Genomic DNA, 72,089 nt, shown 5'->3' with positions numbered 1-72,089 from the left:
GTTTAACAAATGCAACACAAAAAAGGCCATTAAAATTGGGTCAGTGATGTGGGTGATCTAATTTATAACCATAAAGACTTTGGGCTACAATGGGCAGTCCCTGTTAACTGTACTGCTTTCAAGATAAGCCTGTATTGCTCCATTTTATAGATGAAAAATTAGGCTGTGCAGAAGTCAATCTCTAAAATTATACATTTATCACTTGCTTGCTTGAATCCAAGGATTTTATTTCATTTTGATGTGATGTATCACATCAGGCTTAAGCTCTACATTAGTTTATTAATATTCAGAAGTGTGTATGTGTATAATGCACTTCAAAAATTCCCACTTTTCTAAAGCCAATGTTCACATTATGTAACCACAACAAAACTAGTTTTTAATCAATTACCGTATTTTTCGGAGTATAAGACGTACCATACTTTTGGGGGAGGAAAATAAGGGGGGAAAATCTGCCTACCAGGTATTCATCTGGCTAGCATCCTTAGCCTGGTCACCTTCAGCACATTAGTTTGCTGGTTGTGAGCATGCATGTGTCAGCCCCAACGAGGCTGTGTATCAGCCTCATTGAGGCTGATATGCAGCTTGAAAAGCACAGCTGATTGTTGCGGGGAGCTCCAGTGAGTAAAGGAGACGAAGCGTGGAAGCGGAAAGATAAGGCAGCTGCTGTTCCGGGTTTGGCCTCTGAACCTCATGTTTTCAGCCTCCAAATGCTACATTTGAGACCCATTCAGGGGCTGGGGGGATCACCAACGCACAGCATCACCAATCGCAGCCCGAAAATGCGACATGCAGAGACCAAAAACGGGGCATGCAGAGGCCTAAACGCGATGCACAGAGGATGAAAATACATGCACAGAGGCAGCAATCGGCAGTGATGTGCTCTGGCAATCCCCACAGCCTTGAACAGGTCTGAAATGGAGCACTCAGAGGCTGAAAACGCGAGGCGCAGAAGCCAAAAACGCAAGCCACGGGGTTGGGGGGATGCTCTGTGGCAATCCCTGCAGCCTGGAACAGGTCTAAAATGCGACATGCGGAGGCTGAAGGGAGGGGGCCAGCGGGTGGGCGGGGCTACATTCAGAGTATAAGACGCACCCAAATTTTCACCCTCTTTTAGGAGGGGGGGGGAGTGTGTCTTATACTCCGAAAAATACAGTAGGCCTCTTTTTCATAGCCAGGATTTACAAATTTTGGATCTCATTAGGAAATGATTGGTGTCACCTGCCAGTGAAAATTGTTATCGCATCTTCAATTAGCCTTCTAAAAAGTGTCAAGCACTAGGAATTTGGTTTTGAAGAATGAAAATAAAATCAAAGCAATTAACCACTCTTAAAACCCTCGGTTTTAAGAGGAATAAATTCTACACAGAGCCTGTAGCTTGTCTCAAATCCCAAATCAATGTATAAGTTTTAGAGGTTAATGGCGGACTACATACAGGTTCTGTGTGCCTATTTAGAACACTTCAAGCAATGGAGAAATTCAAAAAAGAACCAGGCTTGGGAATCCTGGGAACTGAAGTCAACATGTTTTAAAGTTCTCAAGATTGGGAAATACTACATTAAACTTGTATGGTGCCATGTTTAAGGTGCTTAACTAGAAACTAGCAATTCTTACTCTCCCTTAGTTAAAGAAACCAGACAGGTGTCTTTGGGCTAACTGCTTTCTTCTCAGCCCAACCCACCTCACAGGGTTGTTGTTGGGAGCAAGATTGATGTCAGCCCTTACAGGTGGACCAGATCATGAAATAAACTCTACAAGAAGACTAATATGACTTTTATTGAGAGCAGCTACAATAAAAGAATCTTATATAATTCTGATTAAGTTTTAACCCCCCTCCTTTACTTATAGTGAATGAGGGAGGTGTCCATCTGAACCCCTTCAGAATATTATCTGTTTATTGTGGATTTAAAAGCTGTTTTGCCCCTTGTCAACAGAACTGGCATAATTCTACCAACTCCCTCAAGGTCGTTTCCCTTACTTTCAACAATTGGTGAGCTGAGTTTTGACTTAATTGTTTCTGCTCCTGCATCTTCACCAGCAGGCATTTAATAAGCAGAAATAAAAGGCTTAACGGCATAGAAATGTGTGAAGAAAACAACTTGATCTGCTTAATTTGTATGTGTCAAGCTGTAATTCAAAGCATAGAAAGGAGGACAAATACAAAGTTTTAAATTTAGCAACTCTATCAGAACAAATTAGAGAGAGTGAGAAAGAAAGAACTGTGGGGGGTGCTTGTGTGCAAACGTGGAGGAGAAATTCTATTTATCTTTTGTATGGTAAGACTGCTTCATCAAAGACACGGGATTAGGTTCAATAGTCTTTACAAAACACCAGAGCAGAGCAAATACGTAAGCAGCCCAGCAGATTTTGTGCTGGCAAAGGCAGACGGGAATTCTAAAAAGATGTACTATTTTGCAGAGAGATTGCATGGAGGGAATCTTTAGTCTCCATCAGGGAAGGGTTTACAAGTTCAATCTGGGATAAACTGAAATAAGATTGGATAAGAACTCGGGTGACCTCAGACAAGCAGCCAGTCGTAATCGGATATTATTTAGCTCTTGTTTTTGCTTATATGACAATTGGCCTTTTAATGTTCCCCAGATGTGTTCTTAGTAAATCCAGAGAATTCCTCAGAAGTTGCCTGGTGAGATAGACATTTCAGGAATTCTGCTCCCCATGTTCTGCTCTCAAACGATCTAAGCCCCAGAGCTCACTGTAGCAGCATTGCCAAAAAGGCATTAAGAGTTGTTAACCTAATTTTGCAAAGCTTCCTCTCCGGTAACATTGTACTGCTAATTAGGACGTACAAAACCTTTGCGAGACCAATTCTCGAATACAGCTTGTCTTCCTGGAATCCACCCTGTACATCAGACATTAATACGATTGACCAGATCCAGAGGACTTCACAAGAAGAGTACTCCAATCCTCTACTCACAATAGAATTCCCTATACCTCCAGACTTGAAATTTTGGGCTTGGACAATCTGGAACAGCCTGCGGTATGATCTAAGCACAGTACACAAAATTGTCTGTTACAACAACTTACCTGTCAACAACTTCTTCAGCTTCAACCACAATAATACACGGGCAAACAATCGATACAAACTCAAACTAAACCGCTCCAAACTCGATTGCAGAAAATACAACTTCAACAACAGAGTGGTCAACGCCTGGAATGCTCTACCTGATTCCGTTGTTACGTCTTCTAACGCTCACAGCTTCAACCTTAAACTGTCTACCGTGGATCTTACCCCATTCCTAAGAGGTCCGTAAAGGGGGCGTGCATAAGCACACCAGCGTGCCTAACAACCCTGTCCCACTGTCCCCCTCTATTTGCAATCATTTTTTCCTTTATATCCATGTGTATATTTACACCTGCTATCTTGTACATGTTTGACAAACTAATAAAAAAAAAATACATTCTTGGAGGATGATTAGCTACAAAAGGCTCACAATAAAATTCACAAGACGAACCATTAACATTTAGGTTTTTATGATACCAGTCATTAGAGGGACCCCCACACTTAGCAGCCCCCGGCCCTTTCAGTGGGATATAATTAAGAAGCAACAAGCCCAAGATGCTAAACAGATATGCTTCATCTTTTGACTGACATTGTCTTATGGATGAGCAAAAGAAAAACGGGAGCATCACAGATAGGTGAGCCTCCACATATTCTACCTTCTACCAGGATGAACAATGATAAATGGTGATGGGATATATAATCCAACACTTGAAGGACTGTGACTGCCTGTCATGACTGCATCGTATAAAAACCAGATATTGGTAACCGGTTGCAAGAGAAAAGTTTCAATGAACTAGCCCTAACTGATTAGCCTCCTTCAACATCAAGATTCAGTTTGGAAGATGAAAAGGGGTTGCTGAACAGGCTAAACCATATCACACCTTTCTTCCAAATGTACCCGACCACCATTTTTGAACACAGAATCCGTAACTCATGGTCTTCAGCACAGTAATAATTAGCAAGACTTATACCTATAATGTAATTATAGAACTGGCAATTTTGCTGGCTGGGAATTAAGAGAGTTGCAGTCCCATGCATATAAAAGATGCCAGGTTGAAGAGGTCTGCCATAAGTAAAAATACACAGATAAGTCTCCACGGATTCATTGATGCTCTTCTACTTCAAGCATATGATATCTTAACTATTTGTCATCTAGTGAACATCTGGATTTTTGCAACCCAGTTATGGTACACTAGAGTTCCTATCACTCCACTCATATGGAGCTGGTTTCATTGTTAAATGCACAAATCTACTTGATTTAGTAGTGCTAAACGAGATGCGAGAGACCTAAAGATCTCCAGAAGTTGGCCATACTATCATGAACTAATGACAACTCTAAGTCAATACTTTCATGATTAACCAATTCAATTGAAAAGTAGTACATCTTTGAGTCCTCTAGATGTTTCTTTGAATAGCTGACCAACCCAAAAGCTCACAAAGCTATTCTGGGAACTCAACATACCAGAATAAGACAATGGCAAATCACTTGCGTAATGGTGCTGTGGAAACTACAGGTGATGCCAATGAACCCACTACAACAGTGTTTCTCAACCTTGGCTACTTGAAGATGTCTGGACTTCAACTCCCAGAATTCTGGGAGTTGAAGTCCAGACATCTTCAAGTGGCCAAGGTTGAGAAACACTGCACTTACAGGCTACGCCTGACTGAAAGGCATCAGTTTTTAAGCAATGTGGTGCAGTAATTATGCTAAATATGCATGAAAAAATTCCCAGTTTGAATCCCTACTCGGTCTCAAATCTCACTCCAAGAGCTGAGAAATTCTTACTCCTGTGTGAAAAACTGATGACACAGGGGTACAAAGCCAGCACCTCCTTCCCTGACTTTGCTATGCCTTGGGTTGCAAACAAGAACACGGGAAATAAATATAATTAAAAAAAAAATTTCCCTTGTACTTTATCTATGTTTGTAAACCATCATTTTCCTATAGTCACGCAATCTCTTTTTTCCACATTGCCTTTTATCTTCCTTTGCTCTTGTATTTACTTGTCCTTTTAGATTATTTCCTCAAGCATTACAATTTCCAAATAAGACAGGTATTTGCAAGCCTGATTACATTCAGAAACCTTATCCATGGGGAACCTTGTTTAGAGAATATGGGCCAATCAAGGACTAGGAGCAGGGATTAGATGCCAAGGGCAGGGCTCCTGGCTCTTCTACAACTCTGATAGATAGGCCAGCAATCGCTGAGAATCAGTTGCTCCAGGTATTAACAGATTAACAGAGTTGGAAGGGAGCTTATAGGTCATCTAGTCCAACCCTACACCGTTTCTGACAAATGACAGTCCAATCTCTTCTTGAAAGTCTAAAGTGATGAAGCCGCCACAACTTCTGAAGGCAACTCCTGTTCCATTGGTTGATTGTTCTCACTATCAGAAAGTTCCTCCTTATTTCTAGGTTGAATCTCTCCTTGGTCAGTTTCCATCCATTATTCCTTATCTGGCCTTCAGGTGCTTTGGAAAATAGCTTGACCCTCTCCTCTCTGTGGCAGCCCCTCAAACATTGGAACACTGCTATCATGTCTCCCCTGGTCCTTCTCTTCACTAGACAAGCCATGCCCAGTTCCTGCAACCGTTCTTCATATGTTTTAGTCTCCAGTCCCCTAATCAGCTCTCTTCTGCACTTTTTCTAGAGTCTCAAGCAGAGATGGGTTTATGCCAGTTCACCCTGGATCGAGCAAACCAATAGTGGTGGCGGCTGGAGGCTCCGCCCACCCACCCAGACACTTATGTGCATGTGCAGAAGCATCACAACAGCGAACCAATAGTAAAATAAATTGAAATCCACCACTGGTCTTACTAGGGCTTTACAGAGTGGTATTAGTACCTCACTTGATCTTGATTGTATCCCTCTGTTAATGCAATTTAGGATTGCATTGGCTATTTTGGCTGCCGCTGCATAAATCTTTGCATGTCCTATACAAAGATTTAGAATATCAAGAAGCTTAGCTCTATAGAAAGAATGACTATAACTTTTGTCTTCGTTTATCCTGCCAGGCAATATTTAAGATGATTCCTCCAGAAGAACAGAAAAGCCTGCCTGACGATGAAAACACTCCCCAGAAACGGGCTGACAAGCTGTGGGCATATTTTGGCAAGGGAGATGCTGGTAAATTTGCCTTTCATCGCCTACCCCAACTACTGATTGCTACTAATGATAGAACTTTACTTTATAGATCTACATATAAAACAATGCATACCTGTTCTATAATAGCTTACTTTGGAGGAAGAACTTCGACTTATTTTGCCTTTTCAACTTGAGGGGCCCAAAGCCTCTCAGAGGTTGAAGGGTAGATTAGAACCCGTGTCTTCTTCTTCTCATAACCCAACACTTTTGATGGGAGCAGGAGAAGGTGGCCTCTTTGAGTAACTGATTTCAGTAACAAGAAGTGCCTCTGATTAATGTTGCTAGTATCAAGCAAATTTCCCATGTGGGATGTGGATTCTGATCAGAACCGGCTCAGGCCAGCTAGAAGCAACGTCTGTGCAAAAGGTTAAACCCAAATAACCTGATAACTCATTATAATGTGGCAAACACACCTCCTGAATATGCAGTTAGGCATTGACAAGTAAGAATATTATGGGATAATATGAACAATTACATATAAAGTTACTAAGCATGCTCTGTAGATGCTTGATGATTCAGATTATTTTGGCCAATTGAAGAACACAATGCAATCCCAGTATGTTTGAACTGTATATAAAGTGACCTTTTTCTCCTTTAAGGGCCTCTCACCTTGTATCTGTGGGAGACCTCTCACCTCAGTGGTGGGATACGACCGATACGCCCCGGTACGGGTGTACTGGTGCCTGCTGAGAGCACCAGGTACTATTCCGGTATGGTGCTGCGGAGGGCCCGCACGTCCGCCTGCCCTACTTACCTGTATTTCAGCCAATCGGGGCTTACGTGCACGGAGCGTATGGTGCCTGCGCGACGCTCCGCCAAGCAGCTGGAGCATTGCAGTGTTGCGGGCAGTACGTATGTATGTGCGCATGCTGCGCGCCTGCATGTGGTGGACGCCCGGTCCCGTTGCATCATACCGGTTGCAACGGGATCTGGAACCCACCACTGTTTCACCTCCTCATAAATTTCCAGGGTTGTGCAATAAATAGCCCATTCTGGCCTATCTGGAAATTATGGATAGTCAAGAATCAGCTCTCATATTATATTTAACCACTTGGTTTCTTAACCACAATTAAACCGCAATTTAGCATATAAATTTAATATAGTCAACAAATTAGGTGGCTTCAAAAATTTTAGCAAGAGGTTCTCTGCTGGTTGCTGGGTGGATGTGGCCTAATCAGCGTCCTGCACCATGGCAGAAAGGGGGGGGGGATTTTTACCCTACCCAGGCTCCAGAGGCATTCGGCAAGCCTCCAGGAGGGTGAAAATAGCCTCCCCAGGCTCTGGCGGCCCTATGGAAGCCCATTTCCGGCCTTCCCAAACTTCTGATAGGCCCCTTTTCGCTCTCCCTGAGTCTCCGTGCACCCTCTGCACTTACCTGCCGCGTGGGGACTCCTGGGAGGGAAGTGGTGGGCGGGGCCAGCCAGGAGTGAAATTTGGGGGTTCTCCAAATTGCAGAATCTTAGCTAGAGGTTCTCCCGAACCCCTGCTAATCCCCAGCAGCCACCTAGTTTCATGCAATTCACTACTCCAACTCAAAAAAATCACATTATAATTAGATGTAATGTTTGAACTCAATGAGTACAATTTTAATCAGATTAGTCTGAACTGAATTCACCATTACTGATTCTTCCCAAAAATATTATCGAATTAGCTCCAACCATTTTTAAAAATTAGGCCTACTTCTGAATTGCATTTAATATTCGCATAATATGGAATGGAAAAGGGGTGGGGGTGGCGAGAGTTCACCATCCCGAAAGCTTAACTATTTTTATACCTTTTCCCAAGATTACACACCCTTTCTCCAAGACAGCAACCATCATCAGAGCTGTGATACCAGTATCTGGACTGCAGGAATGTGAAGGACCAGTAAGATACCCCAGCAGGACAGAGGCACAGATGGCAGCAAAGAGATGCTTTGCTACCATCTAGTGGCTACCTAAAATTTTGCAGCCCAGATATGGTAGCTCTATTGTAGTTTCATAATCACAAATGTTCGCAAATACAGGAACGTGTGAAACATCCATTCCAAGTGATATTGTCAAAATCTTCCACTTTTCTGTTCCACACTCAGCTATCTCTTGCTCTGCATTGATTTAAAATCCAGGATCTATTTTTAAAAAAAATGGCAACTGTCTTCGCTTAAAAGCATTTCAATAATTTGTATTATGAATCTCTTAACCTCTACTTGTTATCAATGAATCCTCATTGATTCCTTCCTTATATTTTGGGGGAGAGGGGGGAGTTATAGCAATAGCACATAGACATATACTACTTTAAACCCTCTCTAAGTGGTTTACAGAGTCCGCATATTGCCCCCCAAAATCTGACTCATTTTACCGACTTCAGAAGGATCAAGGCAGAGTTAACCTTGAGCCTGGTGAGATTTGAACTGCCAAACTGCAATCAGCTGGCAGTCAGCAGTAGTAGTCTGCAATACTGCATTGTAACCATTGTGTCGCCATGGCTCATGACTTTTAGTCCCTTTAATTCGGAGTGAGTTCAGGATGACTGGGTAGAGCTGAGCATTAACTAGCCAGATGCCCTTACTGATGCCTGTATGGTGTTTGCAGCAGATATTTTCTCTTTATGAGAAGCAACACCTAGGTCTGAACTTCCAAGTGGGAGGTGAGTGTCTTCACCACTAGGCCTTTGCCCCGCTCCATTCCTTATATTTCATGCTACCTAAATAATCATTTAATTGTAACCATTGGTTTTGTTTTTGCAGACAAAATTGCTGAAAAGGAATTCATTGAGGGAGTGATGAAGAATGATGCAATAATGCGCCTCATCCAGTATACCCCCAAGGAAAATAAATAAGGGCTTCCAACGTGGGCAGGAAGCAAAAAGGCAGGGATATGAAAAAGCAGCATGTGATGAACAGGCAGGGGGAAATTCAGTAAATGTCTCTATTTATGTATCATATGAAAGACAAAATACAATTCCAAGGCAGTAGTCCTTTTTTTTTTCTCCTAGTACCATTACTTCTTCTGTTAGTAGTAGCAGTCAACCCATATTTAATCTTGCGGGTTTCTAGAATTCTTCAAAGGATGGAAAGCAGTTTTGGAAACTGTGACCCTGAGTTGTATTATTTGTAGAAAGAAAGAAAAAGAAAATAGCAATATGATAAACTGAGGGCCTGAGATCTCTTCATTCCAGAAATCACCTGAAAAATCCAGTATCTGTGGGGTTCTTGCTGCTCTTGGTGGACTTCTCGCAGACATTTCATTACCAAACCAGGTAACATCATCAATAGTAGAAGGGAGTGGGATTTGCAAATGTTCAACTGTGAGTTACAAATATTCTTTTCTATTAGTCCACTATCTGCTAACCTATTTTAAAACTCAGATACAGCAATTGGAACCAGTTCCCTTCTGTAATACATAAATAGCATTTATGAGCGAAAGAGCCCAGGTCTTAACATACTGGTGCTCCGATCTCCATTTCTTGTGACTTCACAGCCCACACTTATCAATAAAGTCCTTAACTGCCATTTTTCAAACAGCAAATATGGAAGCATAAAGACACATCATATTGGAGAGTTCTTGGTGTCTCTTCAATTAATTATTCCTAAGACCTTTATAGGGAAAGAATGTCAGTGGAAGTCATATACGGGTAGACCTCAACTCAGAACAATTCATTTAGCAAGCATTCAGAGTTTCAATGGCACTGAAAAAGTGATTTATGACAGGTCCTTGCAATTACAATCATCACACCATCCCCACGATCATGTGATCAAAATCCAGGCACGCATGGCACCAACATGTGCTTAGCACAGCTGCAGTGTTCTGATGCCCCATAATCACTACTTGAGACCTTCTCAGCTGCAAAGTCAATAAGGAAAGCCAGATTCACTTAATGACTGTGTGATTAATTGCAGTGATTCACAACTGTCACAAAATCGAGCGTGACTACCTTAACAATTATTTTACTTAGCAATGGAAATTCTGGCCCCAGTTGTGGTGATTAAGTCGAGAACTACCTGTAAAACCAGATTACATTGATCCACCCTTAAATGCTACCGGTCCCAACTTAAAGATGCTGACAGCTAAGTTGCAAAATATGTTTCCTCAAAAGTAGCATTCAGACCAATGGGACTCACCTGCTACTAATTACTGATGTATTTCTTTTGATCGATATTTCTGCACATGTGAAAGATTTATCAGCATAAGCAACCTTCTCTGTTAAAGATTAATTTTCTTTTCCTCTGCCTTCCCAATGGTGCATTTAAAACGTGCATTGACAATCTTCCCTCCAGCTTTATTTAGCAGAACAGGTAGCCTGGATACCCCCATCATCCTGGAGATATTTATGCATTTGTTTCTTCCCTTCATTTCTCACATTGGCATTATTTCTTGTTTATTTAAGAAATGGGTTACTTTTCAGTGGTGGGTGTAGAGCTTTAATGTAATAAAATAGGACACATTCAAAATCGATGTGTGTTTTTCAATAAAGGCTGCAGAGTTGAAAGGAATATCCACCAAGGAGAATATTCACAAATCAACTGACAGTGGATATTTGGTAGCTGCAAGGTATCTCAACAGTGGGCTGCATATCACAGAATATTTAATAGTGCTGCACCAAGCTCACTTCTAGAGAACAATGCAAATTATTTTATTATAGAATCACGCCATAAGCTCCTCAATAAAATTGTATGATGGTTTCTTAGGACAACCGAGGACAACTGATTGTCCTCTGGATATCTTGGACCGCATCCCATCCTCTGTGAAAGGGCTGGCTGAAGACAAAGGACTCCTAGTACCAAACATGTGGAAAACAGCCAGTTGAGGAAAAAATGGCTTGGAGCAATGGTCTCCAACCTTGGAAACTTTTAAGACCTGTTCACTTCAGTTCCCAGAATTCCCCAGCCAGCATGTCATCCCCATGACCGGCTGGGAAATTCTAGGAGTTGAAGTCCACAAGTCTTAATGTTGCCATGGTAGGACATCTCCGATTTAGAGCCTTTCTCCATTTTAATCTCAATGTGGCACAAACGTAATCCAGTACTCCCTTTTTTCTGCTGTGCCCCAAGGACATTGTCTCCTCATCATTCCTAGCCCATGATTGAGACAACTCTGCTTAGCTGTCCTGGAATTAAGGCATTACATGTAGTCCTCAACGTATTGCAGTTCATTTAGGGACCATACCAGGGGTGAAATTCAGCAGATTCTGACAGGTTCTGGAGAACCAGTAGCGGAAATTTTGAGTAGTTTGGAGAACCAACAAGTACCACCTATTGCTGGCCCGAGTAGTGTGGGAATGAAGATTTTGCAGTATCCTTCCCCTGCCACGCCCACAGAACCGGCAGTAAAAAGTTTTGAATTTCACCACTGAAATTTCACATACAAAGTTACACTTACAAAAAAGTGACATGGCTTTTTTTCACTCTTATGACCGTTGCAGCATCCCCATGGTCTCGTGATTTACATTTGGATGCTTGACAACTGACTCGCATTTATGACACTTGCAGTGTCCCGGGTCCTGTGTTCCCCTTTTGCGACCTTCTGACAAGCAGACAACGGGGAAGCCAGATTCACTTAACAGCTGTGTGACTAATCTAACAATTGCAATGATTCACTTAAGAAATGTGGCAGGAAAAATTTTAAAATGGGGCAAAACTCACTTAGCAACATAAATTCTGGGCACAATTCTGGTCATAAGTCAAGGATTACCTATATAGCCCACCCTCTTCCAACACTGTCCAAGAACAGCATCAAGGGATTAAGATGTATCAGGATCTATCACGTCTTGTGGAGGGCAGCTCAGCAGGCTATGTTGATGGCAAACAGAGGTTGGGTGGGCCAACATAGGAAGACTTTAATGCAACCTTTTTCAGTTCCTACTGCAGGCATATGGATATGTTTCCTCAGAACATAAACATACATTTTGATTGGGGTCGGGGGTTTCATCCATCTTGGGAGCGTCTCCACTTTAAACTGGGCTACTCGATGAGCCCAAATAACCACAAATGGATTATAGCTTCATCATCTGCAAGGACCTACAAGATCTCAATGTTCTGCCTCTCCTTGCTTTAAATGCCTTTCGGTCACCCTCAAATATCCTTCACCCCTCAACAATATTACTATCCCAGGCACCACTGGATCACTCACACACAGTCTGAGTTTGATCTACCACAGCAAGATCAGAAGCCACCAAAATTTAGCAGAGCTTTTCCAGATCTAAAAAAATTAAGGATAGTTTTGCCTTATTTTCACCAGCTTAATTTTATATTTTAAATTTTATGTGACATAGTATGCCCTATTTTAATTGTGATGATTTTGACACAAATAAACAAAGCTTAGCTCATGGCTGCCTCCTTACAGTTACAAATTCCCAATCTAGGCAGTCTTTTTTTAGATTTGTCCAGCTAAAGGATCTAGAATGAAGTAAAACTTTCAACATGGAGAGCTAGCCCATTTTATTTTCCTTCTCCCTTTGCCCTTGAAGCTATTAAAGGCACTGAACTTATGCCATTTGCTAACCTAATTTGGGCCTTTCCAAAGCTTTATGTTGTCCTTACAGAAGAAAGATTTTGTAGTTAAGGCAGGGATTATGTAAGCAGGCTTGTCCCATCTTCTTCCAATGAGTTTTAAACGTAAGCAAGTTAAGAGTTGATCCGCACTAATCCACCTGTGCATAGTAAACATGGTTGTAAGGAGCTTGTTATAGTCAGATAAGACAAGGTTTAGAGAAAAGGCACAGCCAATCCTTTCCACTCTGAAATTCCACCTGATCAGCACTCCTACCAGCCTCTTCATCTTGCATATGGCCAAAGATTACCAATGACATTTCTTAAAAACTACAAAGAATATAATAAAACTTCTTCATTCCTTACTTTGACCATAAGCGCCACCTGGTGGAATGACTAAAAATGGAACACAAGTAATTGCCCTAGGACAGTGTTTTTCAACCTTTTTTGTGCAAAGGTACACTTTTTTCATGAAAAAGATCACGAGGCACACCACCATTAGAAAATGTTAAAAAAATTTAACTCTGTGCCTATATTGACTATATATAAAGTAATTTTCCCACGGCACACCTTACACTATGTCACGGCACACTAGTGTGCCGCGGCACAGTGGTTGAAAAACACTGCCCTAGGAGACAGCGTAAACAATGGGTGTTTCATTTCCAAAATGTAGCAAACAAGATTCAAATCTACTCAGAACTCGTTTCAATTTATTCCATACTCTGTGGTCTCAAAGATAGGTGAATGAATTCTAGGGGCACCTTCCAGGCTCAAAACACCTTTCATTGAAATTGAGTGAAACTTAAGGAAAACAGAAATTAAAATTTTTGAATTGGGAGTATCTTCAACTGCCACCCAGTTGCAAAACTCATTTGGGGAACTTGGATAAGCCTAACCTACTTTGCAGGATTAGTAGATCAAGGGTGGGCAATTATGCCTCATTTATGACCTAGGGACTTCAATTCCCAGAATTCCTGAGACTGCCACGCACAAGAATTCTGGGAGCTAAAATACACAGGTTAAGTGGGCATAGTTGTCCATCCATTAGATAATAGTAAGTATATACATTTGAAGGGCCATGCAGGAAGTTTGGGTTTGAACATCACTAGTACATGGCCTTGAGGGCCTCAGAAAGCAGGAGACAAATTTAATTTTTTTTAAAGGAATGGGGAGAGAAGTACTAACCATTTCAGCAAGCCTCAAGTTCCAGGTTCATTAAAGGAAGAGGGGGTGCATGGCAGGATTAAAATATATATTTTGTTAGTGGGAGAGATGCAAAAAGAAAATTTCAGATCCTGAACTCAAGATTTAGGGACTCACTTCCCCATGGCTTCAGCTCCCAAAAATGACTTCTGAGGGAATGAGAGAACAAGGAAGATGAACTAATTGAAAATATGCAGGAACCATTACCTAATTCACTTAATGAATGAAATTCTCCCTAATTCACTGAGAAGCAGAAGGTATAGTACAATCAGATTGGGAAGATTATTATAGACAATCAAAGCAGTTTTAGTTTTCCTGCGGAGTTGATTTCCTGGTCTGATCCATCTAATTGGGGTTGACAGAAATGCAACTCTCCAATGCAAAGAGTTCCAACCCCTAATTTATATTCATAGTAATTTTTATTGTCCCTCAACCTCCCCTCCCTCCCTGGCTGTCAAGTGGGCCACGATTGCTGTGAACTTGCATAATAGGACAAACCATATATGTGCATTCAGATTCATGTGTAGGTGAGACCCATGAAGGGTAAGGGAAGTCTGTATTTCTTTCTAATGTTTTCCACCTATGCTAGTAGATGTTACAGCTGGATTCTGACCCAGGTCTAAGCCTCGCCTGCTGTGCTCCCCTTGCACACCCACCATCAAGGGAGGCTGGGCTACTTAAAACGTTGCCCCCAGGCGATACAACAGAAATGGACTCATTTGGCTAAAGATCTCTTGGTGTTTCTAAATGCTTTCTGTACTATTCAGTGTAGTTCAGTTCAGTACATTGTGGGAGAAACAATACTGAGTATTCCAAAACAGCAGTAAGCAGATTCTTAAGAAATGTAATTTTCCCCTTTGCTTTGCTGCAGGGTAGAAACCCTAGTCCTCTAGTTGCTTCAAAATGCATACTGCACTAAACAGATACGCACACAAACACACAAAATGCAGCAGTGCCCTCTACTGGCCTCTGAGTTCAACAATCATGGTCTCAATGCAGGCGTTTCCCCAGAAAAAGGTAGAGATATCCACATTTTTGGATCTAGCAATAGCAGAACCACTCGCATTTCTCCCTACCTTTTAGGCCTATCTAGGTTGGAGGACACAACACAATGCTTGAACTTTTGAGAACTCTGAGCATCTGCGGTTGTTGAACCACGGTTGAGTTTTCCAGCTGTTTTGAAATGGGAACTATGCAGAACAGAACACAAAGACCATTTTTTAAAAAAGCGAAGACTCACCATACAACTCCAACTTTGCCTCATCACCCTTTCTACACCACTTCTGGTTTCCATCCCCCAAATCTAAATTTCAGGGCCAAATCTCATATGCTCAGTTTAAAATTATTTAACCCAGGGTCCATCATCATTCTTTGCATGAAAAGCTTTTCCTCTTGTGTCTTAGATGGTTTAGTTTTCACTGAGTGATCTGCATTCGACTGAGAAAAACATTTCCCCCCAAAACCCAACATTGTTTTGACCAATGCTGCTACTTTGAGATCATTTTAGCGGCCTATTTCTGGCCCTGCACTGCAATGTCCCTTTGGAGAAGCATTGCAAACTTGGTGGCAAAAATAACTTTCGTCATTATACATCAGCATAAACTGTGAGAAAATTTATTTTAATTTCTTGATATGCTTCTCCAGTTCCCATGCAAATGAACCTGATCAAGGGAACATTGTGTTCCTCTGGAAAGGAACCCATCTTGAATTGGCAAGGTACCCCTTTCTTGATACAACACTTAAGCCTAATGACCAAATTTCTCTGTAGTTACAGGACCATTGTTCACTTGAAGAGGTCCCAATGGACAAATTGGGAATCACCTCAACGTTCTTGACACAATTGAAGTCAAATCCCTACATTTGACTGTATGAATTCTCAGTGAGAAACACCATCAATCTGACACTGAAGATGACTCAAAAGCCTTACTTTTTCTACTCTCGATACATGATGGTATTTACTGAATTTTTATGCAACCCTTCTCACTGTTGAAGTGACTTCGCTGTAGATAGATGTGGAAGAGAGGAATTTTCAGGAATGGCACCAATCCTCTGGTAAGTCTTTCCTTAGATCTAATGAGCCCCAACATTATCCATCTTGTGGTCTTCTTTCTTTCAAAAACTATTCCATTACAAAAGAATCAGCACCCTAAACCTGTACACTGTTTTATTTTGAATAAATGGTACTGAAATTCTAATTTTATTGATTTGTTTCCATTTATATGGGATATTTATTTCAGAAAAGTAATAGGTTAAAAAAATCTTTGATGGACTTGCTGCTTTGGGAAAATTCCATAAAATATTTATATAAAAGTTTTTAAGCATCAATAAAAACTAGTTAATAAAATGATAAAGACAAGGGCAAGCAGATTTTGAGTTGCTCTGTGATGGCACTTGTAGGCAATGATGAATGGTCTGAATTGTTGAGTCTTGAATGGACACAGAAATACTGTACAAATAAACTAAGTGCAATAAATATTAGATTCCTAAGCAGAATACATTACCTGATGTTGTTCAGTGCTGATTGGATGGGACAGATAGGAACATCAATTGTTTTATAGGCCTATCTGCCCATCTTGTCCTGAACCTCTGGCACAGAAACTGCACCTCTGTGGCCAGCAAGTTCTCAAATTAGCTTAATCATTGCAAGTTAATGTTTAAATGTGAAATTCTGGCAGCAATTTCTCAGGAAACCTCTCTGAGAGCTATTATAAAATCACCTGCACTAAAATGACTCAGAGGACCATTTTCTTTGCTTAAGATACCCATGTTTTAAATGCATGAACTTACCCTTCAACAAACGGAGATTGCTCAGTTCCAGGAGGCTGCCATATAGCCAAGCAGATATTCCTAGAACAGCCATTCCAGCTTCCCCTTACCTGAACATTCTAGAAGATCTACACAACCCCTAAACATAAGAGTCCCATTTTGACCTGTGTCGTTAAGACACATAATTCTCCCCCTATAAATATACTTGCCCTGAAAATCACACGTCTGAAAATCACAGCAACAAACTTCTGATTCAGGTATTAGGTGAAGAAACATTTTCCTTATCTTGTATAAAGCGATTTCATAAAGTGAAATCTAAAAAGTCATCATATCCCTCCCTTGTATGGTTTTATAAACCATACTAATTTCCTTCCTTTGATGTTTTCTTCCCTTAAAATGAAAACAGCAGCTTTTTCAATCTTCTTCCAAAGAGCAAAAGGTACCTCTTCCCACCTCAACTGAGTTCTGCCCTTTTGGGCTTCACAAGGAGGCCTTCATTTTAAGGAGAGGAACCAGGTACCCTTGACATGGTCCCCACCCCGGTTCATATGATGGCACAACCATACATTAAGAGCCTTCCTTAGAAAACAAAGGCATTTAATAGATTTTTCTGCTTTTATAATTTAAATAACTTAAAAACTGAAAAGAAGAAAAATCCGACCAGGGCAAGACAAAGTTGGACTGCAGTCTCAAAGTCAAGGTGGCAGAGGAAAAAGAGAGGAGAGATTGAAAATGTACTATGGAACTCCCAATGCCCATAACCCGCCTGTTTCGGACCCTCAATCCCCCCCCCCCCCGCTAAATCCCCTAAAGCCGCCGAAGAGCTCGCTTCTTGTCAGTTTTCTTCTTGGAAGCCAGTTTCTTGTCTCTGTCCCCTGCATGTTTCTTGGCCATGGGACCCTCCCCGGAGGCACCTGCCGAAGACGAGCAAGGCTCAGCAGGGTTCTTGGTATGCAAGCCAGAGGAGGGTTGGGCATGAATCTCAGTTAGGAGCCGAGCTCGGGAAGCGTACTCCTCATAGTTCTCCAGCAGGAGGCGCCCTGCTTCCTCATTCAGGGCGGATTCCGGGTTGGGATGAATCAGCAAACACTTGATGGTCTGGAGCAGGAGCAAAATAAGGAAATCAGAGTTACAAGAGAGAGGAGAGATTCTCAGTCATCCTGCTTATGGTTGCTGCAAAGGTGTTTTTTTTACAAAAGGCAATTGGACTTTGTTTCTTTGAAAACGTTTCGCTTCTCATCCAAGAAGCTTCTTCAGTTCTGACTGACTGTGGCGTTCACATAATGACCAGATTTGATTAATGGCTGTCACAAAAAAAGAAGTCAGTCAGAACTGAAGAAACTTCTTGGATGAGAAGCGAAACGTTTTCAACAGAAAACAAAGTCCAGTTGCTTTTTGAAAAAGCTCCTTTGGGAAGAGGGAGGAATCCTCAGGTGAGACCCAGACATTCAGGGCCAGCGGAAGATAAAGATACTGGCAGGTCTCCCCTTCCCTCCAAGGCCCAGCCTGACTGGATGAGCTTATTTCCTTCTGACTCCCCACCAGAGAGGTTTCCTCCACACTCCTGAAGGAATGAGGAAGAAGAGACATAGGCTTTGGTCACTGGCCAAACAATGCAAAATTCTAGATGCTGGGGGAGCACAATGCAGCTTTATACAGGGAGTCCTCCACATACGACCACAGTTGAGCCCAACATTTCTCTCGCTAAACGAGATGATTGTTAAGTACATTTTGCCCCATTTTACTGTGGCCTTTCTTGCCACAGTTGTTAAGTGAATCACTGTAGCTGTTAATAACACAGTTGTTAAGTGAATCTGGCTTCCCCATTGACCTTGCTTGTCAGAAGGTTGCAAAAAGTGATCCCATGACCCCAAGACACTGCAACCGTCATAAATGTGAGTCAGTTGCCAAGCGTTGAAATTTTGATCATGTGACCATGGGGCATCTACAATGGCCGTTAAGTGTGAAAAACGATCACAAGTCACTTTTTCCAGTGCCGCTGTAACTTTGAACGATCACTAAATAAACTGTTGTAAGCTGAGTGCTACCTGTAAAGCGGAGGGGAAGTGCAAACAAGATTTTCTCTTTTGGCAAATCATAGTAGTAGTGACTGCAATAAAGCTAGAGTTCCCAATGTACTTCCTGAATGAATACACACGGAACGTTTAGGCAAGGTTTTGAGGCGTGCTGGGTGTGGGTGTGGGTGTACGTGCGTTTGTGTAGGCAGACAAGGCCGCCTGGGTGTCTAAGAACAATTGATCTGCAGCAGCAAAGGCTAGGAAGCTGCATGGCACCCCAAGGAGTCTGATCCGAAAATCAATGCATCAAAAACCAAGGCAGTTATGTTTGACAAGAAAAATGAGACAAATTACTGCAGGTTATTCTTAAATGGTTTTTTTTTTAAAGAAAAAGGGGGAAAAAAAGAGCCATGAGCAAGTAGGTAACTCTGCCTAGTTTGGTAGAGTGTTTACTGAAGACGGGGAAATGGTTGGAGTCAAAAGGGTTGTGAATGCTGGTAGTAAAATAGTGGGTAGAATCTGGCCAGTCACCAGGAAGGAAGGTTTGGTGAAAGAAGTGAAAATGATAGTCTTGAGAGTGTTTTTGCTCATTTTTATTGAATGGAAGTGCAAAAACACAAAAGATGGGTGCAATGGGTGTTTGCGTGTGTGTGGTTGATTGAGACATAGCGTCAAGAATGGATGAGGACTGAGTATAAAAGGGAGCGATCTATAAGAATAAAGTATACTGAACTGGTTTAGTGATACAGAGGGAATGAAGATGAAATCACAAACAACTACAATGGCACTTTGGTCCAAGTAGTCCTCAACTTACAACAGCTCATTTAGTGACCATTCAAAGTTCCAATGGCACTGAAAAAGGTGGCATCCCATTTTTCACATTTACAACTGTCGCGGCATCCCCATGGTCACGTGATAAAAATTCAGAGATTAGCAATGGACTCCCATTTATGACGGCTGCAATGTCGTGTGATCACTTTTTGTGACCTTCTCACAAGCAAAGTCAATGGAAACTAGATTCATGTTAACAACCGTATTACTAACTTAACACCTGCAGGGATCCACCTATAACAACTATGGCAAGAAAGATTGTAAAATGGGGCAAAACTCCCTTAATAAATGTCCCCCTTAGCAACAGAAACTTTTGAGCTCAATCATGGTCAGAAATAGAGGACTACCTATACTCATCATTAATTGGTTCTGGAAGGCACAATGAGTATCAAGAATGGTAAGTTCCAAACAAATTTTTCCTATAAGGAATAATGTAGTAGTGAGTCACAAGGCAGCCAACACTGACAAGTTCTAGCTTGTGCCTTGAGTACTAAACAAATGATGAGTACTGGGACAAAATCTTTATGACAAAATATGTTCAGTGCCAAATCTGACGAGTTTCAAATCACCTGAGTATCAAGGTACCAAGGTATATGAGGGAAGTTTCAGTTAGAGAGGAAAGGAAAGATTAAGGAAGTCATAGCCAGAATAAGTTGATAAGAGCTCTAAAAAGACAAAGATGGCAGGTTTAAAGCACAAAAGGCAACATATGAAGCACTGTATGGATGTAGTGGGAGCAAGGATGGTTTTTAAAGATAAAATGGCATGGAGATGCACTGGTGTAAAATACATTTAGCTGCATGTTTTTTTTTTATTTCTATGGCACACTATTTGTTACTCTATTTTGCTCTCTTGGAACAAGTTTACCTCAGTGGCATAATTGGACACACAGCCATATACAGTAAGGTAATCTGATTGCTCAACTATTTTTTTAAAAAAGGGTACACAATTTTACTTTTAAAATGTTTCCATTCCCTCTATAAAACAATTTTCCCCGTACAAATAGCAAAAAGCAAGAGTTAAAAAAGATAAAAACATTTAACATTTTAGCTCCCAGTGTCTTTTTGGTTTTGCAGAATAAAAACAGAGCTAGGAACAACACAGGCACACATTCACAAGTGCATTACGCTTCCAGAATCGATCTCTGTGAGGAAAAGACACTTAGGTAACATGATAGATCAGGGATCCCCAACCCCCAGTCTGTGGAGTGGCACCAGGCTGAAGCATGCCAGAAACTGGCCTGCGCAAACAAGTGAAGCCCCATCCACAAGTTGCAGGCAGCACACGGGGTTGCAGGCATTCCCCCCTCCGGTCTGTGGAAAAACCAGTTAAATGTTTATGGAAATTCTCAGTCATCCAAGTCATGCTTGTCCCATAGGTGCTTATTCAAAAGGTAAATGGACTTTGTTTTTTTCTTGAAGATGTTTCGCTTCTCAACCAAGAAGCTTCTTCAGTTCTGACCGGTTTCAAACAAGCCCTCTCTCTCTCTCTTGCCTTATCAAATGTGAGGAGCATCATGACTTCTACAACACTGCAGTTTCAAATCCTGAAATCTGAATTCAAACTTTTGGTGGTCATACACTCCCCTTTTTGCAGACAGTGGCAACATCCCACAATCCCAGGCCATATTTTGGTTTCAGCTCCGGGATTTTAGAATCGAACACTCAGGACTTGGAAATGTATGCTGAAAGATGCAGGATAAAAGTTGGACAAGGACAAAACACAGCTTTTAAAATCCCCCGTCTTGCTGCACACTGGCAGCAGGAAAAATTGAGGAATTAAGCTTTGCGAGCTGCGTCGGCTGTTCTTAATGGAGTTCACCAATGACTATTGATTTTCCTTTATTTATTACATTTGTATACCACTGAATCGCCAGGAACGCCTGACAGTTTACAAATGACTTACAAATTTATAGTTGATTATTTGTGTGGCTTTTAAGTGTTTAATTAAATGCAAACATATCTACAAATTACCAAAGCTCAGAAGCACCATTTTGAAATGTTTAAGACCACTTACACTCTCCTTCATTGCTAAAGGCAAAGATGCACCAGACCAGCATAAAAATTAACCAGAACACATCTTATAAATTAATCCAATAATACAAAGTCTCTTAACTAAAACGCTTCCTAAATTATTTCAAAGCTTCTTTCCACATGCAACCCTGACCTCCTTTTTTATTTCTTCCACATAGCTCTGTGTAAATACTGAACAGCCATTCTCTGCTTTTTTCATCTGGAAACTAAGTGGGCAAAACAGAATATCATATCTGCCTCCCGAAACTCCCCAAATAAAGAGTGTTTTGCTATACATTTTTTGAAATATATGTAGTATATCATAGATGTAAGTATAGCCTCTCACATTTTGTAAATATTTAAGTATATCTTTTCATGTGACAACACTGAAGAAATGACACTTGGCTACAATGTAAAGTAGGGAGTATACAAGTTGTATAACAGTGTAAATGCGCTGTCCCTTCAAAATAACACAACACACAGCCATTAGTGTCTAAACTGCTGGCAACAAAAGTGAGTATACCCCGAAGTGATAATGTCCAAATGGGGCCCAAGTAGCCGTTTTTCCTTCCTGGTGTCATGTGACTTGTTAGCGTTACAAGGTCTCAGTGTGAATGGGGAGCAGGTGTGTTAAATTTGGTATTACTGCTCTCTCTCTCTCATACAGGTCACTGGAAGTTCAATATGGCACCTCATGGCAATGAACTCTCTGAGGATCTGAAAAAAACAAATCATTGCTCTACATAAAGATGACCTAGGCTATAAAATGATTGCCAGGTCCCTGAAAATGAGCTGCAGCACGGTGGCCAAGACCAAATGCATTTTAACAGGACAGGTTCCACTCAGGCTTTGCCATGGTCGACCAAAGAAGTTGAGTGCCCGTGCTCAGTGTCATATCTAGAGGTTGGCTTTGGAGAATAGATGTACGAGTGCTGCCAGCATTGCTGCAGAAGTTGAAAGGGTGATGGGGTCAGCCTGTCACATGCTCTTCTAAAGATGATGCACAAGAAAGCCTGCAAATGGTTTGCTGCATTGAAGCAGACTAAGGACATGTATTTCTGGAACCATATCCTGTGGTCTGATGAGACCAAGATAAACTTATTTGGTTTAAATGGTGGCCGAGGTGGCGCAGTGGTTAAATGCAGCACTGCAGGCTACTTCAGCTGACTGCAGTTCTGCGAGTTCAAATCTGACTGGCTCAGGGTTGACTCAGCCTTCCATCCTTCTGAGGTGGGTAAAATGAGGACCCGGATTGTTGTTGGGGGCAATATGCTGACTCTGTAAACCGCTTAGAGAGGGCTGAAGCGGTATATAAGTCTAACTGCTATTGCTATTGCTATAACTTGCTGAGGAGTACAAAGACAAGTGTGTCTTGCCTACAGTCAAGCATGATGGTGGGAATGCCATGGTCTGGGGCTGCACGAGTGCTGCCAGCACTGGGGAGCTACAGTTCATTGAGAGAACCATGAATGCCAACATGTACTGTGACATACTGAAGCAGAGCATGATCCCCTCCCTTTGGAGACTGGGCTGAAGGACAGTATTCCAACATGAAAAGGACCCCAAACACACCTCCAAAACGACCACTGCCTTGCGAAAGAAGCTGAGGGTAAAGGAAATGGACTGGCCAAGCATGTCTCCAGACCTAAACCCTATTGAGCATCTATGGGGCATCCTGAAATGGAAAATGGAAGTGTGCAAGGTCTCTAACATCCACCAGCTCTGTGATGTCGTAATGGAGGTGTGGCAACCTGGGAAGCTCTGGTGAACTCTATGCCCAGGAGGGTTAAGGCAGTGCTGGAAAATAATGATGGCCACGCAAAATATTAACACTTTGGGCCCCATTTAGACATTATCACTTAAGGGTGCACTCACTTTTCCCAGCAGTTTAGACATTAATGGCTGTGTGTTGTGTTATTTTGAAGGGACAGCGCATTTACACTGTTATACAAGCTGTATACTCCCTATTTTACATTGTAGTCAAGTGTCATTTCTTCAGCGTTGTCACATGGTAAGATATATTTAAATATTTACAAAATGTTATATAATGTGTGTGTGCGCGTGCGTGCATGCATGCATGTATGTAGTGCTTGACTTATGACCACAATTGAGCCCAAACTTTATGTTACTAGGCAAGATAGTTGTTAAGTGAATTCTGTGAGTCAGTTGCCAAGCATCTGAATTTTGATCACGTGACCATGGAAATGCTGCAACAGTTATAAATCTGAAAAACGGTCATGTCATTTTTTTCCAATGCTGTAGTAACTTTGAGGGGTCACTAAATGAACTATTGCAACTCAAGGATTGGCTGTACAGTTTTTTTTTGGAGGTTTGGAGAAATTTTAGTCCAATCCTCCTGACAGAACACTTCAGGTTAGGGATATCTGTGGATCTCTTCAGATGAATTTCATGCTTCAAATCCTTCTGCATTTTTATATGATTATGTTATTTCTAGATTCTATCATATCTCAAGACCTAAAATGGACACCTAACATCAAAAATGTCATCAAAAAGGTAAAACAAAGAATGTTCTTTCTGCGCCAACTCAGGAAGCTCAGACTGCCCAAGGAGCTGCTGATACAGTTCTAGAGAGGAATTATTGAGTCTCTTATCTGAACCTCTGTAACCGTTCTGCAACCCAACAAGACAGACACAGACTTCACAGGATAATCAGAAATGCAGAAAAAGCAATTATTGCCAACCTGCCTTACATTGAGCACCTGTACGCTGCACGAGTCAAAAAGAGGGTGGTGAAAATATTTACAGAACCCTTGTACCCTGGACATAAATTGTTTCAACTCCTACCCTCAAAACGACACTATAGAGCACTGCACCCTAAGACAACTAGATACAAGGACAGTTTTTCCCCCCGAACATCATCACTCTGCTAAACAAATAATTTCCTCACCACTGTCAAACCATTCACTAAGGATGCATTATTATTACTATTAATCTTCTCATCGTTCCTATCACTCAACTCCTCCTACTTGTGGCTGCAGGACTGTAAACTTTGTTATTTGCATCATTACAATTTATATTGATTGCTTCCTGATTTCTTATTTGTACCCTATGACTATCATTAAGTTTTGTACCTTATGATTCTTGACGAATGTATCTTATCTTTTTATGTACACTGAAAACATGTGCACCAAAGACAAATTCCTTGTGTGTCCAATCAAACTTGGCCAATAAAGAATTCTATTCTATTCTATTCCATTCCATTCAGGTCTTTTCATCATTGGTTGCCATTTGCTTTGTTTCCATTGATTTTAATTGTTAGCCACCCAGAATCATATATGAGATGGCTGGCCAAATAAATTTAGTAAATAAACAAACAAACAAGGTCAAGACTTTCCAAACTATTAGCTTTAAACATCTCTGACTATATGAGTCTACACTCTTTTAGTCACTGGCTTGCCACATGATCCATTTTGTTTTGGGTAGACAGATACTCTGACAGATACTCTTGATATTTTTCTGTAAAATTTGCTGGTACCCTGAGAGCAGTTTGGGGACATTATGATAGTAAGTTGAGGACTACATGTATACATAGTCCTGTGGATTTGTGCACATGATTAAGAAGAAGAATAACCACCACTTTGAGGTCCACTATCTGCCATCCTGGGATCTACCCAGTTTAAAAATATTACCTACCAGCAGGACATGTCGGATGCCCAGTTCTGCTTTCCAGTCTTTCTTGAGGACGTTGACACAGATCTCCCCATTGGCACCCACATTGGGGTGGAAGATTTTGGTCAGGAAGTAGCCTTTTGGTGGACTGGCAGGGAAGTCTTTGCCAAGAATCAACTTCATGCGGAAGAGGCCACCAGAGTAAGGAGTACCTTCTACAAAGGGAAAAAAAGAAAAATAGATCTCTTATCACCACACATAGTCCTCAACTTACAAGCAGTTCCAATGAACCTATGACCCGGATTTGAAGACTGGCCACAAAACTACCCTTTGGGCACTCGACAATCAGACCATCTCCTGGGATCACGAGATCCCTTTTAAAAGGAATAATAAAGATAGGGCGACTGGTATAAAAATAACATATTGAAATATTGAGTGGCCCAACAATGAAAGATTATAATTTAATATAAAGATGTGAATTACTATTAGAATTAATGAGCTTGTTAAATGAAACAAATGTGATTAATCTAATTTCCTAGTATGAAATGTATGATACTCAGGTACCACACGGTTCACACCCTGATATCTTTGTAAAAGATAAAAAATAAACGTATGAAACCGAAAAAAAAGTAAGTAAAATCATGTTTGTTTTGTGACTGATTCTTTACAACCAACATGAATTACAACCACGATGGCCATGCTCCATTACAGTCATAAACTGAAGGAATATAATCTGTATGAGGAATATCTTCTTAAGTAAGACTCACATTTCCAACACCCAACTTTTTCCTTCCTATTGACCAATAATTCAACATGGACAGCCTTCTCCAGTATGAATCTTTGACTGGACCAGCATAATCACTACTGTTCAATTTTGAGATGCCACCCTTTAAAAAAAAATCCCCAAAGATGAACCTTCTTTAAGTAACCCCTCTTACCGGGTCCTTCAATAGTGACCTGCACGTCTGTAATATCCTCCTCATTGGGGAACACCTTGATGCCCTCAGGTGGATCTGATGTTAGAGTGGAGACTTCCTTGTAGACCAGCCGGATCACATGTGGAGGCAGGTTTTCAACATTGGAATTCTGAAAAAGTGAGAGAGATGGGAGAATAAAAGAAAGAATGTGGCTCTCATCTAAAAGAATATCTTACTTGATGCAGCAAGGGTCAAAATGACACTGTATCATCTTTACTTTGGACTTAATAGGTTTTGGCCAGCAATGTCTTCTTCAGCAACCCTTTTACATATATTTTTAAATCTACATTTTAATCATTCAAATGTATAAGGCTGTTTGATCTAAGTGATCAAAGCATACTTTTAAGATGCCTTTTCAAGTAAATTTCATTTTATTTTTCATTCATAGACACCATCTAAGGATAATTCTTTAGGATTTGGATTTGTCCTTTATTGCTTTTGAAGGAGTTAAGGCTAATTCAGGAATAAAAAGGAAAAAACATGAAGTGTGACGAACAGATTCAAGAGCCTCCACCTCTGCATGGGAGAAGGCGGAACCCATTTCAATAGAAATAACATCTCTATTCTACTCACTTATTAGAACGGATACTGGGACTACTTGCTCCCGAGTTCCTTGTCTATCTAAGATAGGAATAGGCAACCTGCAATCTTACAGAAATTGACTGTTCAAATGTCTATCAAGAATAAACTCTCAACTCCAGTTGTCTGCTGCAAATGCAAGAAAATGGAAGCAGAGAGAAAGTGGTACAGAAAAATGAGGGGAAGGAGAAGGAGAGAGAGAGACGGAGAGGACAAAGGGAAAGTACAGTAGCTCCATTTCAGCATAATCTCCTCCCAGTCAGAAGACCCCTTTCTCATCTTATCCCAGAGTTGCATCTCTTGAAGTATGTTAGGAAAAATGACGCTTCCCACATGTTCATCATTTTGAATAAGAATCAGAATGCTTCACTCTTGAAACTCTGATGCAGCCACACAAGCAGCATCACGCATGGCCATTTCTCAAGTTTACTTGTGTTTTCCATCAGTAGTTCAAAATAACTCATGAAATATGGGACATCCATTTCCAATACGCACTTTCCCCTATCAACACCCAGCATCAATATGCTCGATATAGGCGATTCTTGATTTACAATTGGTCACTTAGTGACCATTTGAAGTTACGATGTACCTCTCCAGGGCTACTTATGGCCCAGAATCAATGTTCTGATGGCTGCCCCTCCTGCAGTCACATGACCCCATTTTGGGAGCTCGGCAACCAACTATTTGCAGGGATCCAAAACATGATCACTTTTTACAACTTTTTTTGCTAGGAGTCAGTATTTACTTCTGCTTTCCAGCAAAAAAATACCCCTTGCAGGCAATGGATTTGCTTAACAATAGCAGCATTCACTTTACACTGCATTTGTTTAACGACTATCTCAAAAATGGTTGTAAAATCAGGCACACTCATGGGGAAACCCATTAACAACCAGTAGGACTTACAACCGTAATTCCAGGCTCTATTCCGGTTTTAAATCGAGGGCCACCTATATATGGAAGGCAAAATTTACTTACGAACATCTTACTTTTAAACTATTATCACCTCCAAATCCCAGGGAGCCCATTTTGCCTATTAAATTGTACTACTCATCTTGTAAGACATGTAAATACCCACATGCAACCTTAAACAAACTTTTAATTATAAAGCTCATCTGTTCATTTCAGCAAGTGAGAATTAGTAGTCTCTTGTAATTGGAAGCCCTTGTTTCAGTATAATTAACAAGAGAGCTATGCATGAATTGGAGAGCAAGGATATTTTAGATGTTTTCTTTTCATTAATGAAAAGAAAATGAAGTTTAAAAAAACATTGATGCAAAAGAGTGCTATACCTCATTCTAAACAGCAAATAAGCATCTAATTACATAAAGAGAAGCTAGTCATGTGCTTGTAGAGATGGCCCAGAATCAGTATTTCCCACCAATTTTACATCCCTGGTTTGTAATCCACGAAATCTGAAAGTCCACCCAAACTTCAAAGTAAGATACAAATAGAACTTAGATCACAACTGAACCCAAAATTTCTATTGCTAAGTGAGATAGTTGTAAAATGAATTTGGTTCATGTTACGACCTTTCTTGCTACAGCTGTTAAATGAATCACTGCAGTTATTAAGTTAGTAACATGGTTGATAAGTGAATCTGGCTTCCCCATTGACTGCTTGTCAGAAGGTCACAAAAGGTGATTACATTATCTTGGGACACTGCATCCATCATAAATGTGAGCTAGTTGCCAAGCATCTGAACTGATCACATGACCATGGGGATGCTTCAATTATAAGTGTGAATAATAGTCATAAATTGCTTTTTTCAGTGCCATTGTAACTTCAAACAGTCACTAAACAAGCTATTGTAAGTTGAAGATTACTTGTAAATAATAAAGCAGTAGGAATATTAATAGTAATAATCATTGTAACATTATTCTCCTAAAAAATAGGTTAGTAAAGGAAAGCCAGTTCACGGTCAGTGTTCAATTGTCATTTGTGCATTGTCATCAATAAAGACTTCAACATCATTAATCACATTAAATGTGTGTCCAAAGATGACAGGTCATGTTAATTAGGGCATAATGTCTTGGCACATGTTGGGCATGTCTTGGCACATGCTGTACTGCACTAGTGGCTCTAGACCTGTACAACTGATGTTATGTTGTACTTCCATAGCACATTTCACTTCATAAACTTGACAGCCATTATGGATGAAGCCATGCCAGATAGAATGATTTTGTGTTCCTGGGTGGTTGAGTCTATGTCAGGCAAGTTTAGGGAGGCCTTTATTCTATCTTTGTAACTTTCCTCCTGCCCTGAAGGTAAGCAAGAGAGTTCCTCAAAAAGGAGTTGCTTGAGTATGCCCTAATTTAGCATAAGCATGATGTGATCTGCCCATTGGCTCATCAGCTCTATGTAGACTGAGGGTAGATTTGCTCTAGAGCAGGGTGTCCAACCACAGCAACACAACTGGGCTTGCTGAGGAATAGTAGGAGCTGAAGTCCAAAGTCTTAAAAATTGCCAAGGCTGGACATCCCTGCTCTAGAGCAATGTTTCCCAAACATATGGGCACCAGGGACCAGTTCCGTAGAGAGGTTTTGCAGATCAGAGGGGGGCATGGTTTCATGTGCTGCCTGCATCCCACCTGGGGTGGGGGTGGGTGGGTGTTTCATTAGTTTGAGTGTTCCAGTTTCTGGCATGCTGTGGACCGGTGCCGGTCCACAGATTGGGCGGTAGGGACCTCTGCTCTAGAGAAAACCTCCGTGTCTGGTACTTTAATTATCTGATCCCTAACATTCTGTGAAGCCAGGATGTGTGGAAATGGTTATCTTGCATGTGTTCAATAATCAGTCTGCACTTTCTTGGCTCTGTAGACCCTCAATTCTGTTCCTGGACTAATTCCTCAATGCTCCCACACAGCAGAGTGCAGTCTATTGAAAGCAGAACTTGCCTTTGCTATTTTACAGTTAACCTCTGTATCAAACGGTCACTACTGAGGAGAGGTTGCTACCAAGATAACTAAATTGCACTATTGCCCATAATTTTTGCGTTTTGTGATTTTGGATTCTGTTTATGAGGAGCAGACAGGTGCATTCCTTATACCAGTGATGGCTAACCTTTTTTGGATTGCGTGCCAAAAGCAGGGGAAGCATGGCGTGTGTGTGTGTCATGCGCAGGCATGCCCACATCCATAATGCTATGCATGTGACCCTGGCACTCACCATCCTTACTTTTGGCCCGCAATGGACCCATTTTTCTCCTTCCCCAGGCTCCAGAGGCTGTCTAGGAGCCTGGAGAGGGTGAAAACAGCCTCCCCTCCCACCGGAGGCTCTCCAGAGGCTTTAGGTTTCCCTGTAGGCTCCGGAGGGTGAAAAACGGTTGTACGGGCAACCCAGAAGTTCGGGAACAATGACTTCCAGTTTGTCCACAGGGCCGTTTGTTGCCCTCCAGAACCTTCAGGGGGCTTCCCTGAAGCCTTGGAGGGCGAAAAAACGGCCCTAAGAGCAAGCTGAGACTTCCGGTTTGTCTGAAGGACCGTTTTTCACCCTTCAGAAGCTTTTAAGTCCATTCCCGAACTTTTGGTTTGCATGTTGGGTGTTTTTTTAGGGAAGCCTCCAGAGAACAAAAAACAGCCTAAGTCAGCTGGCCAGCGTGCACATGTGTGCTGGAGCTGATAGGGCAACACCTCACACTGTTAGTTTCCGAAGGGTTAATGAAAACAGTCAAACACAGAAACATTTTGAAATGCACTTTGTATTCTTCCTTCGGCACGAACTGACCAACAAAGCACTAAGACAATGAATGTCAGAGCTGCCACCCGATCCCCACCGCCTTTTATAGTTACTTAATAATTAGGATAACCTGCACCTTGCGCATGCGCATACCCATCCCCTCACACCCATCCCCTCGTAACCCAAAACAAACACCACCTGGCAATTAATCATGGATTGTTGTCAAGTCAGTTATCACTAGCTTTGTAGATTTACTCAGCTGTTTGTGTAGAAATGAAGCCTGGTGAGTCTTGGCAGCTGGCCTGGGTTTTCTCCCATGAATGGCAGCTCCAGGCCTCTGGGCTGGCCGGACCTGACATGTGGCCCCCTACCACGGAAACAGCATTTGGGGAGCTACAAATTACAGTCAGTTAGGAATTATAGCAATAGCAATAGCAGTTAGACTTATATACCGCTTCATAGGACTTTCAGCCCTCTCTAAGCGGTTTACAGAGTCGGCATATTGCCCCCACAGTCTGGGTTCTCATTTCACCCACCTCAGAAGGATGGAAGGCTGAGTCAACCTTGAGCCGGTGATATTAGAACCGCTGAACTGCAGATAACAGTCAGCTGAAATGGCCTGCAGTACTGCACCCTAACCACTGCGCTACCTCGGCTCTTTTTGAAGGACCCCTTTCCCCCCGGTTTTGTGGGATGTCTGGGGTGGAATCTCACTATCAGGTGGAGTGCCCTGCAGTCCTTGCTATGAACCCATGATGCCTCCAACAGGGGACAACCTTTCCATAAAACAAGGTATTGTAACCGTCCCCTGTGCCACCTGGTATCTAGTATATCTTGCACTACATAGTGCTATTCCCCATCTGCAGTAACCAGGGCTGGCGGCTGTAGCAAGTCTCCTCTGATATCAGATGCCTAAACTGATCGGAGCAGGCTGCAGTGTAAGACTGGATGTGTTTTCCCCAGTAGAGGGGGGAGTCTTAACTGCATTGTGACCGGGTTAATAACTTGCACGATTGGGAAAGGCCCAATAAATTTGGACCCAAGTTTCTTATAAGGCAACGGCAACCTGAAATATTAATGGAGAAGTATATTCTCTGGCCTACGTGGAAAGGTCCTTGCACCTTCTGCCTTTTATCGGCACTCTTTTTATATGTGGCAAAAGAGTGACATAACGCATCCCTCACCCCTTTCCAAATGTTTTGCATCCAGGTTATCCACTCCTGCGAGGTCATGTCATCTGAGCGTACCTGAGGATACTCCGGAATTGGGGCGAACCCCTGCCCTGTAGCCACATGAAATGGGGTAAACTCTGTACTTTTGTGCACTGCATTGTTATATGCAACTCTGCAAAGGGAAGGAGTTCAGCCCAATTGGTCTGTTAGTACTGGATGTAACATCTTAAGTAGCACTCCACCATCGTGTTTGCTCTCTCCGCAGCACCATTGGTCGCGGGGTGGAAGGCTGTACTAAGTCCCTGTGAAGACCCCACCATTGCCATGAATCTGCGCCAGAACCGGGCAGTGAATTGCACTCCCTGACTGAAATTATCCTTTTGGGGATGCCATGGTGTCTATACACATGGGTAATCAACAGTTTGGCCAGCTTCCTAACAGATTTGTACATGCTACAAAATGAGCCTGCTTGGAGAACAGGTCTATTATCGTCCAAATGATTTTGTTCCCTTGGCTGTCCAGTAAATCTACGATGAAGTCCATAGCTATCTGTTCCCATGGCCGAATTGGATCTGCCACCTGCTGTAAAAGTCCAGGAGGCTGGCCAGGCCAGGCCTTCATGGTAGTGCAAACAACACAACTCCTTACATATTCCTCTATGTCCCTTCTCATGTGGGGCCACCAGAACTGGTGATTTACTAAATGTAGAGTCTTGAGGAACTCAAAATGTCCAGCCAAGTGAATGTCGTGGCAGCGACGCAGCACGGCCACCCGTACCACACTTGGTACATACAACTTCAACCCCTTCGAGGCAAAGCCCTCTTGATCTTCTTGATCTTGACGCCTCTTCACCCATCGTGGGTATAGGCGACTTCCATGGAAATTTGACGCCACTGCCTTCGGTCCTGGGCCCTCTCGCTATGTTAATAAAGTTTGATTTTCTTGAAAACACTGAGCCATTGGGAGTGCTGCTTTTATCACTCTGGAAAGGTCCTCCCCCTGGACATACAAGTTTAGTGCCGGTGCGCCCTGTTGAGTGGCTAGCACCCGAGGCTGTGAAGTCGGGATGATAGCCTGCACAAAATCCTCCCTTTTATTATGATACTGTGGTTTGCGGGAGAAGGCATTGGCTAAGTTCCTGCCCCCCGGGTTATGCCCTTTGGACTGTAACATGTTCCCAATATAGATCAGCCACCCAGTCAATAGCCTTTCCATCCATCTGCCATCACCATGTCCCACTGCGTCGTATGCATATAGCCGTAACGATCCATGTCATTTAACACCTGGCCTAAGAAGAGGGCCACTCGTCCTGGGCTACTGTCAAATGTAGCCAGTATTGCTGGTGGATCCTAGCATCCCATCACTCTGGGCCCATCAACAGCTGGAGAACTCCTCTGGGTAAGGAGAGGGTGAGGTGCAGAGATCTCTTGAACCGCTCATCTCCCGCAAATGTCCTGAGCAGCTTGGTGTAAACCTAGCCAAGGCAGCTGACCTCCTACTCTTGCGGTCCCTTGGGCACCATATTGTTCTGGATTGGTTATGCTGGACTGTCCAACGACTCCTCCTGCCTGTTGGGATCCAACCACTGCCACATCCATTAACTCGGAAGCCCACTGGCCCAAACTTTTCCTGCAGCATCTGTAGACTTGGGTTGTCCACCCCAGTGGTGTAACTCCAATTGTCATCTGAGCTGCGCCTTTCACGCCATTGGGCAAAATGGGTTCCAAAAGAGGTGAGCTGGGGAGCATGAGGCAGTAAACCTCTGTGATCCTGAGTCTCTGGCAAGTCCAGACACCAATCCCCTCCATGGGCTTGGCCCACATCGGCCTCCAGAGGTTCTGCTGTAGGCTTCCATGCCACCAAGTGGTCCTTAGACCAATGGTGCCTCTCCTGCTGGCCCTGACACAACCTTCAGCAGAGTTGTAACAGTTGTCACGGCAGACTCCTCCAAGCCCCCAGCCTCCAACCTAAGCACTGTATCTTCAGCCAGGCTGACAAACTATCAGGTTCCGAAGGGTTAATGAAAACAACCAGACACAGAAACTGTTTGAAATGCAGTTTGTATTCTTCCTTCGGCACGAACTGACCAACAAAGCACTAAGGAATAAATTGTCAGCGCTGCCACCCGGTGCTCCCCACCACCTTTTATAGTTACTTAGTAATTAGGATAACCTGCACCTCGTGCGTGAGCACACCCATCCCCACGTAACCCAAAACAAACAAACAAAAAACTTGCATAGAATCCATGATTCTGCTCCTGATGTTGATACGTAGCATCACAACCTCTGCAGAGCACCAAGTTTCCTTCCGTGACTCCAGCTACTACTGTAGGTCATCCATGGAACTTGTTGATGAATCCTGCCTACCACCTCACTGTTAGTAGACACTCCATTGTGGATGGTTCTAAAGTGCCCAGCTCATATCTGGAGGATCAGAGCCTTCTCTGCACAGGTAAACCTCAACTTACAACAGTTCATTTAGTGACCATTCAAACTTACAACGGCACTGAAAAAGTGATTTATGATTGCTTTTCACATTTACAACTGCTGCAGCACCCCTATGGTCAAAATTTGCACACGTGGAAACTGACTCTATTTATGACGGTTGCAGTGTTCTAGGGTTATGTCATTAGTGTTACTACTTTAACAGCTGCAGTGATTCACTTAACAACTGTGGCACGAAAGGTCATAAAATGGGGCAAAATTCACTTAACAAATGTTTCACTTAGCAACATAAATGTTGAGCTTGGTTGTGGTAGTAAGTCGAGGACTACCTGTAATGAACTTTACATTATACTGAGGAGGCAAACTCTAGAGAATGACACCTGTGGGATAGTGTTAAGGCCTTCACAGAACCGTTTCAAGTGGGTTTCCTCAGCATGTCCCTATACTTTGTCTGCCTTGGTGCTCTGCCAGGCATCTTGTACTTTAGGCAGTTTATTCTGGACTATTCTACAAATGCTGGTAAAGATCTTTTTCTTGGCAGCTGAATGATAAATTATTCTGATAGACAAGACGAAGGCGATGCTTTTCAGGAAGTAAAGCCTGTACCACTTCATCATTCTCATTGAACCTCAACAGTGCCAGCAAGATGTAGGTCAGCAAGCTTAGTTTTAAGCCTGGTAGTAGATGGCTCTTCTCCAGGTTGACAAGAGAAGCTATGTAGTTGCAGCGTCCGAATGGTCATTTGGACGTCTTGCCGTGCCTGGTCTGGAGTTGCGGAGTGGATAATTATGTCGTCTAGATAGCATTCTAGACGGATGGGACAGTTCCAGAGGTGGGCTGCCACCACTGCCAGGATCTTCGTGAAGGTCCTGGATGCCGACGAGAGGCCAAAGGGAAGGGCCTTGTACTGGTAGTACCTCCCATCGTAATAGAACCTCAGGAACCTCCTGTGGGCAGCATGGGTGGGACATGTAGGTAGGCCTCCTTTAGATCTATGGATGTCAATAGATCTCTGTCTCACACAATCCAGGATGCATCTTGAACCTTCTGTAAGCCAGATGCGGATTCAGGCTTTTCAGGTCCAAGATTGCCCTCCACCCCCACCCCACCCCCGAATTCTTCAGGACTAGGAACAGTATGGAATAGAATCCCTGACTCTCCTGTTCCCTCGGGACAGGTTCTATGGCCACTATCTGGAGGAGATGGAGAATCTCCGCCTGCATGAGTTCCCTCTTTACAGGATTCTTCGGGGTCGGGCAACGAATGAATTTCCTTTGCGGAAAAGACAGGAACTCTAGGATTAGGCCCTTCCTGATTGTATTGAGGACCCACGAATCTGAGATGATCCTCTCCCACCTGTCGACGTACAATTGAAGCTAACCCCCTATGGGAGGGATCCTGTGATGGTCACTTGCCCCTACGGAACTGGCGGGAGTTGTTGTTGCCCCCACGAAATGACTTCCGAAAGAAATGCTGCTGCCTGTTACGTGACCCGAAAGAGTTCCTATCCTGAGTCCTATCGCCCCCTTGGTTGTAGGATCTCTGGTATGAAGAAGAAGAGGTGGACGCCTGTGCTGCGTCCTGGCCTCGAAAGGATTGCTTCCGGAAAGAACCAGAGCTCTTACGCTCGTTCTTTTTCAGCATGGCCAGAAGAATCTTGCATTTATCCTTAGTCTCAATGATAAATTTGCCCAGAGCCTCCCTGAACAACTGTCCTCCTTTGAAAGGATCAGAAGCCAGCTTCCACTTCACCTTCATATCCACTTGCCAGTGGCGAAGCCACAGGAGGCGGCGAGAGGTTATGTTGGACGCTAGAGCCCTGGACGCAAACTTTGCTGCATTCAGCGAGGCATCAACTGAGTATTCCACAGCTGTAATGATTTTGCTGAGGTTGTGATGTTCCCGGGAGCCCCCAGAGGGAGGTCTGACCCTAAGCTGTCTCAGCCAGAGCAGAGAAGCTCTGGTGAAAAAGGATGCTGAGGTGGATGCCCTAATGGCCCAAGCGGCCGCCTGATGTGTCTTATGGCACGCCTTCTCTGACCTCTAGTCTTCGGCTTTAAGACCCTCCAGAAGGTCAGCTGGTAGATTCAAATTAGAGGTCAAAGAGACCACCGGGGCATCCACCTCAGGCAATTTAAATGCCTCCTCCATCCTGCTCTTCACAGAGTAAAGGGGTTTATCCCCTCCGCTGGGATTGGTTAAGGTACTGGGCTGCACCCACTGTCTTTGGACTACGTCCATGAATAGATCTGGAACAGGGATCAATTCTTGAGTGAGGGCCGACTCCTTAAATAGACCTTCCTTGGGGTCTTTGGAGGAAGAAACTGGTCCGCTAGTAGGTTTAGGTGTAGAACCTAGCTCAGTGGCCGCCTTGGCCTTGTGGAGTATAGACTTAAACAGAGAGGGTTGGAAAAGGCCAGTAAAGGCCGGCTTATCTGGAGGAAGGTCTTCATCCTCCGATAGCTTGAATTCCTCAGCTTCCTCATCCTCCCAGTTATTTATTTATTATTTATTAATAAAATTTATAGGCCGCCCAATCGCGAAGGACTCCGGGTGGCTTACAAAAAGAAAAAGAAATAATAAAAAAAATAAAAAAAAATAAAAAAGACAGATTTAAACTCACAACACATGCATTCGCTCTGACCTCAACAGTGAGGTCAACAGCCCCAGGCCTGCCTGAATAGCCAGGTTTTAACAGCTTTTCTGAAGGCCATGAGAGTGGTTAAGGTCCGGATCTCTGGGGGTAGCTCATTCCAAAGGGTTGGAGCAGCCACAGAGAAGGCTCTCCTCTGGGGAGCCGCCAGCCGACATTGTCTGGCTGACGGCATCTGAAGGAGGCCCACTCTGTGGGATCTCACCGGCCGCTGGGAGGTATGTGGCAGTAGGCGGTCTCGCAGGTACGCTGGCCCTAAGCCATGTAGGGCTTTAAAGGTAATGACCAACACCTTGAATTGTGTCTGGAGACCAATAGGTAGCCAGTGCAGCTCGCGGAGGATAGGTGTAACAATATCGCTTGGGCGGCTGCATTCTGGATTAGCTGCAGTCTCCGAACACTTTTCAAGGGTAGCCCCATGTAGAGCGTCTTGCAGTAATCCAGCCTTGAGGTGACAAGGGCATGAGTAACCGTTTGAAGTGCCTCCCAATCCAAATAGGGCCGCAATTGATGCACCAGGCGAACCTGGGCAAAGCCCCCCCTGGTCACATCCGACAGATGGTGTTCCAGTGTCAGTTGTGAATCCAGGAGGACCCCCAGATTGCGGGCCTTCTCTGAGGGGTGTAAGTTTTCACCCCCCAGGATTAAGGAAGGACTGCCTAGGCTGTCCTTCGGGGGCAGCATCCACAGCCACTCAGTCTTGTCAGGATTGAGCACAAGTTTGTTCATCCCCATCCAGATCCTGACAGCTTCCAGGCATCGGCACATCATGTCTGCTGCTACACTGAGCTGGCATTGAGCTGGCATGGGGCAGAGAGTTAGACTCGTCCGTGGCCACCAAAGCGCCCGGGAATGCTGGGGCCTGGTTAATGGTGGCTGTAGGGGACTGCTTGGTCTTAGAGGACCAGGGCTTAGGCGACTGTTTCTGCCTGATGCCCTCCGCTATGCCCTGGGAGATGGCCTCTCTCATTTCTGCGGATAAGGCGGGACCTTTATCTTCCCTAGGGCGATGCCTGATTGAAGGTCACTTTCTGCTACATTCCCCTGAACCGGGCCTTTCCTCCCCAGGGAGCATGCCCTGGAAAGGTTCTAGTTCCTCCCTGAGAAAGGAACTGGGTGATTCCGGGTACCCCCAGGAAGCATCTGGAGAGGGTTCCCTTGAATCATCTTCCCCTATGGACGGTGACCTACTGTCCTGAATGGAAGGGGAGTTTCTTCCCTCACCTTGATCAGACGGTGGACCAAGTGGAAGGTCCCCTTGGTCAGGAGGAGAATGTGGCCTCTGGGCGTGAGATGCCTTTACCTCCGCGGATTTATGTGGATGGGAACTCCCGCTGGCCTTATCAATGGTCCCTGAGGTCCCCGGGGAGGACTTCTTGGTGGTGCCCTTTCCCCCCTTTGGGCAGGGGATCCAGCCTACTGCGTTTGTTGGAGGGCCCTGCCTGCACCTCCTGTGCCTCCAAGTTGTCATCAGCCATGCTGCCCGTAGGCACTAGATGGTGCAAATGACTCATGGACTCTGGCTGTGACTTGCAGTAAGCGGACACCTGGCTCTGGCCAGTTGGCTCAAGTGCGCCCGCAGATTCTCTGTGGAGGAGAGGGCTGCCTAAAGGACTGGTCCCTTCCTCCAACCGCCCTCGGAGCTCTGAGCAATGTCACAACTAGAGGGCAGAACTAGCCGGTGCCCCGGACTCGTTCCCACACCTCCCGGCACTAATCTGCGGCTGAGAGGCAATACAGATGATCTTCTCTCTTTCCCTGGCTCCAACGTGCTCCATGCGGCTCCCTGGCTAGTCGGAGTGAATCAAAATGGCAGCCGCTGCACGTGCAGCCTTCTCCCGCCAAACACCAGTAAGCGAAGCAAAAACACGTGAAAACGACCAAAAATGGCCACCAACGTTGCCGGGCAGAAAATGAGTACCGCCAATGTCGTCCGATGCAGAATGCCCTCGTGACTTCCGACCTAGCAGCTGGGGTCTTAGTGTCGGGAAACGTCCCACCCCCCCCTCACTCGCCAGCTGCCACCGGACAAGCAACTCACACATTCCAACCCTGCTTGCGACCAGCAGGGAAGCAAATGGCCCAGTAAGCCCCTCAGCAATAGGAAAACAATGATTTATTAAAATTCCTGTTCTCATAGGAAAACTCCAATGCAATAGTGATCAAAATAATTCTGGGGAGACCAGTCTATCTGCTCTTGGACTGGAGAGCTCCCCTAATTAGTCTTTACGGGCGGACTGAGTTTTTAAACTGGGAATATGGGAGGTAAAGAGAGGCGTGGTCGAAGAAAATTTCGCTCAGTCCAAGGGCAGATACTGTGTTAACCCATGCTTGGACTCTCCAAGCAGCGCATTGGAGAATGGAGGTGCATTGAGGAAGTCTTGTTATAGGTAGTTAGCAGAAAGTTGTACGTGGTCATGAGGCCATGTGTTGTACAGGTCTGCAGTAAGATAGCCCATTATTGCTACACTTGCCCATTCCATGTCTGCTTGCCGGACAGTAGAATTGCACCCTATTCTTGCATTAAAGTGTTGAGTTAGAATCAGGGCAGAGCAGTTTCAAATTCTTTCCTGTGCTAATCACTTATTCTGAATTTAATCTATCCCACAGGTTCTTACTAATCAACTATCATAAACAATTTATTATTTGCCTCTTGGTATGTCCATGAGGCTAAAGGATTGTATGCATGAAAGGATGGGAGGGGATGGCATGTACAGTAATTTACAATTTGAAGCACACTATTTTGCTTAATAGTCAATATTTGAAACAGGCAGACTACCACTTTGAAAGTATTTTTAAGCTCATTTTGAATGCCACATGATTGTTTCAAATGTCAAATATTTTACACACCTCTGAGAGAAGAGATTCTCCCTTTAAACAAATACAGAGCATTCATAATGAGCCACCTTTTTCAGGCACTAGAATTCATCCTGGGATTTTGCATAGTTGTTGTTTTTTTTTAAAAATGTCCAACATTTAACTTCCAACACTTCTAAAACTTTTAAAAAACAAATTTTAAAATAAAACTTGAAAGGCTGTATTGCAAGGTTCCACAAGCACCATCTGAAATTGTAGAACTTAAGGCATCCTGGTGTCATTCTGCCAATCATGCAAAAATTAGATTGCAGTGATGAGGGGAAAGAAAATCAGCTTGCACCCACCTATCCCTTGCACTGAACAAGGGCCAGAATTTTGTAACATCTACAGAAGCTTTACCCTTTTCAGGTAGTCCTCGACTTACAGTAGTTTATTTAGTGACCATTCAAAGTTACAACTGCACTGTAAAAAGTGAGTTATGACCGTTTTTCAAAGTTTCAACCTTTCCAGTATCCATTCAGATGCTTGGCAACTGTTTCATACTTATGACCATTGCTGTGTCCCAAAATCATGTTCATCATCTTCTACGACCTTCTGACAAGCAAAGTCAAAGCCAGATTAATTTAACAACTGGGTTACTAACTTATCAACTGCAATAATTCACTTAACTAGTGAGGCAAGAAAGGTCATAAAATGGGGCAAAAGTCACTCAACAAATGTCTCACTTAACAGAAAGCTTGGGCTCAATTGTGGTCATAAGTTGAGGACTACCTTTACTAAATTTTTGACATCTGTCAACTATATGTAATCACAAGGAAATCAGAAAGAATTCCAAGGGATTTCCCTGGCTTCAAACACTGAATGGGCCGCATACACTACACACGAGTTACTAAGGGAAACTGTACTTTGTGACATCAGACTATAGAAACCTCAGGTCTCTCACTTGCACTACAGGTACGTCCAACTATATTTCACTATCAGTTCTAGAATCTCAAATAAATATTTGAGAAATTGGCATTTTTAACCTTTCTGACAAATCAAGACGAACTACATATTTTTGACAGTTTGATGACTAACCTGTTTGAGAAGTGGTTTAGTTCTAAAAACTAGATTTTTTAAAAAATGATAATAAAATACAGGAAAGAGCAGGGCCTTTTGTACCATGACTTTTCTGCTTTCCCTGAAAGCTTACTGCTTCCATTTCAAGACCAGCCCTGGTTAATCTCTGTCATGGGCTTCCCTTTCTATATTTTTAATTTCACATTAATTTATTATCATAGCCACAAAAGCTATTATGTCTGATGATGGAATGGTGAGAAACATTGTTACAATAACCATGGGTTGCACATTAAAATACCCCTTTGCCAAAGTGTAAATACAGCTACACACATTCTTGGGGCTTTGAACTAACCTAATGAAAAGCAGTACCTTAATACAGAGTTTGACACTTGAAAAGGATAATCTACAGAGCTACTACTGTTGCCTAAGCAACAGTCTCCTTTATTACTTATTTTCCTTTTGTGCCCACAAATTCTGATTTTTTTCAGAGACCGACTATTAAAAAAAGTTACAGTACAACAATTTATCATCAATGATGGTAGAAATGACTGCACTTGTCTTATGTCAGTGACTTATAAAGTGACTATATAAACAGAAGCAGAATAACTCTGGATGTTTTGAGAATGCTCTCTCTTTGGAGCAAAAGCAAGACAAAAATACTGTACACTCAAATCCAGCAAGGAGAATAATATAAAATGCAGGTGTCAAACTTGTGGCATCACGTTGCCATCACGTGATGTTTTGCGTGTTTTTTCCCTTCATGGGGCTGGGATGGGCGTGTCCTGCGCATGACCATCTGGCCCATGGGCCACCAGTTTGACACCTCTGACATAAAGCATACAGGCAAGATTGTTGTGGTTTCCTATCCTAACATTCTCAGTTTGCCTATATAGGCCAATAAAACTTTTTAAGTTAGAGTTTGTCCTTGTTTAGTGACAGTGATGAAAAAGTAACTCAATGACCAATCCTTGAATTTACTTCTCATATCTGTAAAGAAAAGAAAAGCTGAAATAAAATAGTTGTCCTGGTTTCACTTAAGTCCTTTGCTTAACGAACAAGCTGCTGGATGCTAAGTAGGACTACCTGTACAAGAAAAGTGCTTTGTCCCCCCCCCGCCCCCCTTTTTTGAACACACTTTAAAACAGCACTCAATGAAATCCAAATGCTCATGGGATGAAGTTATCAGAAATCTAGTTCCATCCTGCACCCAGAGGCATCTTCAATCTTCAGTGAAGTCCCCCTCTACTGCCATATATTTCTTGCCAAGTCTGACCCCTTGAGAAAAGGCAAAATTTAAATACACTTGAAAGCATGCAAAAGCTCAGAGCCCGCAGATTCCAATACCAAGGGAAAGGGTACGTGGAATAGTGCACACAATTGTGCATTGAAGAGAGCTAAAGGACTAAATGGATAGCAGAGCAAAAGACTTTTAATCTTTTGATCTTAAAACAGTATTGTTAATGAAACCATTAAGATTCACAGCTTTGATTACTGCAACTCACATTTACAGTGCTAATGAGTGAAAAAGTTGACATATATGGAATAAAGAATATTTGTAGCTCAGGGTTGATATGAGGGGTCTTTGGTGCTCTTTAAGCTTGCTATTTTCTTGCAGACATTTCCTTACCCAAACTAGATAATATGATCAGCATCACTGCTAGCATCACTATCACTAACAAGCTCAGAGAGCACCAAGGACTCCTCAAATATGAAATATTCCTTTGAGAAAAGGGGCAACTTCTCATATCTGGCAGGAAGAAAACATGCAGTTACATAAATACCTGCCCAAAAGAAAGAAAAATGCACACCATTTTAACACTTATCCAGATGGTATTCTGTATCAATAAAGATGGTAGAAGTTTCCCAACACCATTGCATTCCAGAAAAATCAAACTTATTTATGTAGTGTTTAGAAATCTATTTTCCTTTCAATGGTTAGAAATCTACTTTTCTGTATAAGTAATTATGTTTTTTGAAAATATCCTCTGGTCTCCAGAAAATGTGTTTTCATAAGAACAAACAGTAAGATATGCCACGCTTGTTTCAGGGAAAGAACTTGGAGGGGACAATAAAGTTAGAACAAAGAAATAAAGAAGCATAATAATTTCAAACATTGGTTTGAAATGTGGCATTCTTCATGGACAGCCCATTGTACCTAAACCAAACTTTAATCTTCTTCAAACTATTTAAGCTGCAGAGATCTAAAATTTTAATTGAACATTCAGAAAGACTAAAGGCCATGCCACATCTCAAAAACAGTATTTGGGTCCATTTTCCTGCAATACTATCATGTCCCACCCCACAACCTTTTACTCAATTACCGACCAACATAGAGTAGATCTCAGAAATGCTCTGCATCCAATACTGAAAGACGCCACTCTGTCCCAAAATAAAACTTTGGTAACTGTTCCCTCATTTTCAGTGTAGAAATCTAATGCTCATCCGAAGCCCAAAGATCATAAAATCTTGCACAAAGATTTTGGTCCTTAAGTTAGTAGCAGTACACTCAGGCACAAAAAGACACTCACTCCACATGCTACTGGATTTTTGAACTTCACACGTATGCCTGCGCAGCACAACCATGTAAGCTCTCCAGATTCTGCTTTTGGGAAAGAGTTAAAGTTCACCATCGGTTTACCCACACCCCAAGTTACCCATGTAAACCTACCCAGGTTCTGGGGAGTCCCAGAGACCAAGCGTCAAACTTCGAACAAGTGGGCAAGGAAAACCACTCACCATTGTGTTGGGTCTGCACAGAGGTTGCAAAGTAGCACGATTTACCCTGATCTCTGGAGGGCTCACATACGCGCCTTAATCGATACTTAGATCCCTTCTGATCAAGGAACCTATCCTTAATTGACTTGGGGGTTCAGACAGCCCCCACTGAATGGATGCTGGATCTTCTTGTTTAAGAAGTTTGCAAGTGTATATTTTTAGGATATTTTCCCCGTCACTCCCCCCCCCACCCCTTTCCTTCTTCCTCCTGCTTCCCCTCTGTGAGACACCCCCCACTCCCAACTCAACTCTGCCACCCTCACTTTAATGAGGGTGGCCTCTGACCAACAAACGATTTTATAACCCTCGGTCAAGATCAGCCACACCCCTTTAGAACCCCGGCTACCCAATCAGGCCGGTTAGAACGGAGGGAGTCCGGGCCACCCCCCCCTCTCTTCTTGGGTCCTCTCCTCTCTGAGAACCGTTGACAACCAATGTCCGCGACAGTCGGCAGCCAATGGGGATAGGCGTAGTGGGGAGGCGGAGCTATGGAACTTGATTGGAGGAATTTGAATATGAACGCTTGGGCAAAGTGGCGTTTAAAGGGAAGGTGGTTATCTACTAACGGCCGTGAGAAGGAACTAGAGGAGGGGCGGGTTTCAAATTGTTCGATTGATGGGAAGCTTTGCCAATAGCATTCAAGCGTGGCCGAAAGGCGCTCGCGTAAGAAATCGCAATTCAGGTGGCCGCGCAGCCAATGGACGACGACAAAGTGGCCAGCGAGGAAAGCCTTTTTAATCCTCTTATTCAAACAAAGCGGGCAGGGTCCTAATTGGTCAAAGGAAAAAAATAATCCCACCCACCAGGCAGAAGACGCATCTAATTAAAACTGAGAACGAAAAATAAATGTTGATACAGTACTGATAATGCACAGGGCGGGGAATGCTTATGAGGTTTTGACAGGAAAAGCAAAACAAAACTGCTCAGGCATAACAATTCGGGGTTTACACACATCTCCCCTTCTGAATACGATTGCTTCAACCTTCCTGTGCGCTGGGACTACAACTCCCAGAATCCTCAGGGCATTTCGAACTGGGACAGGTTGAATTTCAAAATACATGAAGGGCAGCAGATTGGGAAAACGAATAAAGTTCGAAAGTCTTCCTCTGCTCCGCTGCCTTGAGCAGCTCGTCCCCCAGCTTCTTTAATATCTCGCAGGAAGACAAATTATGCAAAACAAGACTTGAAGCCAGATATCCATTGCAACGTGTTTGAAGATGCTTTGTCCAACTCTTGCATTGAAAGAATATATAATTAGATCCTCTTTCCCAGTGCAATTTCCTTTGTCTGGCATATTTATCCTATATTTTTGAAGTGAACAGAGAAATGCAGCACACCATGTGGTGAATTACAGATAGTCTTTTACAACCACAATTGAAGCCACAATTTCCATTGGTAAGCAACATCTATGTGTCATTTGGGTTTTGCCACATTTTACAACCTTTCTTGCCACAGCTGTTAAGGGAATCAGTGCAGTCGTTAAGTTAGTAACATAGTTGTTAAGTGAATCTTGCTTCCCTATTATTTTGCTTGTTGGGAGGTCACAAAAAGTGATCGCATGACCCTGGGGCACTACAACTGTCATAAATAGGAGCCAGTTGCCATGCCTCCCCATTTTGATCACATGATCAGGATGCTGCAACAATCATAAGTGTGAAAAATGATCATAAATCATTTTTTTCAGTGCCGTTGTTACTTTGGATGGTCACTAAATGAATAATTATAAGTCAAGGACTACCTGTACAGCAGTGTTTCTGAGCTATAGTGATTTTAAATTGTGTGGACTTCAACTACCATGCTGGCTGGAGAATTCTGGGAGTTGAAGTCCACACAACTTAAAATCTCTAAAGCTCAGAAACATTACTTTAGAGTGAAATGGATTTAGGCGTCAAGGAACTCTTGAAAACCTGGCATGCAGGACAACGAACAAGATGCCACTAATGGACAACATTATGAATTAATTGGAAACAGAAATGGCAATAACATCCCACAAGTAATTATGATTCAAACCCTGTTATTGGGAACATGCTCTGAATTTTATAACTTTCAAGAAATATTCATAACATTAGCGTAGAATGCAAGCCTCCATAAACAAACATCACATTGATTTTACTGTGCAATAGGGAAAATGCTATACTCTTTATTCTTCCAATTAGTACAGAATTCATAATTGATCCTTCTTGGAATAAATTGAATTAAAGAAATTGCAACTTTCTGGATAGGTTTTGGACACAGAAATATGAAAAATATGTCTGATGATGTCTTGGGAGAGTGGATTTCATATTAAATTCAATAGGGTAAATGGATTAGTAGATTGCAATGTAAGGGGCAGAGCAAATATTAACATTAGCTGGTGTCATCGTGCAAAATGTACATATTGCTTTTTGCCCAAAAATCTTTCCAAAGAATAACTTTTAAAAAAAATGTTCATAAGGTCTACCAAGTCCAGGTTGCAAAATTCAAGGTGACCCATATGAATAAGGCATGTGTGTGTTTGTGTGTGTTTGTGTGTATCTCCAGCAATTTCAACAGCCAATTGAATAAATGTTCTTGCACAGGAACAGAAAATTCAAGTGCAAAACCCAAGAGAAGGTTTAAAGGCCACCCTCTCTCAGCTCTTTGTGGTCAGTTACCCATGTTTGGTGGTTCTGCTTCATCAATAAATGGACCCTCTTTCCAATCAGCCTCCAGCTTCCATTTTGTTTCCAGTGCCTTTCTCCCCCTTGGAACTGAACCAGATGGATATTTCTACCAACACTTCTTCTGTAGGTGTGGCCTACTTTGTGGGAGTAACTTGCCGGCCATGTGACCGAGTGGAAGTGGCTTGCCAGCCATGTGACCAGGTGGGAGTGCCTTGCCAGCCATAGGACTGGTGTGGCCAACTTGTAAAATGTGGTGAAACTCACATTTTTTTTTTTTTGAGATTTATTAATATTTGTAGGCCGCCCTTTTCCCTGAGGGGACTCAGGGCGGCTCACATAAAATCGGGGAAGGGGAGATACAGACATTAAGATAAGACATATAATAAAATAATAAACAACATACATTCATCATTCGGGAGGGGAATTATCCTTGTCCCCAGGCCTGACGGGCGAGCCAGTTCTTCAAGGCTGTGCGGAAGGCCTGGACGGTGGCGAGGGTGCGAATCTCTACGGGGAGCTCGTTCCAAAGGGTCGGGGCTACTACTGAGAAGGCCCTCCTCCTTGTAGTTGCCAGCCGACACTGGCTGGCCGATGGTATACGGAGGAGGCCTAATCTATGTGATCTTATTGGTCGCAGGGATGTAATTGGCAGAAGGCGGTCTCTCAAGTATCCAGATCCACTGCCATGTAGGGCTTTATGGGTGACTAATAGCACCTTGAAGCGCATCCGGAGATCGACAGGTAGCCAGCGCAGCTCGCGGAGGATAGGTGTTATGCGGGTGAACCGAGGTGCACCCACAATCACTCGCGCGGCCGCATTCTGTACTAGCTGAAGTCGCCGGATGCTCTTCAAGGGCAGCCCCATGTAGAGCACGTTGCAGTATTCCAGCCTAGAGGTCACAAGGGCCCGGGTGACTGTTGTGAGAGCCTCCCGATTCAGGTAGGGTCGCAACTGGCGCACCAGGCGAACCTGGGCGAATGCCCCCCTGGTCACAGCCATTAAATGGTGGTCAAACGATAGCTGTGAGTCCAGGAGGACTCCCAAGTTGCGAACCCTCTCTGAGGGGTGTAGAATTTGACCCCCCAGCCTGAGTGATGGAATATTGGTCGAATCTCTGGGAGGGAAACACAACAGCCACTCGGTCTTTTCTGGGTTGAGCACGAGCTTGTTAACCCTCATCCAGTCCATAACAGCTTCGAGGCCGCGGTTCATCACGTCTGTCGCTTCATTGAGTTGGCACGGGGCGGACAGATACAGTTGAGTATCGTCCGCATATTGATGGTATCTAATCCCGTGCCTGCGAATGATCTCACCCAGCGGTTTCATGTAGATGTTGAATAGTAGGGGGGATAAGACCGAGCCCTGAGGCACCCCATAAGTTAGGGGCCTAGGGGACGATCTCTGCCCCCCCACTAACACCGACTGCGACCTGTCCGAGAGGTAGGAGGAGAACCACCGCAACACGGCGCCTCCCACTCCCACCTCCCGCAGTCGTCGCAGAAGGATACCATGGTCGATGGTATCGAAAGCCGCTGAGAGGTCGAGGAGAACCAGGATGGAGGAATGTCCTCCATCTCTGGCCCTCCAGAGATCATCGGTCAATGCGACCAAAGCGGTTTCTGTGCTGTAACCGGGTCTGAAGCCTGACTGGAAGGGGTCTAGATAGTTTGCTTCCTCCAAGGACCGCTGGAGCTGGAAGGCCACCACCTTCTCAACAACCTTCCCCAGAAAGGGGAGGTTGGAGACTGGACGATAATTATTAAGGATAGCTGGATCCAAAGATGGCTTCTTCAGGAGGGGTCTCACCACCGCCGCTTTCAGTGCGGCGGGGAAGTTCCCCTCCCGAAGTGAGGCGGTGACAACCGCCTGGATCCAGCCTCGTGTCACCTCACTGCAGTTAGTAACTAACCATGAGGGACACGGATCCAGTACACAGGTGGAGGTACTTACAGCCCTCATGGCCTTGTCCACATCCCCGGGGGTAACGTCTTGAAACTCAACCCAGAGTTGTTCAAATTGATCCTCCTGTGCCTCGGCTGGAGCTGCAGGGGTGGAGTCCAAGTCCGACCGAAACCGAGCAATTTTGTCCGCTAAGAATTGGGCATACTCTTCGGCTCTGCCCTGCAAGGGTTCCCCCGCTTCCCTTTTGTTCAGTAGGGAGCGGGTTATCCTAAACAGGGCGGCCGGGTGGGACTCAGCGGACGCAACCAAGGTGGCTATATGGGATCTTTTTGCAGCCCTAAGTGCCCTGGTGTATTCCTTGGTGCAGGTGGTTACCATTGCTCGGTTCGCTTCGGACTTATCGGACCTCCAACGGTGCTCTAGGCATCTCCTCCAGCGCTTCATCTCCCGGAGTTCCTCGGTGAACCAAGGAGGTCTCCGGGATCCGCCGCCTCGGAGGGGCCGCAGTGGCGCAATCCGGTCGAGGGTCTCCGATGCTGCCGAGTGCCACGCAGCAACCAGAGTCTCCACCGGACTGTGGGCGAAAGTGTCAGGAATAGCCCCAAGCTCTGTCTGGAACCTTGACGGTTCCATAAGACGCCTGGGGCGGAACCACCTGGTCGGTTCCTCCTCCCTACAGTGGGGGTTTGGTCTCCGAAAGTCGAGCCTCAGTAGGCAGTGGTCTGACCACGACAGGGGTATGATGTCGTTCCCCCTCAGACCAAGATCACAAATCCACTGCTCCGAGAGAAATACAAGGTCAAGCATGTGTCCCGCCGAATGGGTTGGGCCTCGAATTACTTGGGTCAAGCCCATGGCTGTCATGGAAGCCATGAACTCCTGCGCCCCCTCCGAGTTTTCACCGAGCGACGGCAAATTAAAGTCCCCCAGGACCATCAGCCTAGGGAACTCAACTGCCAGCTCGGCTACCGACTCGAGGAGCGAGGGGAGGGCTGCTGCAACGCTGTTGGGAGGCAGGTACGTTAACAGCAGACCCACATAGCAATGCTCTTGCTTAGCAACCAAAATGTTGGCTCAGAAACTCTGGCATTTGAAGCACACAAGTCTTAAAGCTGTCAAGTTACAAGACCCTTGCACCCCTAAACTGGTAAATCTTGAACCGGAGTCAAATAAGATGACACAATGGCTAAACAATTAACTGTTTATTAACTAAGCAACTCAACAATGACATACAACAGATTACCTCTGGACCCCGTCTGACTGTAGCTGTCAGATGGGCATCCAATCAACTAGCAGCTTTTCTCCGCAGTCCTAAAGTATTTTCTCCGCAGTCCTAAAGTATTTTCTTCCGCAGTCCTAAACAAATGCTGATCATAAGTCCGGGGACATAACACTGCTTTCCCCCTGATTGTGCACGCGTAGTCTTGTAAATATGTGGGGCGACGGTGCACCCTCCCAGAATGGAGAGGTTGGAAAAAAAGAAGGAGTATCTTCTGTAGACGGCAATGGTGATGACGCAGGAGGTTCTACAACAGCAGGAACCCCCATCCCCAGAGTGTGGCGTGTATCTCTAGGTAAGTCATCTGTCAAGATCGCATCGAGCGGCACAGTACCCAGCTGTACAGGTGGTGGAGTGTCTTGCCGGCAGACGGCGTCTGGTAGATCAGGAATGGTAGGAATTGCCAGAAAACTCTGTAGCTCCTCAGGAATTCGGCAGCGCAGGTGATTCACATGGCGCCACCCAAATTGTCCATCCACGAGCTGGACCCTGTAGGAACAGGGTCCAGTTACATGGGTCACCCACCCCGGTAGCCATGTAGGGTCCCCTGTGAAATTTTGCGTGTACACTCCTACCCCCACAGAAAAACTCCTAGGTGAGGGAGGTTCATTAAGAGGTCAGTTAGTAGCATAGGAAGGGTGAAGGTGGTCCAGAGTGGTCTGAAGCCGCCATCCCATTAATATTTCAGCGGGGCGTTTACCCGTGACCTGGCATGGGGTTGTATGTTGAGCGATCAGGTAGTGGCAATCTTAGTTGCCCAGCTGCACTGGGTCAATCGGCTTAATGCATCTTTAGTGGATTGGAAGGCCCTTTCAGCCAGCCCGTTCCCCGCAGGGTGGTATGGAGCCACCATAACATGCTGGATACCCAGACTGGGAAGATAAGTTTGGAACGAGGAGGAAACAAATTGTGGACCATTGTTGGACATTAATGTGTCCGGCAAACCATGGGTTGCGAACAGCCCAATAAGTACCCGGCTACTGGCTTTGGATGTGGTGGAGTACATGGGGAACAATTCGACCCAATTCGCACCACTACTAATAAGGTTTGTCCTAAAAAGGGTCCCGCAAAATCAACGTGGATTTGGGACCACAGGGTGGGAGATACTCACTCCTGTACCAAGGCGGCTGGCGGAGCCTGCCAGGTCTGTTGACAACGATGACAATGCTGAACCCAGTCCTCGATATCACCATCCATTTGGGCCACCAGACATAGCTGCAGCCTAATGACTTCATCCGCACTATGCCTGGATGGCCCTCATGGAGATGGATGAGGATCTGATGTCGGAGGTCCAAGGGAACCATGATCCTGGCACCCCACAACAGACAGCCTTGCAATTCAGACAGCTCCAGACGCCGCCGGTAGAATGGAAGAAATTCAGGGGTTATGTTTCTGGGTGGCCATCCCCAGCGGACCCAGTCCAGTACTCGGAGAAGGACCCTATCCGTCTTTGAGCATTGGGCAATATCCGCTGCAGACAGTGGCAATTCCAGGTCATCCACAAGGAGGACCTGTGATGAGGCAGCTGGGTCAGCCACGAGTGTAGGTAATGGGCATGGCTCAGGACGTCCGCATGTCCCATTTCCTTACCCAGGAAGTGCACCAAGGTATAAGAATACGCCGCCAAAAATTCTGCCCACTGTGACATCTGTGGTGATAGAATTTGTGGTGTAGGCTTGTGATCGGTCACTAACTGGAACAAATGGCTGTAAAGGTAATGGTGATTTTTTTTTACTCCCGCAACAGCCGCCAAAGCCTCTTTATCGATTTGGCTGTACTTAACATTCAACCTTCAATAAAGTGTGGGTATAGTAAGCGATAGGGGCCTCTAACCCATTCGGATAGGCATGACTTAACACAGCGCCCACCTCAAAAGGAGAAGTGTTACATGCCAGGACTAGAGGAAGCCTATCACTGTAATGCACCTGAACAGCAGAGGATATGAGCAACCTTTTTACAGCTGCAAAAGCATTTGCTTCACGGCTTGTCCAGACCCATGGGGTGGAGTTCTCCAATAACCAGTGGAGCGGCTCCACCACTGATACCTTATGCGGAAGAAATACAGAATAAAAGTTAAGTAACCCTAAAAAGGCCTGTAGCTCTGCCTTACTGGTCGGAACTGGGGCAGTCATTATGGCCTCAACCTTTGATGGTGTGGGGTCAATACCCTGACCATCGATTAAGTACCCAAGGAATTCCATTGCTGGAACTCCCAATTTACACTTTGTTGGCTTAAGTTTGAGGCCAGCCTCCTGGAACCGCAATAACACCTCATGCAGGATTTTGACTAGTCCTGATGCGCTGCCAGCAGTGATCAGGACATCGTCAAAATAAGGGACTATGCCAGGAAGTCCATGGAGCAACCGCTCCATGAGGCTTTGGAATAGCCCCGGAGCCACACTGACTCCAGATTGGAGTCTGTGACATTTAAACATGCCACGGTGGGTTACTATGTTTTGTGCAGCCACAGTGGCTTTGTCCACTGGCAGCTGCTGGTAAGCTTGAGAGAGGTCAAGCTTAGCAAACACCTTTCCCTGTCCCAATGAATGCAAGATATGTTGTACCACTGGTACTGGGTACCGGTGCACTTGCAAGGCTTTGTTCAAAGTCGATTTATAATCCCCTCAGATCCTGATGGATCCATCAGATTTGATTGGAACTGCAATAGGTGTTTCCCATGGTCCACAGGCTCTAAAATCCCCTGGGCCACTAACTTATCTAACTCAGCATCTACCTTCTCCCTAAGAGCCAACCTTAAGCCAGATTGGTCCTATTTGTGGGTATTGAGAGATATTGGGTTCCCCTTTCATTTACCTAGTGAATTCTTGAAAACATCAGAGAACTCCTGAGTGAGAGCTAAGAACTCATTATCTGGGCTAACAGAATTGATCCCTGAGCAGGAAGGTGCAATCAGGGGAGGTGGGGCCTCACCAGTGTCATGAGGAAAAGAAAAGAAAAATTAAAAGGAAAAAGAGTAATTGCTGCCAGACTCCAGAGTCACAGTGGATGACTCTGAGTCTGCTTAGTGCTAACTGCAGGGGGAGGCGAGAGAACTACAGGCCTCCTTTGCATAAGGAATTTTTCGCCTTTTAACCTTGCTTAGAGTTAAGCAAGGGTTAAAAGGCGAAAAATTCCTTATGCAAAGGAGGCACGTGATTCTCCCGCCTCCTCCTGCAGAGGGCACTTTGTTTAGAGGCTTTTTTTAAACCGTTAAGCAGAGTCATCCACGTGGTGACTCAAGCAACAACTATCCCAGCCTGGCTAGCCTAGAGCAGCTCTTTCCTTTTTATTTTTACATTTTTATTGTGGCGGACAGAGGAGAGTTGACACAGCTGGAAGGTATGTGCGTCGGAGGGAGGGGGCAGGAATTCAAAATTATTTGTAAATAATTGTAATTTGTTTTATTATAAGTAATTTGTGTGTGTGTGTGTGTGTGTGTGTGTGTGTTTTACCCGCCTCTGCTGACGCGCGGGCTGTCACTTTTTTATTTTTATTTTATTATTTCTATGCCTCGCCATAGAGTGGGACACGCCAGCTTCCGGCCATATAGCGGGTCCTGTTGTATGGTTGCAGCGGCGGCATGCACTTTAAAGTGCCAGCATGCCTCCCGCTCCCAGCCATAAAGCAGGACATGTTTCGCTCTATGCCGGGGTGAGGCGGCTTGCACTTTAAAGTACCGGCGTGCCTTCCGGCCATTCAGCAGGTCACGCTGGCACTTTAAAGTGCATGCCGCCGCCCTGGACCCAGCCATACAGCGGGCAGGTGGAGGCAGGGGCTCTGCCAATGCCAGCCGCTGCTGCCCCTCCTTGGTGCTTCTGATGTGCGAGGCTGCTCCGGACGCTGGCTTGGGGAGATGATTAATTTCTTGCAGGGGAGGCATTCAGACACTTGGCTTAAAACCCCCCGCCACAGCCACCCCCCTCACCCAGCTGTAGCCAGAGTGCGCGCGCTCGGAGAGGTGGGCTCCGAGGTGAGCCCTCCGATCCTTATGCGGCGGGGAGATGAACCCTGCAGCTTGTCCTCCCCCACTCCCCAAGCAGGTGCCCCCTCCTCTCCTTCAAAGGCAAGAGGCGGGCAATTTTTTTTCCCCGGAGCGGCTTGGAACAGATGCCGGAGGACGTGACATTTGACCACCTGCCCCAGCGGTCCTCTTGGAAACTAGGGTGGCTGCACGGTGCAGTGTGGCGCTCTTGGAAATGCGTGTCATTGAACTCTGGAGAAGGGCTCCTGGCTCTTGAGCAATCTGGCCCAGCTTTAGGACTACCCAGGGAACTTTTTGACCCTACCTAGATTGGAGGGGTGGGGGGAGGAGAATATAGAGGTCCTGCCCACTTGCCTCACCGGCCATGAACCTCACCGCATGTCACTGTCCCTGAGATGGATAACCCCAATGCCTTAAACCAATCCAGCCCCAAGAGTGAAGCTAGCGGTTTAGCGACAATTATCAGAGGAAGTTGACTCTGGAACTGGCCAAACTGCACATTAAAGTGACCACCCCCCAAAACCAGAATGGCATTCCCCTGATAGTCTTTAAGGCAGCACAGGCAGGCAGATAGCTGGCTTCTTGTGATGGACGGAATCAGCTTTTGAAGGGTGATGGACTTGGCAGAGCCCGTGTCTAGTTCCATTTTGCAGGGTCGGCCCTCTATGGTCCCATCGAGGTGAACTTTTTTCTCGCCTAGCTGCTTGATGGATGCAGAGCTGACAGCCCATTCCTGAATTTTGCTGTCTTGGTCGCTCACAGAAAAACACTTGTTGAGGTTTGAGGTTTATTGGATTTATATGCCAAGGCTTGCAGTTCTTTTCAGGGCAGTGGTTGTTGAATCTGTCTTCCTCGGGATGGTTAGCGGGCAGTAGAGCCCAGCACACATTTGCCAAATGCCCCTTCTTTCTGCAGTCCCGGCACACAGCAGTTTTGAATTTGCAAGTGGACCTTAAATGATTTCCACCGCATGTTAGGCAAACTTTCCACAAAGTCTTTGGGGAATTTCCCTTTGTACCAGTGTTCCTGAGGTGGCTAACCTCTTCATCTTCCTCAGACTCTACGGTTTCCCCTTCATATTGTTGGTCGACTGAGGAAAGTTTTGGGGTTATGACATCATTCAGTTGGTATTTTTGAATAACTAAAGTGGACCAGTCTGCCATCTCCACAGCGTGGGCTTCGTCCATGGCAATTTTATAGCAATAGCAATAGCAGTAGACTTATATACCGCTTCATAGGCCTTTCAGGCCTCTCTAAGCGGTTTACAGAGAGTCAGCATATTGCCCCCAACAATCTGGGTCCTCATTTTACCCACCTCGGAAGGATGGAAGGCTGAGTCAACCCTGAGCCGGTGAGATTTGAACCGCTGACCTGCTGATCTAGCAGTAGCCTGCAGTGCTGCATTTAACCACTGCGCCACCTTGGCTTAATTTTAAGCGTGAGTTCAGGTCTGGATAAAAGTCTGTGCTGGAGTCGCTTGTCATGCACTCCACAAATGAATTGTTCTAATAATGCGTCATCCAGATCCGCAAACTTGCAATTTATAGCCAATGTCCTCAAAGAGGCGACATATTGGTTAATTGACTCATTTTCTTGCGCATACCGGTGAGCAAAATGGGATGGTGCAGAGGCATAATGGCCCTTAAGCTTGGCCAAAAGGATGTCCCATTCAATATCATGGACAGAAATCAGGGCTGCCAGCGCGTGAGCCATGGCAAACATTTCTCTTCCAAACGAACTGAGGAAGACACCCCTTTTCCTGTCAGCAGGAAGGCTTCCGTAGTCATTAGCTTGTAAATAGCATTGGAACCATTCGAGGAACGTATCCCACGATTCCCTCTCAGGGCAGAACTCATCGAAACAGTTAATTGCAGCCATCACAGTCACTATACTATGGTAGAGCTGTTAATAACGAGATCCCGAGTTCCGGGGGAGGTTCTTGCCGCCGTCGGCAGCTTAATGAAGCTGCCCTCAGAGTTCTGGTTCGTATATCTATTTAAGATCTTAGATAACTCTTTTTCCATTAAGGAAAAAGTAGGGAGGGTCCCTCAGCCAGTTAGAATCCTCTTTGAAGTTCGTAGCCTTTTTTTCTTTTTGGCTGCGAACGAAAGAGAGTGAATCAACGAAAGCTGAGTCATTTACTCCGGCCAGATCTTCTCAGCTGTTTTTTTTTCAGCTCTAGGCGAGTTACTTCCCCCCCCAGAACAAGCCTTTGTAATTAACCCATTTAAGATTAATCCGGGCAGTGAACATACCTGTGAATTTTTCCTTTTTCTCTATTTAAAATACCAGCTTCAATTTTATAAAAGACTCCTTTTGTTTAACCTTTTTTTTTTCTTAAAAAAAAAAATGGCGATTTTGTAACTTCCGCATTTGCTATAACGATATATCTTCAACTTCCTGGACAGACTTAAGGGATTACAAACTAATTAGCCCTGTTCCCTCGAAGATTTCTTTTTATTGATTGCCAGGGGTTTGTTGAAACTACCTTATCTCAAATTAACGTGAGCAGAGACTCTGTTTGCTTCCCTTTTTATCATGGCACCGAAATCGAAACCCAGACGCTCATCTCAGGCATTTGTTACAAAGCCGCTGTCCTTGCCTTCTACGCCCTCTACTGGAGATTTGCTAACGAAAGAATTTCTTTTTGAAATCCTTAAAGAGTTCAGAGAGGAAATGCAAAAATTTATTTCAGACTTTTATGACAGACTTGATGCCAAGATTGCTCAAACAAAGGAGGATATGATCGAGGTTATGAATGTTATGACAGATTATATTGCTGGAATGGAGGATAAATTGGAACTTTTGGAAGAAGCTAATTCCAACCTGACATCTAAAATTGAAATATTACAACAGGAAATCCAAATTGCGCAAAAACAACTTGTCATGATAAATTATAAGAAGACTGAGTCTGCAATAAGAGTTAGGGGATTGCGTGAAAATGAGCAGGAGAATTTGAAACAGACCTTTTTTGAGGCTTTTAGTCGCTCGGTGGGAAGTCCGGGACTTAACTTTGATTGGCAGATTCAAAAAATCTATCGCCATAATTCGTACGTAGCAAAACAGCAACAACTTCCGAGGGACATAATTATATATTTTGCCACAAGAGAATCCAGAAACGCGATAATACAGGAGTTCTACAATAATAGGCTGCGAATTGATGGACAGGACTTGATTGTTTTCAAAGAAATACCACCTCAAATATTAAGAGCCAGAAGAGACTATGCCTTCTTAACTAAGGAACTCAGAAACTCTCAGATACAATACACATGGGAAGTGCCGTTTGGTATTACTGTTACATTTGATAACCAAAAACATTGCCTCAACTCTGTTTGGGAAGCCCGAGATTTCTATTACAATATTCTGAAGGCGGGACTTCCTGAATTACCCAGACATGGAGAAAGACAAGGAGAAGGAGAAGAGAAACAGCGGAACACGTGGCTACAAGGCGAGAGGCATTGCTTTCCCCCTCCGGAAGGGCAGAAGAGTAGAGAATAAAGACTTGTTATGCTTCTAAAACATTTGCTTAATTTTTAATCTGAATAATACTTTGTGATTTCTGTCTTGGGTAAAACGGTATAGCTGCATACTGACGAAGAGACATTGAGACTGAAAGAGACTGAAAGAAGTGGCGATGATTTTGGAATATATATTGTATGGGATTTAAACAGGATACGATGGATAACTTTGAATTTCTACTTAATTGTTCATGATTTATTTTTTAGGGTGAGGAGAGCGGAGATCGTGATCTTCTTGGATTGTGGTTCGGGTTGAATGGAGCTGGGAAGTGTGGGGTAGATGGGAGGGTAGTGAAGGTTTAAGTAGAGTTTATTTTGAGACAGAAAGTAAGCTGATCTTTGTATAAATTGTTATTTGAATATAATGTTTGGAAAGATATACCTATAGAGTCTGCAGGAAGGTGAAGCAAATATAAGAGGAGTACGGATGAAAATAAAATATATATATGGACACGGGTAAAGGCAGGATGGGAGGAGTTGGAAAAGGAAACCGAGAGAAGTATTTGAATGTTTAAATGGTTTAATAGAGAAGGAGGTAAAAGAGATAAATCAAAGGTTTGGATATTTAGATAAAGAGATAAGGCCTTCGCTGGAATTCCATTTAATTAACTTACTTGGTTTCAATATAGTTTGAAATCCTGCAAGTAATAAAATAACTGAAATTAGGAATGAGGTACATTGTTTAAGATTTAAAAATGATGGGAAGCTGAGTTTAATGTAGAGAATTTGTTGATTTTTCCCGTTTTTCCTTTTTTTTGTGTGTGTGTGTGGTTTTTTTTTCTTTTTTTACTATTTCCTTTTTTTTTTGTTTTTCATTTATCTTTTATCTTTTAATTCTAAAGTTATTTGATTTTAATATACTCCAGACTGTGCTTGATAAAAAGTTATGCCGGGTATGGGACCTGGGAAGCCGAAAGGGGGTTAGGGAGGGGGGTTTAGGGGGGGAGGGGGGAGGGTGGAAATACAATCCCAATTTTCAGAACAATAAGAATGCACTTGTATACTGTTGCTCTCTTTTCTTTTTTTTTCTTTTTTTCTTTTATTTTCTCTTTTTTCTTTTCATTTTTCTTAATTTTAGAGTAAAATATAAACTGAATAGATTAATGAATTGTAGAGATACACCAAAGTGAGGAGTAGAGGGAAAGAAGAGGGAGAAGTAAAGAGGGAGTGAGAGGGGAATGTAAGGAGGGTGAGATGGAGGGAAGGGGAGAAAGGAATGTTTGAGGGGGAAGGGAAGTAGAAGAGGGGAATGTTGGAGGGGAGAAATGAAAGTTGGAGGGGGAGAAGAAAGGGTGTATGGGGGATTGAAGTGCTATGTTGGTTTTCTATGGTGGAAGATGAGTTGTGTTCATTGATTTTCCTTTTTTTTTTTAAATGCACAGTATATAAGTGATTGTATAAAATGAAAATGAAAATGAAATAAACAGTTTAAAAAAAAAAATAACGAGATCCCACCCTCGTCGCCAGTAGTAAATCTTGAACCGGAGTCAAATAAGACGATGTGATGGCTGAACAATTAGCTGTTTATTAACTAAGCAATTCAACGATAACATACAACAGATTACCTCAGGATCCCGTCTGATAGCTATTTATACCGTAGCTGTCAGATGGGCATCCAATCAGCTAGCGGCTTTTCTCCTGCTGGCTGGCAGGTGCGCAGTAACCAATAGAAAATACATCCGCAGTCCTAAACAAACACTGGTCATAACTCCGAAGCATGCAAGTCTTAAAGCCGTCAAATTACAAGACCCTTGCACCCCTAACCCTTTAGGAAAAAAAACACCCAGGGGTGTTCAAACTTGACAGCTTTAAGACTTGTGGAGTTCAACTCCCAGAATTCCTCCTCTCGCTCTTCATCCTGATGATGTGCGGATGGGCAGGGGGAGGGAACTGGAACCAGTTCTAAACGGCACTGTAGATTTGTGGAACCTGTCCTATAAAAGAGGTTAGAACTGGCAGGAACCCACCCCTGACTGTAATGTTTGCATTGGGTGCCTGCAGCTCCCAGTTCCAGGCTGCCAGAATGATTGCATTGCTTTTGATGTGAATAAGACAGTAACCAGGCTTTCAAGAATTGCAAAGGGTGGGAATCAGAGGTGGGTTCCTACCAGTTCGCACCTATTCGGTAGAACCGGTTCGTCAAATCCACCGAACCAGTTAGAAGAGGTTCCACCAGTGGACCCTGAAAGCAGGCCACACCTACAGAAGAGGTTCCAAAAATGTTTGAAACCCACCACTGGTCCTTGGATATGATTATTCTACACTATCATGCTCCTATTTATAAAACTCAGTGCCTCTGTGAAAGGTAAGGATGACTACTGCGTTTGTGGTGCAATCAGAACATTGCGTGTGTTGAAGTTGTTTTAACGCAAACCAAAGATATCTTTTAAAAAACAAGTTTACATCCTATTCTTATGCATGCCAGTGTTGTGTGTGAGGTAATTTAAGGTGGTTCTGACAAGTGTCGTCGGCATCTTCATATCCGGTCACATGGGCGGCAAGCCACTCCCATCTGGTCACATGGGCGGCAAGCCACTCCCTTCCGGTCACATGGGCGGCAAGCCACTCCCACAAAGGAGGCCACACCCACAGAGTAGGTTCGAACAATTTTTGAAACCCACCACTGGTGGAAATGGTTAGGAGACAAACAAAAGTGAAAGTTTGAAACTGACTACAGGTAGTCCTTGATTTACCACAATTGCTTTTGTGTTCCCAGTTGTGATAAAAGTTGTGACGCACCAAACAAGTGACTTACAAGGTTCTCCCACTTCTTTTTCTGCCATGTCTAGATCAAATTTTAAATTGCCAGAATGAAACCACCTTCTTGTCGTTGGCCAAAAATATGTCATAATTGGTACATGCTTCTGGTAGCAGCCAACAAAGCAGCAGATGGGCTGGGCTCTGTCCCTCTCCACAATAACACAGCATGTAAATGTTTTCTGTGTTCTCACACATGCAACCATTGCAAATTGTCCTCAGTCATATGACTGCAATTTGGGTGCTTGGCAACCAGTTTGTATTTACAACAATTGCAGCATTCTGGGGTCATGTGATTGTCAACTGTGACCTTCCCAGCTGGTTTCTAACAAGAAAAGTCAATTGGGGGAAAGCCAGATTCATTTAATAGTCACATGATTCACTTAACAACTATTTGTAAAGTTCAGCATGGTCATGTGATGCTTCACAACAACTGCTTCACTTAGTGATAGTGAATTGTTGTTGTCAGTCACGGATAACCTGTAATCATGTTTCTTTCCAGATGGAAAAACACAGTTACAGTCTCATGATTTTCCACCTAGCTACCTCTTCACTTAGCAATATAGTTGGGTTGTTTAGGGTTGTTAAGCAAGGACTACCTGTATGGCAAGACAGCAACTAGATTTCCCAAAATCATGTCATCCAGTCATGTCATAAACACCATTAGTAGGCCAAGAGGCTTTCATCTCCTCTTCAGTAGCATGTTGCCCTGATAGGCCCGTTGTCTAGCACTATACAGGTTATCCTCAACTTAAACCACAACTGAGCACAAACCTTTAGTTGCTAAGCAAAATACCAATAGTTAAGTGAATTTTGCTGCATTTTGTGACCTTTTTTTAACCACAGTTGTTAAATGGATCACTACATTTAAGCTAGTGACATGGTTGTTAAAGGAATCTGGCTTCCCCATTGACTTTGCTTGCCAGAAGGTCACAAAAGGCGATCGCATTGACCTCAGGATACTGTAACCATCATAAATATCAGGCAGTTGCCAAGCATCTGAATTACAATTGTGTAACCATGGAGATGCTGCAACAGTCATAAGTTTGAAAAATGTTCATAAGTCACTCTTTTCAGTGCTGTCGTAACTTTGAATGGTCACTAAATGAACTGCTGTAAATCAAGGGCTACCCATTTTGTTAATCATTTTATATTTTCTCTTGATGTGATTTTCTTGGTTAAAAAAACAGGAGTGATTTACTGCTGCCTTCTCCTGAGCAATATGAATTGGTGCCTTTGCCATTGTCACTAAAGTGATCATTCTGTTTCCAGCATCTTCCTGAATCGGCTGTCCAATATACAGTAGGCGCTTGCTTGCTTTAGCTGGGCAGCTAGGGTGATTTTCACACTTTGGGTGACCCTGCTGGGAATACATATCCTTGGCATACCTTCCTTGCACACTTTACTTAACCTCCCAAGAATATCTCCCTCATCATGATGGAGCAGCACCAGCAGGACTTAGAGGGGTGATCATTTTGTTAAACATTCCAAAACTGGATGGCTATTACTAAAGACCTACTACTGGGCAGCCCTCAATATCTCCCCATGGAATGGCATCTTTTTCAAAGATGATTTTAGGTTTACAAGAAGAAATATTTCTGCAGAAACTACGGTCCCAAGCCATGAAGTATTTCCTAAGTTAACTTATTGAACTGGCCCTGAAAATAAACAGGAAATGAATTCTGAGTACTCTTACCACAGCAAAAGTTGTTAAAATTTGTGTACTGGCTCCAAGAGCAGGGCAACATTTAGCACACCACAGTAATATTTGCAAGGCTCTCCAAATAGAGCCACAGCTCGGCACCAGCCAAAGATAGTGAGTGGCCCACAAAAGCTAACTGCTCCTCTGTTGTCACAGATGAATTCAGAAACACTCCCAGGTTTGAAGTGTAATGTCTTAAGAGTAAAGCAATACCATTAGAAATAGTTTAAACCATCTACTGGTCATCTACGAATGATACCTTTGCCATAAATAGATCAACCAAGCTATTATCATGGTTAGCCATTCAGTTACTCTTCTACCTTACCCAAATTTATAGAAAAGGAGAGAGAGAACTGAATACAGGTAGTCCTGACTTACAACAGTTCATTTAGTGACCATTTGAAATTACAACTGCATTGAAAAAAGTGACATGACCATTTTTCACAGGACCGCTGTAGCATTCCCATGGTCATGTGATCACAATTAAGATGCTTGACTCATATTTTTGAGGATTGTAGTGTCCCGAGATTATGCGATCACCTTTGCAACCTTCTGACAAGCAAATCAGTGGGTAAACCAGATTCACTTAACAACCATGTTATTAACTTAACAACTGTAATGATTCACTTACCAACTGTGGCAAGAAAGGTTGTACAATGGGACAGAAATTACTTAACTCTCACTTAGCAATATACATTTTGGGTTCAAATGGGTTGTAACTCAAGAACTAAATGTAGTTTACCTTTCTACCTTATTTTTCAGAGTATGATGCACCTTTTTCCCCCAAAAAAGAGGGTGAAAATATGGGTGTGTCTTATACACTGGATACAGCATTTTTGGCCTCCCGAAATTCCTCCCCCTTCACAAAAATGGACATGCATAGCCTTTAGGAGGCCTGCAAAGTGCTCCTGGGGGCTGGGGAGCGCAAAGACGAACAAAAAAGGACCACGTTTGCCCCCCCCAGCCCCCGGGAGCTCTCTACAAGCCTCCTAAAGGCTATGCTTGCCCTTTTTTGGCAAAAAACAGGCCCAATTCTCACAAAAAACGGGCCATTTTTTGCTCATCCCCCCCCCCCCCCCGCTGCTCTAAGGAGCACTTTGCAGGCCTCTCAAACTCTCTGCATGCCCCGTTTTTCACAAAAAATGAGGCGTGCAGAGGGTTTGGGAGGTCTGCAGAGTGCAAAATTTTTTTTTAAAAAATTATTCAAAATCTTGGTGTGTCTTATACACCAAAAATACAATATTTTTCCACAATGCTCCTAGTTTATCATTTCTTGGGCATTATGGGAAATGGAAAGTTTGGCTAGTCTTCCCATTCAATATTGCTGGTTGGTCCTACAAAAGTGCTAATTGGAGCAATTGTGCCTAGCCACAAATATACTTACTAGCTGCAGCCTGTCAACCTAGCCATTACTATCACTGCATGCTTACAAGGGAGGGATTTTTTTTTAAATTGAATTCAATCTTAATGCAGGACCATTTCTCCTTCCAATTCTCTTTTGACAGTTTCTCTCTCTGACAAATCAATCATCTCTAGAGGTTGTTAGTGAGAGGGGTAGATCAATCTGGACTACCTACACCTGGAAAAACCTTGGTACTTACCTGGGTGTTGTCAAATGTGTGAGCTACAAATGTGCAGAGAACCATTCTGGGGCACAGTTGGAAACAGTGAGAGAGATGGGTACGGGAAAACTGAACAGAAATTAAGTTCTCAGTTATAGGTACAGGCTCAGTCATGGCTGGTGTCTTCAGCGGGTTTTTCTGCCCAATATGCAGGTTCTACTTAATAGTCATTAAGCACAATTGAAGGGGGAAGAAGGATCGGATGTTGATGCCCAGAGCACCAGCCTTTCTCTGCCAACCATTCCTTTGCTCAGCTTCTGATTCTGTAAATGACTGCATCAGATGGAATATCAAAAGGTGCCAGAGGCTGCTCAAGAAATCCCGAGGGACTTAATCAGACCCCTAGGGTTTTACATTTGACAGCTTGCTAAAAGCAAGCTTGAATATTAATGAATTAAAGAAGAGGGTGGTGGGGAGGAGGGGAATCTCAAGTGCAACCCCAACTGGGCCAAACTGCTGAAGAAAATTAATAAGATGATGGATGCAAATTGCTGGCTCGGAGAGATAATCATGCATGTTAATGAGAAATGGAGATGGGTGTTAGTAGAACCTGCCCTATTTGAATTAAAAAAGAGATCATCTAAAATAATGAATATTTCATAAAGGTCCGGTCATTTGCCTGAACTGAATATACATTATTTGATGAGGGCTATTTTATCATCTGTGACTTTTTTTTTCCTTTAAAGGATGACTGGCGTAGAAGGAAAAATGTGCCCTATATCACCTAAGATTACCCTGTGTATTATATGGTTGTCAATATCTATTAACATGGAGTACCTCTATGAAAAAGAGCTAAGCTTTTACCCATCTTCTTTGAACCTGTGCCAATAAATACAGCCTGAAGCATAAATGCAGCATCTATATTTTCATTTTTTTATGCCTAAATTTTTACATTACAATATGTGATGTAGTTAGAAAATTCTATAACTGGCAGACATCCAACACTTTTGAGGTTCATGGAAGTGGAGAGGTGGATAAAAAAATTGTCGATTTTCAATTTCGGCTGTCTTGTGAATTTTAAAGTCTCTATCAGGAAGAAACATAACTGTTCTAATATGATCTGAACTCTGAAGTGTTTACCTCATAAATTAGGAAGATGGAGTAACATTGCAAGAAGATTAGGGAATCGAGTTTTTACCAATTGCCAATGCCAAGTTCTGTAACATTTAATTTTAGTGCCCAGTGTAAGCTGTGTAGTACCTGAAGATGAAGAAGTTACATGTAGAGAGATAACTGCCTGGCTAATTTTGGAATGTCTCTCATCCTGGATTTCCACAGGATGCTGGAATAGTTAAGAAAGCCTTCTCAGGTCCCTGATGAAGCTGAATAGTTTCTAGAAAGGTCTTGGGAAATTGCTTTGTCAGTTGGAAGAACTTTCAAAAACTGATCTGTATAGTTTGCAGATGGTCTGGGCTAACCGTATGACCTTGGAGAAGAATTCTGGGCTATTTAAAGAGATACTTGTACTTACCATTCTGTTTGCCTACTGATAAGTCTTCAGGTAGTCCTCAACTTACATCCACAATTGGGACCAGAATTTCCATTGCTAAAGGTGGTTGTTAAATGTGTCATGTTCAATTTTACAACCTTTTTTTGCCATGCTTGTTAATTTAATCACTGCAGTTGTTAAATAAATCACGCAGTTGTTAACCCCATTGTCTAACAGGAGCCAGATGGGAAAAATCACAAATGGTGATCCCGTGATCCCATAACCTTAGGATACCGCAAGTATTGTAAATGCATGCTAGTTGCCAAATGCCCAAATATTGATCATGTGACTGTGGGGATGCTGTGATGGTCATAAGTGCAAGGACTAGTTGATAGCTGTCCATTCTAACCATTCTGGGTGTGGAAGGGGCTGTTTTAAACTAGGGGTGATATGGCTCGATCCTGCATCTCCTCCCTTTACTTCCATTGAAGGATTGTAACAGTTGTATTCTTGGGCAATGATACAAAGATTATGGTGATGTGCTAACCAGTTTATTTAAAAACTAATCAATAGTTTTCTTGACAGCCTCAAGTTACGCTTGTTATGAGGGGAAACTGTTTTCTCACTGAAACATGGTAACCACAGCTGAGTAATGGGAGCAATCCAAGCCAATTAGGTGAACAAGTAGCCTTTTGATGAACTAGGAGAACTTGATAAGATTTGCTACACTTGTGAAATTTTGCAAGATCCACTACAAGAGAAGGAGGTGGGTTGCTTGGAATTTTTTGGGTTTAGAAACTACCAGTGGTACTTTGGGACTAGTAGTCTTTAAAGATGTTTTTTCCCCAGAAGGCAACTTAATTGTAAGTAATTTTTTAAAGTGCCATTGTAACTTCATTGTTACATTGTTTGCTAAATGAATGACTGTAAGTCAAAGACATGTACTTATCTACTTATTATTATTATTGAAATTATTTATGCTTTTCAGGAAAAAAAATAGTTCTTATTCCCAATGAAAATATACAATAATCTCAAAGGTTCCTCTGTAACACAAGGTTATTAAGATATAAAATTACTTTTTTATTGGGAATCATACCAGAAACATACAATAAAGACTTGAAATATTTGATTGTAAATGTCTTAACAGCTGCTAGAATTGTATTTGCAAAAAATTGGAAAAATGAGAAAATACCAACACAGGAGGAAACTATTCAGAAAATAATGGAATGTGCTGAAATGAGTAAACTTACATTTGAAATTAGAGAACAGGAGGATGAGCAATTTTACAAGGTATGGGATTTGTTTTACCAATGGTTAGGAAAAAACCTTGGAAATGAAATTGTTTATGTATTACCAGAAAGTTATAGTCATTGCTATGAAAGTTTTTTGCAACGAAATAGAGTGCTTGATCATATGATATATAAAGGACAATAATGTATTTAATGTATAAGAGTGGGATGATTTGAACTCTATGTATAATTGTAAGTAGTGATCATGTTATACTGGAAAGATTTTTATATGTTAAATGGACTAATGATGATGTAATGAATAATTGATACATACATGAATTGAAATATTCAATAACTACTTGGATTAACAATGGAAAACTATTTCTGGGGTTGAATATGTCACACTATAAGTATTGTATACTCTATGGATGATTAATAGTAATAGTAACTTGAACACATAATGCTCAATGATAGTGATGTATTTAGTTATGTTTGATGGATAACCAGTGATCTTATTTCTAATTGTAAAAACTGATGCACAAAAGCTTGTAACCAAATGACATGCTTGTCGAAATTGAGGAAAGTTTTTTTAATGTGTTGTTTTGTTTTTGTTTGTTTTAAAAATAAAAAAATATTTTAAAAAAAGATATAAAATTACCCAGTTGCCTATAAATGCTAATGCATATCAATCCATGATTCCATTACCATGCATCTATACATGGCCTATGTAAAAAGCAAATTTACAGCTACTCTTTTTCATTATCAAGACTATGCTTTAGGTCAAAAAACAAAGATACACAAACAGAATCACTCTTAAACATATATGAATGTTTTGATCATCAATTTCCTAATCTTTAATGCTGTTTCAAAAATCTCTCCTTTGTAACAAAATTCAACGTATGTTACAGTAATATAGAAATATAGTTCTTAATGCAAGACAAGCTGAGGATTATGAATAGCAATCCATTATCTAAGTAATCTTTAATTACTAATCCAAGACGACATGAATTTTAGTAGTGTTGACCAACCGGAGGGGGGAAAAAAACACAAGTAGTAGCTGGAAACATTAGTTTATTGAAAACAAAATCACACCAATTCAAGAGGAACTTGATAACAAATGGATCTAGTCCTTAAACAACATCAACTTTTGGGCCACTGGGAAAAACAAGCCCAGATATTAAGGAGTATAGCTTGCAACTCCAAAATCTGATTCCATTCAAAGTTTGTATTCATGTACACATAGATTTGTTTTTAAAAGCATTGAGTATTCTCCAATTATGGTTGTGGATTTCTATTTGCACGGCTCCAAGTGTAAGCCTCACCAAACCTTGTGAGAATTATTTCTGAGTACAATGTGTATAGAATTGCACTATAAATCAGGGCCCGGAATGGTGTGTGCCACACATTTTCAGCTGGGGATAGTATAGGGAGATGGCTAGATCTCATCCAGGTATGAATCTAAGCAATCATGTTGTCCTCCTTGTTTTTCTTTTCCCAAACTGTCTTTCTATAGATGCTTCATTACATTCCAGTTAAGGAAACTCTCCTCCCCCCCCCCCCCCCAGGATGGAGAAGAAGGCAACCAGCGGCCTTTTGAATAAACCAATGCCGGGATGTCCATCAGGAGAAATAAACAAGATCAAAATGCCATGATCAAAACTTTGCCCTGTTTTTATATATACTGTGACAGGTGTATCATGGATGGGGCTTCAGTGACATGGCTGAGGTCACCATCTGGATTTTTTTTAATGCATCCCTGAACCAATGGCAGGAAGAAAAGAAGTAAGCAGCTGTCTTACGCCAACAGTCTATTTTCAGTGGAAATTAGCCAAAGAAGGTTGGGATTTTAGTATTTTGGGGATATTTTCCTTTTAAAATCTGAAGAAAAACTCATGAAACATTTGACAGAAGGAGGCTGGATCACACATCATTTTGTTTCTGTCCCCACAGGTCGCGGCGGCGGTTGTCATCCAAAGCTTCTCTGGGAGCAAGCAGGATGGTGCCTAATGGATACAGTATCACTGAAAAATATTTTCCAGTGAAAATGCTGCAAAATAAAGTTATGCATAGGAAGGGAGGAGGAGATATTCAGGAAAATACATAATTAGCCAAAACAGAAAATGCAAAGGGAAATAGTCAAATGTTAAGAACTTGAAATAAATATTGTGAAAACAGATTGAAGAATATCTGCTCCAAGCACATGGGCAGCCTCCTAGCCAACCAGCTAGCCTTTAAGAGACCATATTGTTCTGAAGATATTTCCTGTTCTGTTATATACTCATGCTTAATAGCTTTGCAGAAGTGAGATACTTCTAGGCTTTGAACATGCATTTTGCCCTGCTCTATTTATAGAAACATGTCCCTATCTTTTCCCACTGCTTCTTCCAATTTTCTTTATGCACATACACCTATGCATGCACACACAAGCTCATACCCCCCTTCATCTAATAGGAGTAGTAGATGGAAGAGCTGCCTAACATTTTTTGCCTAGTAGCACTAGGAATGATCCATCTAGAAGTGTTCTTCTCATCTGCCAAAGGTTTTGGAGTCAATAGATCTGCAACAATGCCTTTTTTGTTGTTGTTGTAAAAAGTCATTGTGAGCTAGTTTCTCTACAATCACTATTCATCTCCTGTAAGATAACCTCTTAGCGGTGTTATTAGAAACACAACAGAAGGTAAAGTGGAGAATAAATAACCCCATTTCTGATTTTAGAATTTGGGTGTTGAAGAGAGTGCTAAAAAATTAGTGACATCAATATATGGAATCACAAGCTTACTGGATTCACCAACACCTCCCAGTCAACTACTGTATATGTTTATGTCTTCACTTCATCTGACCTTCCATCTGGTTTACTGGTAAGATCATGTATATGGCTAATTTTAGTCCTTTGTTAAATGATGCCCAAGTGGATTGTCAGGTGCTGCTCAATACATATATGTTACACGGTTCTTCTTTTCCATCTATAAAAGATCCCAAGGCTAATAAAAATAAGTGTGATCAAAATGACAGCTATTGATGAATATGCATGCCAGCATTTTGGGATTTTTATTTTTACTTTCCTCAAACTGCCTCTGGAAATAGTTGGAAGAATGTAGTTTGATCCCAAGCCAAAGAGAAGAAAAGCCATCCAGGAGGGGCTGTTTATCCACTGTACGTAACTTTCAAAAAAGTTTATTTTTATCCTGTCTTTATTCTTTGCTGAACTCAAAATAAGGTATATATCTCTGTATTCTCTAAAATCAGAACTTTGTGAGGTGAGGTGGGCTTAAAAAGACCAAGTCATCCAACAAACCTTTCTACCTAAGAGAGGACTAGAACTCATTGCCTCCTAGTTTGTATCCCAGCATCTTAGCTACTACCCCAGACTGATTCTCAGTTGCCCAAATCCATTTTAGTGGGAGGAAATACCCATCTGCAGAAAGATGAAATTAAAATGCCATCCCAATTTTATAACAAGGGACTCATTTCTAGAAGGAGGAGCAAAATTCTTGGTATATAGAAGGAAAGACTAACACGTCTCTACAAATATAAAATTTCCAACCCATTTGCAGAAAGAGGAACCAATTCAGTAATTCAGCTTTAAAAGAAATGTAAGGGGGACTCTGAAGGAAAAAAAATGCCTTTAATGGAGCAGTGTCAAAAGGATAACAGATTTCTCAGTGTGTAATCCCAACTACAGTGGGTGTTCTTTAGAATGTTTTTGACTTTCACCCAAAATCATGAAATAATACTAGAAGTCATGGAAGGAGTGAGAGACAAGGGGGACAAAACAATCCTTGCTTCATAAAACCAACATGAAAAGAAATAATACTTAGTCATTTGTTTCTTCTCAATAACAGAAAATATAACATGTCTTCTTTTACAAATTTCTCTCACATGTTCCTTAAAGAGAAAAAATAACTTTCCCCCAAACATTCCCATAATAAAACCAGTCAATCTCTTTCACATATTCATTTTTTTCCTGATATCTTCTATCCAACAGACATATTCTAACTAAATCCCACATTTTTTCTCACATACAAGATTTCACTCTCCCCCCTTGCCTTATTTGTCTCTTCCATGTTATATTTTAGGAAGTGCAATTCTGCAAATGGCCTCTTAGCAGAATATTGGTATCCAAAGAGAGCTACTGTAGAATTCAGAGGGTGGATTTCAATAGAAAGGAGGAAAGGAGTGTCAATGGAAATTCTCAGTAATCCAGTTCATGGTTGTCCCAAAGGTGCTTTTTGAAGAGGCAACTGGACTTCCTTTGTTTTTCCTTGAAAACATTTCACTTCTCATCTAAGAAGCTACTTCAGAAATGAAAAAGCTTTTTGAATGAGAAGTGAAATGTCTTCAAGGGAAAACAAAGAAAGTACAGTTGCCTTTTCAAAAAGCAGGAGTATCAGAAAGAAGCCATTAAAATATGATTTGAACCAGTCATTCAAATGCTTTAGTGATGCATGAAAAATTTAGAAAGACATTTTTTGTAAACTGCGGAAACAAAACACTGGGAAAAAAGTTTGGTTTAAGAACTTTTGGGATGCTGAAATCCAATTCACTTATACATATGTTCATTTCAAGTTGTTATCTTATTCTTATTATGGCTTCTTAAATTAAAATTGGCTAATTTTCTCTCCTGCTCTTATCCACAGGCAAAAGGGAATTTCCATGGTTTAAACTCTCCAGATTTCATTGACTAACACCTCACTACTGAAGCCATTCTTCATGAAAATTTTATCATGCTAATTTTTAGTGCTCTGACTCATCCTGAAGCTAACCTGAAGATAATGTTCCTTTTGATCTACCCAACACACTGAGAACAGTATCAAGGTGTCTGAAGCTGTGTAGGAGAAGAGAAAGAAGCCAGTAGATGGGATTATTTTAGTTCCCATCAATGCAAGAAAGGGCTACTAAAATATTTCTGATCTATAGCTGTTCTAGAAAAGAATTATGGTACAGCTTTCATTAGACTGTGACTGAGCCAGCAATATTCTTGGACTTGTAACATCAAAGAGCTTCAAATCCTTTTTGGAATCATCTTCAGTAGACACTGAACCTTTCCACACAATAACCCATCACAGACAAAAAGTTCCCCCTCTCCTTCATTTATCTCACACTATCCTAGGCATGCATTCCATATTCTGAGGAGATGGTAGAGTGGCAGAGATCAGTCTACAACATAAAAACAAGGGCAAGAGATCAGAATGCAAATATGCATTCTTCTGAAAATAAAGCAGAAGTATTTCTTTGTGTCAATCAAAGATCGGGCTTGATTTCAAGCAGGAGAAGGCCTGAGACTACCAGATTGCAATGAATGATAAACCAAGTCTGGGTAGACTATACTTGTTCACTAAGACACAAATCACAACTTTCAGCCTCTGCCCAAATTAAACTATCCCAAACCAAGGAAGCTTGAATAATCTTTCCTCATCTTCATTTTAATTTCACAAAAACTAAAGAGGTAGGTTAAGCTAAGCAACAGTGAATAGCTCAAGGTTACTTAGTGACTGACTCGACATCCACTCTAATCCTAATTTAACATTTTAATTATTTTTTATTTTATTTTGGCAGATCCAAGCTTCATCCTAAACAACAGTTTAAGCCTCGTTCACAACATGCTACCCCATGAATCATTCCAGAGGGATGGGTTTCTATGACACATCAAATGACCACACCAATTCACCTTACATGATAGATTATCAGATTTAAACAAGAATGAAGACAGATCTGGATAGCTGAGTCAATGGTTTTGAAACTAGGATTCATCAGACATTTATGTGAGGTTTTAAATACTGGTTTCGTCTCATTATTATCTGGTTGTGTTTTTATTTAAAGAAAGAAATGGGCAGTTCAATCAAAAAATGATGACAGGGAATCATAATTAAAGGCATTTTTTGTCCTTTCAGACACACACTGGACAATTACAGAAAGGAAATAGTAATGAGCTTATTAAGATAAGCTATTTAAGAGGAAATTAATGGACTATTCATTCCTGATCCCTTCACGGCATTTATCAGGAAGCAATCAGACAGACTGAAGTTAAACAAGGAAGTTTTAATTGATGTTAATGAGTATCTCTCCAGTCTCAAACTTTCTTGAGTAAAGAAGAACCTTGGCCAATGATAACGTAGCACTTTGCTAAATACTTAAGATAGTTTTAATTCTGCTCCACTCTTAATATTGGAAAGTCATTGGCCCAAAGATGAAAGGAGTTCTGCATATCTTTCTAACTCTAAAGCATTATTCTGGAGTCCCCACAGTCAAGTTTGAAAACTTCTCTATTTCTTTTAGCAAATTAGGTCTTCTATTGCTCCCTCAAGGTTTTGCATTAAGAAATACAGAAATGGAAAATGTAATAACCCGCCAGCACTTCCCAAAAGGAAGGGGTGAAAATGGAGGTCATTAGCCCTTGATTTGAGTTTGGGAAGAGGAAAGGAGGAACACAGGATGGGGAAGGAACGAATGAGGCAGGAATGAGCCTAGATGGCTTTAGACCGGAGGTGGGGAATGGTGGCCCTTTTATAACTAATGGATTTCAACTCCCAGAATTCCTGGGCCCCCCAGGAATTCTGAGAGTTGAAGTCCACAAGTCATGAAGCAGCCATCGTTCCCCACGTCTGCTTTAGACGATAGCAAGCTCATAATCTGGTTCCTCTGAGGAAGGTAAATTAAAGCACCCCATGTTATAGGCTGATCCTGCTATATGTACAAAATCCATCAGGGAAGGACGTGGTGGGTGGAAAAATAGGGATCACCAATGTAGATTATTCCAAAACAGACATGGTTCCCTGACCTTTTACAA

The 72,089-nt window shown here is 42.8% G+C and overlaps 2 protein-coding genes across 2 annotated transcripts in view; one reads left to right on the top strand and one right to left on the bottom strand.

Annotated features, from left to right (window-relative positions):
* Positions 1–8,980, top strand: part of RCVRN (recoverin) — a 14,055-nt gene extending 5,075 nt beyond the window's left edge. Inside the window, exons 2-3 of the mRNA XM_032238056.1 lie at positions 6,034–6,145; positions 8,889–8,980. Coding sequence (XP_032093947.1) covers positions 6,034–6,145; positions 8,889–8,980 — 204 coding nt within the window. The remainder of the gene's footprint in view (positions 1–6,033; positions 6,146–8,888) is intronic.
* Positions 8,981–16,092: 7,112 nt separating this feature from the next.
* On the bottom strand, positions 16,093–43,662 carry UBE2S (ubiquitin conjugating enzyme E2 S). The gene is made up of 4 exons (XM_032237853.1): positions 43,201–43,662; positions 26,028–26,175; positions 25,114–25,304; positions 16,093–17,696 (listed from the first exon to the last, which is right to left on the bottom strand). Exons 1-4 carry the CDS (start codon positions 43,201–43,203, stop codon positions 17,406–17,408), a joined length of 633 nt encoding a protein of 210 aa, XP_032093744.1. The 5' UTR covers positions 43,204–43,662; the 3' UTR covers positions 16,093–17,405.
* Positions 43,663–72,089: the final 28,427 nt, after the last annotated feature.

This window comes from Thamnophis elegans, chromosome Z (genome assembly GCF_009769535.1).
Source record: "Thamnophis elegans isolate rThaEle1 chromosome Z, rThaEle1.pri, whole genome shotgun sequence".
Classification (NCBI taxonomy): domain Eukaryota; kingdom Metazoa; phylum Chordata; class Lepidosauria; order Squamata; family Colubridae; genus Thamnophis; species Thamnophis elegans.
Note: the sequence above shows the minus strand (reverse complement) of the source record. Positions and strands in the feature narration are given on the sequence as shown.

Coding starts and splice junctions, on each gene's coding strand:
- UBE2S (XM_032237853.1), bottom strand. Junction 25,305..26,027: donor GGTCACTATTGAAGGACCCG/GTAAGAGGGGTT, acceptor TTCCCTTTGTAG/AAGGTACTCCTTACTCTGGT. Junction 17,697..25,113: donor GCATCCGACATGTCCTGCTG/GTAGGTAATATT, acceptor CTCCTGCTCCAG/ACCATCAAGTGTTTGCTGAT.